Source organism: Eucalyptus grandis, chromosome 5 (assembly GCF_016545825.1).
Source record: "Eucalyptus grandis isolate ANBG69807.140 chromosome 5, ASM1654582v1, whole genome shotgun sequence".
Classification (NCBI taxonomy): domain Eukaryota; kingdom Viridiplantae; phylum Streptophyta; class Magnoliopsida; order Myrtales; family Myrtaceae; genus Eucalyptus; species Eucalyptus grandis.
Genome location: NC_052616.1, coordinates 11,379,527 through 11,451,615, shown reverse-complemented (window position 1 = coordinate 11,451,615; position 72,089 = coordinate 11,379,527). Strand labels below are relative to the sequence as shown.

Below are 72,089 nucleotides of genomic sequence, written 5' to 3'. Positions count from 1 at the left end.
GACACTCCATTAATTTGGGCTAAAATGTTTTTGCAATCTTCGACTATGGGCTGGGCCGGCCAAGGAGGTTCCTCTAGGCCTGAAAAGTTGTTCATGAGTGATAGGCTATTAGAAGAGATACGCACCTGCAGATCAACACCTTTTAGTTTCAGTTCGTGCGTGTCTTCTTTCCTGTACCCAGAGTACCGCTTATCTCAGAGCTAGGGCTTCAGCGACCCACACGAACAAAGCATAGATTGACTTCGCAAAGCTGTGGAGGAGAATGCTGGCTTCATTTCTGCAGACTCCAGCTACTGATCCGGCCTTGGACGATTCGCACCAGGAGCAGTAGACATTTATTTTTATCTCGTTTGCTGAAGGTGGGTTCCATTTCAGCTCTGTTCTTGGGACTTCTGGTGATTCTCTTTCACTTTTCTTCCCCCGCAGGTTCCATCTCTTGAAGAGTGCTGCTGTGATGGTCATTTCTTCTTGAGCTATGGATGGGTCGGGCTTTCACCCTTGGAAGACCGAAGCATTTTGACTTTTCCAAATCTGCCACAGAGCAGCAACAAACAGGGCTTTCGAATGTGGATCTGCCCGTGAGGTGAGATTTGGTAAGATGAAGACGAGGTATTTGTTGTGGGAGTACCAGCCTTGTTATGTAGTCTGTTGTAGCCACTTTTCACATTATAGGATCCCGATTTGTTTGCTATCCACACAAGCTTATCTAGATGGGGCATCAAGCTAATGGGAATGGCTAAAATCTCTTTAGCTACACCTTCCTCGAATAGGTTGTTTACTCGTTGAGTGTGATATTGCTAGTATGAGTACCTAGAGGGGGGTGAATATGTATATAAAAGATTTTTCTTCAACAATCGCACAATACTAGACAGTTGATGGATTTTAGACAAACGATAATCAAAGTAAGACCGAGAAAGAGAAAATTGAACACGCAGTTTATAGTGGTTCGGCTTATATCAAGCCTACGTCCACTCTTCTTCACCGACAGCCTATTGGTTGGATTCCACTATGAACAAAAGAGAAGTTACAAAGACAGCTTTGCCTTGATTCCATAGTATAGATGTTCTACCACACCTCCTCAAGATTTCTCACAAATATAGACTCTCTTTTGTATACAAGTATTCGCTCAAAGGAATTGTCTAAACAAAAAGGAGCTTCAGACTTTGGAATTCTTCTATCGCGCACACCTTGAACAACTAAGACCGTCTTCCTTATATACTCCTTTATGCCATCATACCCGTTGGCACTTACCAAAGGAATTCCTCCAATCTACCCGTTGGACGGAATCAATTAGGAAGATTGTTCAAGCTATTAAAGGAACGTGTTGATAGCTCATCAATCCTGTTCGCCCATACAATTAGGATCTTGGTTTCCATAAGTAGAACCTTCCAATAATATTTAGACATTCACCGGATCTTCAATTATCGAGTCAATCTTCAATCAATCAAAGGACTTTCGTTATGTCTTCTCCAGCCACGAGATCTTCTCCAGTTGATAAGGTTAAATCCTTAACAAACATCCAGATTACGGATAACCTTTCTTCAACGGATTAGAGACTGTCAATGAGGATAGACTTTGAATCTTGAGTCGGCTGTCCGGAGGTCTTGAGACTTTAAATAACAGTAGTCCGCAAGCCTTCGAGACTAGACGATAGAAACGTTTTGTCAACTTCAAAACACTTCAAAAAGATTTCTCCAACAATCTCCCCCTTTTTTATGGTGACAAAACTTTCCTGCAGATTTAAATAACTTTGACCTGCAAAACATTTCTCAAACACATATGCATATCTTATAGAGATAAATGGCTAAATGAATAACACTAGAATCGGCAACCACAGAAAATAGGTTAGTCTTGTATACGATAAAGCCATCCATAAGATATCAATACTAGTTAATAAAAGCAGTCAAGTCCAAGTCTAGTTCAGTTCTCATCCAGACACAAAACAAAGTCAAACAAAACACACGATTAAAAGTTTAATGATTGAAAATTTGATCAAAATCTTGCATCTCTCCCCCTTTTTGTCATCATTAAAAAGGATGAGATGTAGTCAAGATTGCTTGGGAACGCGGACAAGTTGGAAATCTTCCATAGACTAAATGATGCCTTCCAGCCTTTTGAAGTCTTCCTTCAGTTGTGCAATCTCCTTACTCTTGGCATTGGCCTGATTCTGAACAGAGAGGGTTTGCATCTTATCATTCAATGAACAGGAAGAAGCTTGACCTTCATTCTTCAAGCTTTGAACTTTGCATCCCAAGGCATAAATTTGACCTCGCATCTCCAAGAGAATATCCATGATTCTGCGAAAATCTGCTCCATTATCGGTCGAGTACTTGCTTCGGCTCGATTTGATGGAGTAAATGCGGAGACGATGGTAGATCGGCATAATCTTGCAGGTTTGGCGATGAAACTTCATGACCTTCCTCTGGAAATTGAGATGCATAAACATCCTCTAGGTCTGCGGTGAGTGATCGACTCCTTCACTTGCATCAGGATATGAAGACTTCACTCCTTTTTCCTGATCTCCCCCTGTTTCCATGCCTACGGGTGGAGAAGAGTGTTCCTCAAGTTCTCCTTCTTCTCTTCTTTCTTCTTCATGTCTTTCCTCCTCTGCTTCTTTTTTAGCTTCTCTTTCTTCTTTTTCCTTCTCCTCTGCTTCTTTCATCATTTGTTCCGATTCTTTCGTGGAACAGGGACGACTTAAATTCTTCAAAGCCATTGCGAGATGGTGATGTCTTCCTCATCATCTTCATCCTCAACTAAGAGAGCTCTTCTTCTCTTGGATGGAGCAACCATGGGCTCCTTCCCTTTTCTTTTAGCTGCAGAAGAGATTTGATGAGATTTGGCAAGAGTCTTCTCCTTGAATTTCTCCAACTCCTTGCTCAGTTCCTTCAGACGCATTTTGGTCACCATTTTCAGTCCTACCACCATATGATCGCATGGTCGAACACAAAAGATTTGTGGAGGCTGAATATTCAGATGTCTGAATAACTTCGTAACAAGGCTTGGGTAAGGGAGTTGACCTCTGTCCTTCATCATTGCTCTATACATGTGAAACATAACAGTGTGAGGGAGAGAAAACCTTTTTCCAAAGAGAATGGCATACATCAGCTTGGCCTCTAAACTTGAAACATTAGTCTTGGAAGTTGATTTCGATCGGAGGCAATTAATCACAATCTTGTGAAGCAAGATGTTGAATGCACCCATCCTTAAGTAGGTGATCTTTTCATCTGTTCTCCTGTACTTCACCAGTTCAAGTGTGGCCCGAGCAATGGAAACTTTGATTGGTTGATATCTTCCTCTATCAACTTCTAACACATCCGCATATTCATATCCACAACATAGTCTTGGTCTTTAACGCTGAAAGAGAATCTATTCGCATCCAAAAAGCTAAGATTTGAATAAAAATATGCAGTTAATTCAGCATAGGCCTCTGTAGTGTTAGAGCAGAACTTTTCAAGTTGAAGATAACTGAACTTTTCTCTCAAGTTCACGTTCACAGCATCCAGAAAGTCAAAATCCACACTCCTAGGGTTTATTACCCCACGCTTCAGCAATTTCGAGTACAGATCCTTTTGCTCCTTCGATCTGAACAAATCTCCCATTTTTCCTTGATTTTCAAACGCAACTCCCATTTTCGGTTGAAATTGACTGTACAATTTTTCATCATCATTCCCATCTATAGGATTCGGTCCCCAGTCACGAGGATCACTTGGGATATTCGCAAGGGTTTCCTCAACCACCCCTTTACGAGCAATTCCCAAACTTTCCATTTTTCGTAGAAAGATATATTCGTTCCCATGTCCTTTGTCTTTAAGAAAATCATCAATATAGTTCAAAAGAGTACCAATTCCTTTTAGAGCACGATATAGCTGGTAAATATAAGCGGGCTTTTGAACTCTTACAGGGTCTGCATCTTCGATGATTTCTTCATGTTGTTGATGATCAACGCCTTGAGGACTAGATGGAGGAGAATGACGCTGCGAGAATGTTGTGGGCTCGCTTGCTGTTTTGGAGACACTTCTTCTTGATAAGATCGAAGTGCGTAGGCCCCTCACTCATTCGCTATGGTCCCCGCTTGCGATTCTTGAAGATTTTCTTGAAGATGACATCTTTCTCGCTTTTGGAAGATTCCTTGCTTGACTTTCCCAAGAAAGATGACAACTTTTGAAGATTAAACAAAGAAGACAAACGGGAATGGAGGATCGATGCTTTCTAGGTTTTTTTTTTAGAGTAAAGTGAAGAGGAATCGATAGTGCTCGATCGGTTAAAAAGAGGGATAAACGAACCGTCACAAAGGAAATAAAAAAAAAAATGCCTTTTCAAAATAACTGTCTTTTTCGCAAAAAATAGCCATTTAAAAAATAACTTCCTTTTTGAAAATGAAACGATGCAATATTTACGTCAATTAAATATAGCAACAATTTAAACACAAATCGACGATCGTACCTTTTCAAGATGAGATTAAAAGAGAAAGACTTACGGTCGACGGTTGTACCAAGACTATTTTACGATAAAGTCTTGTAAGTCCGAGTCGAAAGACTTTAGACTTTGATATCCTCATACCTCAAAATGTTGAGTCCGGAACGTATAGATTCAAATTGATTTTTCTCCAAAGGCTTTGTGAATGTATCCGCCGCTTGATTCTTTGAGTCAACAAATTGAATTGAAACATCTCCATTTTGAACATGGTCTCTAATAAAGTGATGTCGAATCTCTATATGCTTTGCTCTTGAATGGAGAATTGGATTTTTGGTGAGGTTGATAGCGCTGGTGTTGTCGCAATTAATCTCCGTGCATGAGTCTTCAATTTCAAAGTCTCTTAGTTGTTGTTTTATCCATAGAATTTGCGAACAGCGGCTTCCAAGGGCTACATACTCGCTTCGTTGTTGAAAGAGACATAGTGCTTTGTTTCCTTGAAAACCAAGACACTGTCCTGCTTCCAAGCAACTGGCAAGTTTCCGAAGTGCTTTTTCTATCAACTCTGCAACCGGCCAGATCTGCGTCTGAATATCCTAGAAGATTAAAGTCTCCCTTTTTAGGATACCAAAGACCGATGCTTGATGATGAAGCAACGTATTTAATGATGCGTTTCGCAGCAGACGAGATGGGATTCTCTAGGATCTGATTGAAACCTAGCACAGATGCAAACACTCAACAAAATGTCGGGTCTAGAAACGGTAAGATAAAGAAGTGAACCAATGATGCTCCTGTACACTTTTGATTAACTTTCTTCCCTTCTTCATCTTTGTCTATATTTAAAGAACTTGACATTGGTATGTCGGTCTTTTTGCACTTTTCCAGTCCAAACCTTTTGACAAGATCATTAACATATTTTTCTTGATAAATAAAAGTTCCTTCCTTCAATTGTTTTACTTGAAGACCAAGAAAGAATGTTAACTCTCCCATCATACTCATTTCAAACTCATCCTGCATAGACTTAGAAAATTTCTTGCACAGATTTTCATTAGAGGATCCAAAAATAATGTCATCCACATATATTTGAACAAGTAAGAAACTTTTGTTTTCCTTTTTGATAAATAAAGTCGTATCTACTTTACCTTTGACAAAACCATTTTGTATTAAGAACTTACTTAATATGTCGTACCAAGCTCGAGGTGCTTGCTTTAAACAATACAAAGCCTTTTTTAGTCTCAAGACGAGTCCGGCTTCTTTGGGTCTTCAAACCCTGGTGGTTGTTCCACATAAACTTCCTCATGGATAAATCCATTTAGGAAGGCGCTTTTGACGTCCATTTGGAATAACTGAAATTCTTATAACAAGCAAACGCAAGTAGTAGTCGAATAGCTTCTAACCTTGCTATTGGAGCGTAAGTCTCATCATAGTCTATTCCTTCTTCTTGCGTATATCCCTTGGCCACGAGTCTTGCTTTGTTCTCACGTACGACTTTTCCTTTCTCATTCATCTTGTTTCGAACACCCATTTAGCTCCAATAACAGTTTTACCTTTCGGTTTGGATGTCAATTCCCGGACATCATTAATGTTGAACTGCTCGAGCTCTTCTTGCATAGCTTCAATCCAGCTTTCATCGGATAAAGCTTCTTCTATGCTCTTTGGTTCAATTTCAGAAACGAGCCACAAAGACTAGACTCTTCTCGCCTTTTGGATCTGTGTGAATTCCTTCATTAATTTCGCCGATTATAAGATCTTTGGGATGACCGGACTTATGCTTCCAGCTTACTTGTTGATTTGTCTGTTGATGATCTCTCTCTTTGTTTGGATCTTCACAAACAACCTGATGCTGGTTTTCCAGAGTCTAAGATGCTTCTTGAGTTGTAAGCTTTGGAAGGTCTGGAGCAGGTTCAGACTCTTCTTGATGAGTCTGACTTGATTCATCTTGCGTTGAGTCTTGAAATTTGACATTCATTAACTCCTCCACGACGGCTCTTCTTGTTATAGACTCAAAGGCTTTGCTTGATGTAGAATATCCAAGGAAGATACCTTCATCGATCTTTCTTCAAACTTACCAACTCGATCTTTTGCATTTTTCAATATAAAACATTTGCAACCGAATACATGAAAGTATGAAACAATAGTCTTCTTATCTTTGAATAACTCATAAGGGGTTTTCTCTAGAATAGGTCTTAAGAAGACTCTATTGATGATATAGCATGTTGTTGAAACAGCTTTAGCCCAAAATCGTGAAAAAATCTTACTTTCAATTAAAAGAGTTCTAGCCATTTCTTGAAGAGATCCGTTCTTTCTTTCCACAACTCCATTTTGCTGAGGAGTATATGGAGAGGAGAACACATGCTTAAAGCTAGATTCATCACAAAATTTTGTAAAATCTTGATTTTCAAATTCACCTCCATGATCTGTTCTTATACTAGAGATAACACATCCTTTTTCATTTTGAACCTTTTTAGCAAATTTTTCAAAATACGAGAAGGTTTCGGACTTACTTGCAAGGAAATGTACCCAAGTAAAATGGGAGTAATCATCCACAATTACTAGGCAATATTTCTTACCTCCAATACTCTGCGTTCCGGTTGGTCCGAAGAGATCCATATGCAGCAATTGTAGTACATGATTAGTAGAGACATGATTTATTGGCTTAAATGAATTTCTTACCTGCTTTCCCAGAATACATGGAGTGCATGGATCACTCTTTTGATAAGGTAATTTAGGTAGACCTCGAACAAGCTGCTTTGATGAGATTTTGGCTAATTGCTTCATGTTGACATGACCAAGCTTTTTGTGTCATAAGCTTGCTTCATCTTGAATTGAGATAAAACATTGCAATTCATTTGGTTTCACATCCAGAAGATAGATGTTTCCATGTCTTCGACCCATGAAAGACTGAGTAGAGTCTTTACGATTCCGAACATATTCCTTCTTGAAAGAAGATCTTGAAACCAAGTATCACACAATTGACTAATGCTTTGAGAAGATTGTAATTGAGTCCTTCCACTAATGAAACATTACTTATTGTGAGATTTCCAATATTTCACAGTTCCAAATCCCACAATACTTCCTTTGCTGTTTCCTCCAAATGAAACTTTTCCACCATTTACTTGAGCAAGCTTTATAAAACAATTTGAGTCTCTGTCATGTGTCTTGAGCATCCGCCGTCAAGATACCACTTTACCTTTTTCTTGACGGTGACCTGCATTTAAAATAAAGTCTCAAGCTTTCTTTGGTACCCAAACTTTCTTGGGTCCTTTGGTGTTAGTAACATAAGCAGTATTAGCCCATATTTTCTTAACATGTTTCCAAACCTTTGGACACTCTTTTTCAAAGTGATCCAGACTGTTGCATTTTGAACATCTGAGAGCATTTCTACCTACGATTTTACAAAAACTTTCTTGAAATGATTTTTGTAAGTCTCTCTTGAGAGTCTTTTCTTAATTCTTTCTTTTACTTTAGGAAAATCAATCAAGAGAATTGTCTCTACTTGTCATACCTAGACCGGACTTATTGAAGTAAGGTCTTTGAGCTGAAAGAATTTTTTCAAGTTTTTCAGGCCCTATTGAAAATTTCTTTGAAATATTTGATAAATTTGTTTTTAAAAGAGCATTTTCTTTTAAAAGATTATCTTCGTTTTCTTTAAGAGTGGAAACAGTCAAGTCTAGACTTTTAACTCTTTCTACTAAAATATTTTCCTTTTGTTTTAGAGCTGAGTTTTCCTTTTTCAGTTCGGAAATTCTTTTGAGAGAAGTCTTAAGACTAAAACACAGTTCATCAATGTATTTAGAAACTTTGACAGGAATTTTAAAATTACTTGCCTCAAATTCACTATCTGAGTCTGATCCAGAGTCTGAGTCTGATTGTGCCATCGGACATAGATTGGCATATTCATTGTCACTTTCTTCACACTCGTATCACTCTAGGTTTCGGCTTTGAGAGCTTTTCAAAATTTTTCAGCTTTTCCTTTCTTCTTCTTTAGAAGAGGACAGTTGGATCCGATGTGTCCCTTTTCTTACATTTAAAGCGGACTACATCTTTGTTTGGTTCCTCATCATCAACGAGACTTGGTCTGCTGTCTTTGAAAGCTTTGTTTCTTTGAGTTGAACCTTCTTCCTTTTCTATTCAGTTTTTGAATCTTCTTATCATGAGAGCAAGCTCCTCATCGTCATATCATCTTCGAGAATCTGTATCATCATAATCATCATTTGATTTTAATGCAATGGATTTCTTACCTTTTGGATCTTTATCTTCATTGATCCGTTCCACTTCATAAGACCGAAGAGTTCCAATCGGCTCGTCGACGATAGTGGCATAATTCTTTGCATCTCTCTTATCGAAGTCTTTATGTGATTCCAATCCTTGGAGAGTCCACGCAAGAGCTTGTTTACCTTCATGGGATCAGAAATTGGTTGACCTTGATTTTCAAGACCATTCACAATATCTGTAAAACGACTAAACATGTCAGTTATAGATTCTCCCGGTTTCATTCTGAAGGCTTCGTATTGACCGAGAAGAATGTTGATTCTTGTTTCCTTCACTCGATCTGTTCCTTCATAGGTGATATGCAATCTGTCCCAAACTTCTTTTGCTGTAACACAAGAAGATATTCTATTATATTCAGTTGGTGACAAAGCACAATATAAGGAGTAAATTGCTTTTGCATCGAGTGCTTGTCTCTTGATTATCTCTTCCTGAGTCATTCCATTGGTCTCATCAGTTTCTTTCCCTCTTTCAGAGACTGATGCAGTGGTAGAAGTAATTCATTTTTCTACAACGTCCCATTCTAGAGGATCCTTTGATCGTAGGAAAGCTTTCATCTTGTTCTTCCGGATGTTGTAATCCTTTCCATCAAAGTAGAGGTGGTCTACTATTGCTTTGCCCTTCCATCAGCCCCGTGCTAGCATACTAGCCATGGATCTTTTACTACGAAGTAAAACACTTCAGATAAAGTAAATACACAGGCTCTGATACCAATTGATATTGCTAGTATGAGTACCTAGAGGGGGGTGAATAGGTATATAAAAGATTTTTCTTCAACAATCGCACAATACTAGATAGTTGATGGATTTTAGACAAACGATAATCAAAGTAAGACGAGAGAAGAGAAAATTGAACACGCGGTTTATAGTGGTTCGGCTTATATCAAGCCTACGTCCACTCTTCTTCACCGACAGCCTATTGGTTGGATTCCACTATGAACAAAAGAGAAGTTACAGCACAGCTTTGCCTTGATTCCACAAAGTGTAGATGTTCTACCACACCTCCTCAAGATTTCTCACAAATATAGACTCTCTTTTGTATACAAGTATTCGCTCAAAGGAATTGTCTAAACAAAAAGGAGCTTCAGACTTTTGAATTCTTCTATCGCGCAAGCCTTGAACAACTAAGACCGTCTTCCTTATATACTCCTTTATGCCATCATACCCGTTGGCACTTACCAAAGGAATTCCTCCAATCTACCCGTTGGACGGAATCAATTAGGAAGATTGTTCAAGCTATTAAAGGAACGTGTTGATAGCCCATCAATCATGTTCGCCCATACAATCAGGATCTCGGTTTCCATAAGTAGAACCTTCCAATAATATTTAGACATTCACCGGATCTTCAATTATCGAGTCAATCTTCGATCAATCAAAGGACTTCCGTTATGTCTTTTCCAGCCACGAGATCTTTTCCAGTTGATAAGGTTAAATCCTTAACGAAACATCCAGTTCTGGATAATCTTTCTTCAACGGATTAGAGACTGTCAATGAGGATAGACTTTGAATCTTGAGTCTGGCTGTCCGGAGGTCTTTAGACTTTAAGTAACAGAGTCTGCAAGCCTTCAGACTAGACTGATAGAAACGTTTTGTCAACTTCAAAACACTTCAAGAAGATTTCTCCAACAAAGTGTCCCATGCATGTGACTCATGGTCAATCAAGTCAGCCACCACCTTTGGTTCATCCCTATTTGCAGGGCCAAAAAGCTTTCCTGACGATAGCCAAGCATCTTGTCGGATTCTTACTACCCACCTAGAATCAGGTTCAATCATTTCTCTCCCCATCAATAGGCTCTGCCATCCCCACGAGGGCCGAAAACCTTTGTTAGCTTACCAGAAATCACCTCTAGGGAAATAAATACTTTTTAGAACTTTACACCATAGTGCATTCGGTGTTTGGAAAAACCTCCAAGCTTGCTTCCCCAACATTGCGTTATTAAACTCCACTAAATCTTTAAAACCAAGGCCACCACAATCTTTTCTATTTTTCAGTTCTTCCCACTTTTTCTAGTGTATACCTCTTCTAGCTGCATTATGTTTCCACCAAAAGGATGCTACATGCTACTCAATAGTGCGGCATATGGATATTGGAATTTTGAAAATAGACATAGCATATTGAGGTAGGGCTTGAATGACTGTTTTGATGAGAATTTCCTTTCCTACCTTAGAAATTAACCTCTCTTTCCATCCTTCAAGTTTTCTTTCAACTTTAGCAAGGATCCACGCAAACATTTGTTTTTTGGTTTGATCCCAATTGGATGGAATTCCCAGGAATTTGCCTGTTTTATCTATAACTGGAACTCTCAATTCAGCAGCTAGATTCTGTTTAAGGCTCTGTGGGCGGTCTCTCCCTGTGAAAAGCCCTGATTTATTGAGATTTGTGGCTTGTCCCGACACATAACAGTACTAGTTCAGCACATTAGCCACATTTTGAGCTTCTTTTATCGTTCCATTTAAGAAAAAAAATTGCATCATCAATAAAGAGAAGATGTGAGAGTGTTGGACATGTGGGATTTAGGTGGATTCCCCTAATACTTCCATCTGTTATTGCTTTGCCCATAAGGGTCGATAGAACATTGGCCAAAATTATGAATAGATAGGGGGATAGGGGGATCATCTTGTCGAATTCTTTGGGTTGGCTTAAAGGCAGCTAAGGGTTCTCCATTAACTGAGATGCTAAAAGACACCAAAGAGATGCAATGCTTTATCCATGTTACCCATTTCTCACTAAACCCCAATCTCGGCATATAATCACATAAAAAATCCCATTCGACCCTGTCATAAGCCTTCTTCATATCTAGTTTTAGAATAGCCTGAAAATGACGCATTCTCCTTCTCACCCTAAGTTGATGAATCACCTCTTGGACTATGAAGATGTTGTCCTGTATTTGACGATCTTTTAGAAAAGCACTTTGCTCCACAGAGATAAATTTTGGAAGCCATGGTTTCAGTCTATTAGCCAACACCTTCACTATAATCTTATAATTAAAATTGTAGAAGCTTATAGGCCTAAATTGGGTGATATCTTCTAGATTTGTTACTTTATGAATGAGTGTGATATGCGTTCTATTAAGTTCTAGATCAAAGGTACCTTGGCTAAAGAAAGATTGAACTATGCCGAAAATTTCTTCATGTATAATAGGCCAATGACTTTGATAGAATACTCCCTTTAGCCCATCTAGACCCGGTGCTTTTGTAGCCCCTAGCTGAAAGGCAGCTTCTTTAACTTCCTCCCTTGTGACTAGTTTAATCAGATCAGTATTCATCTCCTTATTCACCACCACTGGACATTGGTCTAAAATCAGTTGATAATTCCTTTCTCCCACCGAGCTATATAGGGATTGATAGAAACTGCAGATGTGTTGACTAAGGGTTGAGGGATCCCTGCACTAGGTCTAGTCATCAAGCCGTAGCATGGATATTTTGTTTCTTTGTCTAATTTGAACTGTTGTAGCATGAAAGAATTTTGTGTTTTGGTCTTCCCATTTCAACCATTGAATTCTTGACCTCATACACCAGTACATCTCTTCTTGTCGCCATAACTCTTCAATTTTCCGTGTAATATTGCTGACTTCCTCCCGATTTTGCTCTCCAACAGTTCTGTTAGTCAATTCTTGGAGCTTGTGTTTGAGTGGAACAATCTTTTTTTGAGCATTCTTAAAATTTCTCCTGCTCCATTTACTTAATTTAGCAGCTACCCTCCTTGTTCTACCCGTCAAAGTGAGTTGGTCTATGCTATTTTCATGCCAAGCTTTCTTTACCACCACCTCACACTCTAGATGTTCGAGCCAATATGTCTCAAATCTGAAAAGTTTCTTTCTTCTCAACTCTGTTGGATTTAAGGATAGCAGAATTGAGCTATGGTTAGAACCTATCGCCGGAAAAGCAAAAGCCTTCGCATTTGGATAAAGAACTCTCCACTCCATATTGCAAATCGCTCTATCCAGTCTCTTTTTTACGAACGCATTACCCTCCCTGTTATTTGACCAGGTAAAGGCGCAACCCTTACTCTCAATGTTCATCAACGAACAAGCGTCTAAGAAATCCCAAAAAGCTGCAATTCTAAAGTGATCCACCTCTCACCTCCTGAACTTCTCCCAATGGTAGAGTACTTCGTTGAAATCTCCAATGCACAACCATGGGCACGGGTTATTATAGTTGCTATCTTTTAAAGAACTCCATAGCCTTACTCTTTCTTGAAACGTGGTTGATGCATGTAGAAAGGATATCCGCATGAAGTAGCCCCTGTTTAAGTCCTGACATGTAACATTAATGACCTCATTGGAACTTTCCTCCACTTCCACCTTAACCTCCTCATCCCATAATAGTGCAAGGCCTCCCGCTAAACCAACCGGCTCAAGAATCAAAGAGTATTGAAACTGAATCCTTGCCTGCACTCTTTCAACAACATTAGACTTATTCTTGGTTTCCATGAGAAAAATCATGTTGGGCATTTCCAAAGCCACTAAGGCTCTAAGGTGCTGAACTGTCAAGGGTGTGCTCAACCTCTGATAGTTCCAGCTTAATACTTTCATCTATTCTTTGGTGGCTTATTAGGGCCAGCCACCAAAGCTCATGCATTTGCCCCTTCCTAAGACTAAATTGGAGCATCTAGAAGTTTCTCTTCATCCACTAGGAGATCCCGTGAGGTCTTCTTAACTTGCTTCTGTTTTTTAACCATAGGAACTTTATACACTGCCTTTCCCTTCTTGGTCTTCATTTTATGCTCTTCATCCTCTACAATAGAGGGTAAAAACATTAGGTTCTATTGTGGTCTTTTGCTGCTGCTTGTTGGTGTTTGATCTATCTTTTGGGCCTCAACCCTAACCTCCTTTACCTTAGGTTGTGCAAGAACAATTGCTAATTCGTTTGTTTCAGCTTGCTCTGTTCTCAGGGGTTCGTCAATAGCCATTGGGGGAGTTTCCAGCATTGCCTCTTCCTCCATAGCAGTAAGATCAATTTTCCCTTAAAAAGTCTTCCAGTAGGGGGTTGACTTCTTAGACTTCTGCCTTCAACCACGACCCATATTGACCTGGTTGATCCTGTGTTAGGCCGATTTCCTCATAAGGTATTTCCGAACAATAATTTGCATAATGTCCAATGCACCCACAAGAAAAGCAGAAATGTGGGAGCCTTTCATACTTAAAGTCGATCCACTATTTTTTATCCCCAACATTGATGATGGTTCCTATTTTGAGTGGGTTTAACAGATTCAACAACACCCTTGCCTTTCCACTTTTTCGGGAATTGTTGTTTCTCGGCTCTATTTTGACCTCCTCAACTTGCCCCAGTTTTGAGGCTATTCGATGTATGGATTCTTCAGTTACTCTAGCACGAGGGAGGCCTATAATATGCACCCAAAATGCATAATGCGAAAACTCATAGCAATGTTAAGGTATATTTGGATCTCCTTCCTTTAAGATAAGTAAATTACTTGTGAAAGACCACGGTCCCAATTGTGAAACTCTTCTTTTCTCTTCAATGGAGTTGAATAAAAAGGTGAAAAAACTTGGTTCCCTAGTTCAATCATCTCACATTTTACTGATTCTGATTTCCATGCTCTTCTCATAGTGTTTAGAAAAGCTTGGAAATTAACATTTGGTTTGGAGATAAGTTTGCCATAGAGAGTTGACTCACTTTCTTGCTGTTCTTCCACTGGAATCTCAACCCCTAGATCCGTAATATCCTCTTCAGACCACAAATCTCCCATTCTTCGACACAGGGCTACCATTTGGAGGTGGTTTTCTTCCCCCCCCCCCCCCTTCCATATCCTACCAGTTGTTCTAAGCACAGTGAGGGATACAGGGTTATATTTCTGAATGAAGGGAGCTCTGGGTTCGGTTTGTGCCTGCACTGAGGGTGTGTGGGTGTATGAATGTTGAGAGAACAATAGCTAGGTGATTCTATGAAGTGGTTTTCTAGTTTTTGGTTCGCTGGTTCTTAATAGGGTATGCGATTGTTGCTTTTGCAGGGGTTCCTCATCAAGATTGTGAAAATATGCACTAAACAAGCTGCAAGGCTAACAGGATACATACATTTCCATATGCGATCAGCTCAAGACAACCTATAATATCCCCCAAATTGAATACGTCAGTGAAGAAGGACTCGCTGAGACACGGATTGCTGCCATGGGTCTCCTTGGAAATTGAAGGATTAGGGATTGCTGCTCCAATCTAGGTGCTGGGGGATGTCGCAATGAAGGATTGAGCAAGTGGGTTGATTAATTGGGTGGGAAAAAACTAGATGCAGCCATGGAAGTGGGGTTTAGGTTTGAGACAATTGGGTTTTGGGGGGAAAGAGGCTAACTACCACCTTACAGGATAGAGAGGAAGCTCCCAAATTCTCACCAGATTAGTCACTCTTCTATGTGGTAGGATCGTGACGAGAGCTGGGAGAGTCTGCAAGCTGCACAAGTTGCTCGAGAGAAAAGTGAACTAAAAAGTCATAAACCTATTGTGTTGACGCAAATTCGATCCTAAATCATTTAATTGAACCAATTTAATTCTAAATCTTTTACATTGGTATCAATTAAGTTCATTCTGCAAATTTTGGCTAGACATAGCTAATGTGTTGGCTATCCAACATGGCGTAACGATGCTATCGTTGACAATTTTTGTAATTTTTTATAATTTTTTTATTAATTTTTTATATATTGTTCTTTTGTTCTTTTCTTTCTACTTTTTTCTTTTTCTTTTTCTTTCCTTCTCCACTAGTCGCCGAGCCTCAGTAATGGCTAGTGACCGGCCGAAGGTGACAATAGATGAGGGTCGCCCTTATCGGGCTTAGGCGAGGTCAACATTGCTAAGATTTGATAAGGGGCGACCTCACCAACCTCAAGCAAGGACAAGTCTTGTTAGAGGCCAAAGTTAACGCTAGCAATTTTCAGCTAAAATTAGTCAATGAATTCAATTGGCAAATATGTAAAATATTTCGAAGTAAATTGGTCTATTTGAAAAGTTTATAATAAAATCGACACAAATGCAATAGATTTAAAACTTTGATAAAGAATCAAACTTTAAATTTAGTCCAAATTCTACCTTGAACTATTTTTTTGTCTCAAGAAAGACCTCCAACTTTTACTCAAGTCCAAATCTATCCTTTATTAATCCTTCATCCAACATTATCAGCTCTCTGCAGGCTCATGAGGCATTGAATCTTTGTTTTTCATTTTCTGCTCTTTTAGGAACTTTTTGGTAACTAACCAATTCTAGATTATTTCTATTCTTTTGCTTATTGAACAAAAAAAAATGAAATAAAGGAAATCCATTTAGTAACAATAGTTAATTTTTCTACTACCAAAAATAGATTTGCTCTTGAGAATAATTTGGAACAAAATCAAGAAGTAGAAAAAAGTTACTTCTTTGTTTCTGGAAACAATTCTAGAATTAAGCTATTTTTTTCTCTTTTTCTATTTTCTTTTCTTCTTCTTCCTCATCTAGCAAGTCGTTAGCCTTGGTGATAGCCTGCGATTAGCCATAGATGAGGTCTCAGAACCTCGCCAACTCCCAGCGAGGCCTGATAATTTTTTTCTTTCTACTTTTTCTTTTCTTTTCCTTTTTATTTACTTTTTCCTCCCCTGGCCATTGTTGAGCTTTGTCAATGGCTAATGTCACGCCCCGAATCTCGAGCGTGCGCACATCCCTCGGCGGTTGACAAAAATTTGCGACGTCCCAAGACGCATCACCAACCCATTCATTTTATGCACATGTGGAAGCGAATTAAATAAACCACAAACACCAATCAAAGATGGGATAGAAAAAGCAGGACAACCAATTTTCACAAAACACACAATTTTCACAAAACACACTTTATATACATATCAAGTTGGCCCTACCAATCTATACACATAAGCCTTGTTTCAAAAAGAAACTACCAGGCCACCTATACTAGACCCTTTTGCCTCTGGCTCTGAGTTCTCCATACAAGAGACTTGAAAATTTTAAACCACAACGGGTCAACACTCTAAACCTCAATTAGGACGAGGATTCACTTAAAGGCATCCTAAACATGCATCACATAGAACTACCTTGCTTCAACACCTCCCTGCATATTAGCCTATCACATATATTATATGCACACAACAAATGTATTTAATAATTGGAACACCTCAGTTTCATATAATCAATCAATCACATGGGTCCCGATTATAAGGCCAAACCATTATGATACGCCTCATTCCGTGCCACACAATTTTGTCCCATAATTAGGTGCAGCTATCTCAATCACTCATGCGTGTCCTAGTTATTTACGACCCAATGGTCACGGCTAACTCAACAATCGGTGGTCATCCAGCATAACCGGGCATCATCCCGCTCCATCGAGCACAGCAACGTCTACATCTACACGACATTCTTGAAGGAGCATCGGTCCAGCCTCCACTACGACCGACATCCATTGTCAAGGGCATCCGAACTTAATCGGGCTGACTTTCATCGGGTGATAGGTTCCGATAGCAATCACACGCACATCCAAACTTGGCCAAGAACATCGTGCTTTGCACCAAAATACTTCAATTTCAAATAATGGACTTGGCAAATTTTCTTCGTATTAAAAATTCCCGGAAAAATAATTGTGTGATTACACCTTTAAAATGAGCCATAAAACATGATACCTTCCCATCTCAAAATCCCACGATTTTATATAGTACATAAAATGGTTTTAGCGTAAAAAATCAACACTTGGTATAGTTCTATTTAAATACCAAATTTTTTAATTTTTACGATAATAATCCAATACAACAACCAAGCACTCAATTGCACAAATAGGCAAGCAATTTTACATATGAATCCCACTACAACGATCAGTGTAAAATTATGATAAACGACTATCCTGTCATAATTTACGCTAATTATAATTAATTAAATAGATTGCAATTAATTAAATAAATCACGAGTAATTAAACAGAACTACTTAATTAACCTAACCATGTAGGCACATCATCAAATAAGTCAACTTTTACCTTCCATATATAGCCAAAACAACAAAATCCCCTTTTTAAAAATAAACTTATTAACTCTTTTTTTTTTTTTTTTTGTTTTGGTTCAAACTTCCCGAAATAAATTCGTATGGGGTCATGTATTTGAAATCAACCCGCAAACTTTGCACGCATCTACTATAAAACCTCATTTTTTTATTGAGCAAATAAAAATTGGCGTCAAAACCTGACACCTCATTTATTTTCTATTTTCTTTTCCAACCACTCTTTTTTGGAACTAAACTTTAGTAACCCGTTTTTTTTATTTAAAACTTTTAGAAATAAATTCATAAGTACTCACGTACTTAAAATTAATCTGCTAAAATTTGCACGTACCTAGTTTAAAACCTCATTGTTTTATTGGGCAAATAAGTTTTAGTGTCCGGACTTGGCACCTCATTTATTTTCTATTTAATAGTCCACAAGGCCATGTTTTGCAATGTTAATAAGCAATCACCATAGAACAACTATTCACATGACATCACGCATAAATCCTAAGCATGCCAAAAGTCAGCCACATCACCAAATATACATTATCCAACGAGTACAATACCAATAATATCCACAAAACCACTACCGGTCCTAACGGACATAAATCGGGTCACTCACGCGCCTCCAAATTTAATTCCAGAAATATAATCAAACGAGTTCAGAACCTTATCAAATTTGAATATATTATAAAGGACTCTTAAAAAATATTTTTTATGAAGACACCTTAACCCAGATCCCTTTAGATTAAGAGCAATAAATTGCTCAAACCGTTAAAAAACTGTCTGTTTTCAGAAATTATATTTTCAAAAATCAGTTTGGTTCGAGATCTAAAACTTGTATATTTAATTTGAAATTTGACCATGTTAAACTAAAAGATGTGATGAATAATTTTTGTGAAGAAACTCTTTTGAAATTCGAACCCTAAGAGTTGATAAAAATCCATTGAACACCAAAAAGTCATTGGTTCCAGTAAAATCTGAGATTATGTTTTGCAAATAACAAAGCTGAAATATCATTCTTTTAAATCCCTAAAATCTTGAGTAAAATATATGTCATAACTGAAGATGTATACATTTTTCAAACAGGAAGCAACCTCAATATCGTAGCACATTTTTCCCCATAAAAATGGTAAACAGTGAGGGTTCAGTAACCAGATCCGAGGGAAATCCACTAAATTAGACTAAACCACCATCTTTAGTGCTAATCTAACCAATTAGATTAACATTAATCTATCTTAGGGCTAATCTAACCAAATTAGATTAACACTAGTCCAACTTAAGGCTAATTTAACTTAACATTAATCTAATCAAGCTAATTATCACTAATATAACCCCTAATTGCAATTAACAACCTAATTAAGGATTATGAAGTTAACTCACCGAATTAGGACGGTGACGGGTTCACGGTGACAGCGACGCGACGGCGGTGAGGACTCGAGCCTACTGCGTCTCAAATGAAGGCTTAACGAGGGCGGCTACGACCTAACAAGCTCATGACCAAGAGTTGGACTCGAATCTGTGGAGCTAGTCTTGACAACTGGACAATGGCTGAGTTGGTGGCAGCTTGGTGGGGATGGCGCGGCTGGATTGAGCTGGAATAGACTAAAGCGGTGGTTGGCGTGGGGGCTGGTGTTGCTGGAACGGTGGTGTGGAGTTGGTGCTAGTGAAAATGAGAAGCTAGCATGAAGACTTGAAGAAGATGGTGCGGTAGTTGTATGGTGCTGGTTGGTGATGAAGATGATGTGGGGGGTTGGTAATATGGTGGTGGTGGAGAAGGAGATGGATGGTGGATGGGATGATGCGGCGAGAATGAAGGAGAAATGGAGGGTGACGTGTGGCAGCCAAGGTAAGGGGATGAAGAAAAGTGAATGAAGGAAATAAGAAGAAGAAGAAGAAGAAGAATGAAGGGAGATGAGCGGCTGAACAGGGAGGGTCACGCATGCAAGAAAGGGGGGAATTGGAGAGAGAAAGGGAGGGGAAAGAAAGTCCATGAAGCAACCAATCACAACTTAGGACAAATATCTATACCATGATTGCCTAAGCCCCAAAGTCTTCATGCCAATTTTGTCAAGGGGTTCTCCAATAACAAATTTTCTTTCAATTCTCAAAAACAAATCCTTTTGGGTAGCCAATTAGGGGTTGTTTATTAACCATCCAAACAGTATTCAATTCTGATTTTTTGTTCTCTGGAGTAGTTTAGGAACAAAATCGCGTTTTGTAAAATTTTTGTTCCCGGAAATAGATGTGGATTAGAATCAAGAATAAAAAAAAAAAAAATTTGATTCTTTGTTCCTGGGAACAATTCTAGAATCAACTCTACCTAATTTTTCCCTTTTTCCTTCTCTTTCTTATTTTATTCTTTTTCCCTCTCTTATTCTTCAAGTGTCGCTGCCACCACTACTATTACCGTCTGCCGCTGCTGCCCACTGCCATTGGTTGCTAACAAGCTCACTGAAGGCTTGCCCAGTTGTTGGCGAGCTCGCTAGAAACTTGCCCAGTAGCTGATGAGGCCTAGCGAGCTCGCCAGCACCTCGCCCAGCTGCCGGCGAGGCCTAGTGAGCTTGCGGTGGCTTGATGAGGTCGAGTCCCACCGACGGCTTAGCGAGCTCAGCCTCACTAGATCTTGGCGAGGATGGTCGCCTGCCAAGGCTTGGTTGAGCCTCCCTTGCTACCGGTGAGACTCAGGCTGACGAGGTACGGCCTCGGCGAGGGCCGGCGATGCTTTGGTGAGGTCGCCGACCCTTGTCTAGCCGGTCGCCAATCATTTTAGGGTTTAAAAATTTTATATAGTTACCAAACGCATTTCTATTTTTTTATTCCAGAATCAGAAATTTTGTACAGTTACCAAACACGTTCTTTTGCTCAGAAATTGTTCCCAGAACCGAATAAAAAAGAATCATTTTTTTATTAGAATCTGTTCCTAGGTATAGAATCGTTACCAAACGCACTCCTAATCCATTTTTCTTAGCCATCCAAATTTCCATTAATTTCCCATTTGTCCGAAAGTCGATTTTTTCGCAAAATTTTGGGCTCGATGGATTTTTTCCAAAAGATGAGACGATGTCTTAAAAATAAATTGTGACACGCTCGAACGTTCAATTCTTGAAACCGAGTTGAATTTTATGGTTAAAATTGACTGGACGTGATTTTAGGATGACCCAACCTATCGGGTAGCTTTTAGGAATTTTAGCTTGTTTAACTTGTGGTCAATAATTTCAATCCATGTTTGTGCATCTCTGACTCGTCGGCGACTCTTGGTTGTCGCAAAAATCGCAAGGTTTCAATTATGTGTCCCAATTATAATTTCGATAGAAAATCGGGTTAGTGCTATTTGACGCGAATTTCACAATTATGAGAAATCACCCACAATTCAATTAAGTTTTTCCATCGAATCGACCTATATTGATCACTAATCGATTATAACGGTGTCGTATTGACCCTTGCTGATTATTATGGTCGAACAATCGATTTCCGATCGAATTTTCGAGTCCGTCGCGTTTATATCCCTTGACGGCTTCACCTAATAGGTTAGTTAACTCATGAGTGGTCAACTCAAAGAAATATGACCATAGGCATGTCGTTGAAAAGCCCATTTAATATAATTGAGACGGAGTCGAAATTCAGAATGTCATAGCTGATGATCTTCGCCAACCTTAGGTGAGTGCCCCCTTCATCGGATTTGGTGAGGGTAGCCCACCCTTGCCTAGGTGACGAGATCCAATGAGTGTACCACTCACCAGCCTAGGCGTGGTCATCCCTCACCTAAGGCCGACGAAGGGAAAAAGAAAAGAAAATTTTTAAAAATTATCCATGTTAATGTTGGCCAGTCATGCCACCTAAGATGGTCAATACTGACTATCCGACCAGTCATCCCTCACCTAAGGCCGTCATGTTTGCTATCCGACCAAAATTGGCAAGGATAACTAAATTGGTGAATTTTTAATAGATTTATGACTAAATTGACAAATTATTAGGATTAAATTGGCACAATTAAAATATTATGACTAAATTGATAAGTTGTTAAAAGATTTAGGATTAAACTAACACAATTGAAAAGTTTATAACTAAATTGGCTGTCGTACAATAGATTTAGGATTTTTTGGACAATTTTCCCCTCAATTGCACATGTCAAATATATTAGAAATTTCAATTTCATGAACAAAATTTTGAGGAACAAGTCGTACAAAATGGAAGAGTTAAGAGACAAGGGACCGACATTTTATGTGCTTTTAGTCACTGATGTTCTTTGTATTTTGAAATGTGTCCTTGTAATCCTATAAAAGAAAAAAAGTGTCAAGCATTTTCAAGAGGATTGATCCTTTAATATGTTAAGATGCTATAAATGAAATCTATAGACCCCTTAGTGTCTTAATTAAATCATATCAAGAAAATCGATTTCAGATCTCAAACATAGGATGAACTTTAACCCCTTTCGATAAGCGTTGCAGGAGATCTTCAGATGCAAGGATGGGTTGACGCGATTTTCTCGACACAGCAGTTGAACCCTTTTTACAAAAGGTCGCTCCTCTAGCAACCTTATAGCTCAAAAAAAAAAAAAAAAAAAAAAAAAGCCCATCTTCCTTTGTGTGCTATATGTTGCCATCCAAGGACCTAAGTAGGTCCTTAAAAGGCTCAAGGAAGAAACAAGCAGGAGAACCGCCCTGAGGTAAGAGACCCCACGCTGTCCTCCGTATTCCCTCTCTGTCGGAAAGACAAAGATAGATAGGAAATTAGGCAGCCTTATAATGGGTAAGGTAGACTCCACATCAGGGTGTGCTTGCATACCCTCGGCTACCACTGGGTAGGCTGATATAGTAGCCACTCGCACCTTGGGGGAGTGAGGGTAGGTTGAAGGCCAATAGCAGAGCTAGCATGCCTTACAGTATTGCATGGAACCGAAGGCTAGCTCTATTCCCTCGGTTCCGTGCAGTGCCGTAAGGCGTGCTATATGTTGCCATCCCAAGACTTCCCAGCATTAACAAACTAGCATAAGAAAAGAGGAAGCTCACCACCTTGTCCTATTCCCATTAGCGATTGTTGATGTTTGTAGTGGTGGTGGGCATCGAAATATGATAATACAATGGCCATTCCCTTCTCCATGTGTGCTTTTCTTGGTCTCCATGCATGGAGTTTTTAGGAATGGAAAGTTGGAAAGCCACTATTGTATGTGGCTCCTCCTCATTACCCTCTTCCGAGATAGCTCGTTGACCCTTATGTTTCTTAAATCTTGAACTTTGTGAGGGCTCTCAGTTAACTAATCATGCAGTGTCACCATATTTTAATGTATAGTTACAAAGCATAAGTTTAGAGCCAACTATATCATTTTTTTTTTAATATATAAGGATAAGGAAACTTAACTATATGAAGATTCATGAAACGCTATGCAAACTCTATTAATAAGTTAAGTTTGGATCCTTTTGACCTATTTGCATCCTGATCTAGTGCAACTTGCACTTGCTATACCATATTCTTCAAAAGTAAGAGTGCTTCTTGACTTATTAATGGTGAGTGCAGTCAAGAAGGTATTCTTCATTCAACGTAAATGTTAAGGTGATTATTCAACTCTCTCTCTCTCTCTCTCTCTCTCTCTCTCTCTCTCTCTCAATTATTAATGAGCTAAATGAGTAATGTGAATGTGACTATTGGGAAAATGATGTTCCGATTGTCATTAAGACAACCAAAGATACGACGGCTCACATGACAACAACAACATGGCTAGACTAAGTTTGTCACAAGCTAGAGAGAGAGAGATAGAGAGAGAGAGAGAGAGAGAGAGAGAGAGAGAGAGAGAGAGAAGAGAACAAATTATGATGCTCTAATTAAGGGTCACACACACTTAACTCCATTATGATTTTATTGTAATCACCAATGATTGAGGGACCTAGAGGGAGCTTCCTTCGACCATAGCTGAAGAAAGACATGGTGGCCCCGCAACTGTAATGAGCTACTTTGAGGTCTATTGGGCCTGGGAAACTTCCCCATGGTCTCGGCATGGGCATCCATCATTCCAAAGCCCATCCACAGGTCCATTTGAGAATGTCAAACCTAAAAATCACAGGCTTGTCTGCAAGAGACCGAAGGTAAAACGATGCTTTGGCAATGTCATGCGACATTATCTTCTCAAGCCCGCATGTGTGTGAAGAGATAGACATATGCATGCATAAAACGTTTGAACTTTGTCTTGATTGGTGTTTTGTTCTACATCTGAATGAGGCTCCTGCTATTAGGGAAATCCCTTATGATGTTTTAAAGATGACAAAATAAATCAAAAGCTACTAACGTGTTTAATGGTTGAGTAATAGACTATGCAGATGTTAAAACATGTAAATGATATTGTCAAAGTCTATACTTGAAAGAACCATAAGATGGACTCTATGTTGAAGCTAAACTTATTCAGACTATGTCTAGACCTTAAGGCTAAATTTGTTTAGAAGTATAATATGTTTACACTTACGTCCAGATTATAAAGTCTACTTCAGACGGAAGACACTTAGATTTTACTTCAGACGAAAGACGCTCAGACTTTACTTCCGACAAAACACACTCAGAATTTACATACAAAATGATATACAAGTCCAGAATGTGACAAGGTTCAAAACAAGACACAAGCCTAGAACGTGACAAGGTCCATAACGAGACACATGTTTAGAACGAGACAACTCAACAAAATGTAACATAAGCCCCAAACATATAACTGCTAGTGATCTGGTTTGGATTCTACATAAAGATAGATTTCATTGACTCAATTTAATTGATTGACAATTGGATCTAGACAAAAACTTTCTAAACGAAGAAACTTTACTTATGGAAACCAAGATTCTGTTTGTATGGGCGATCAAAATCAACTTGGGATTCTACTTTTGTCACTTAATGACTACTAACTTTTCTTGATACAGATTTGTCAAATGGATAGATTAGAAGACGATCCTCTAGATATTGTCCAACGGCTAGTTTGGAAGTGGAGGAGTATTTAAGGAGACCAAGGACCAAGGAGCAAGTAAGAGATAGAGCGTAGAATATATAATTCCAAAGTTTGAGCGAACTTCGATCATACACCTGTTTTCGTGAACTTAAACGTTTGTGATCGTGAGAGAAATACCAAAAGAGTGACTTAGTGAGATAGTGTGATCTATCACTAAGTATTATCTTGTTGATCATATAGTAATCCAGCCAAAAGGCTGTTAACGTGGGAGAGTGGACGTAGGCTTGATTTAAGCTAAATCACTATAAATTTCGTGTGCAACATTTACTTCTCTTAACTCTCCTTATTTAATCGCATACTTACAGTTTATTTCAGAATTCTATTCCATCATATAACATATTCTAAACATCTACTAGAAATTATTGTGGCTCTCTTATCAGACTCTGATCCTTATTCAGATTTTGCTCGCAACTTATTTAATTCCGCATTTATTTGTTAAGATTTCTTTTGAATACCTATTCACCCGCCCTCTAGTTGTTCATACTAGCATCATCACCTGCACCTTGTACCATGAAATACAGACAATGTGCTTATTTGGAAGTTCATTCGGGAGCCCAACAATTCCCCACACAATATGAGAATAGGACTCAAATATGACCCAAATTCACAAATACAAATTAGAATTCAAATGAGAGGTAATATGAGTTATCTCGAATTGAAACGAATTGCCACATTTTCAACCGTGTCTAATGAAAAATAGTTTGTGATCATATTGAGATATATATATATATATATATATATATATATATATATATATATATATAATAACATGAGTGATCAGCATGAATATGGAATGAAAGCAGGAATTGCCAGCCCCATTCGAGTCAAGTCTTTGGATCTATCAAGTCATGTGGTGCAGATGGACCTTTTAATTTTCTTAAATCTTCTTCAAGCTTTCAATTGATGAAAATTAAATTTAAATGCAGCCTTGAGCCCGTTTAGCTAGAATCAGTCGTTTTCAAAAATCACCATTTAAATGGTTACGGCTAGAATCATTTGTTTTCAAAAACAAAAATCAACATAATCTATTCCTGAAAGTAGAAACTTTTGCTTTTAATAATTAGGAAAGTAATTCTGTTCATCTGTAACTTTATATTGATGGAGGGAAATTTTCACACCAAAACACTACAATATTTTCTATTTAAGTATGTACGTTTTAATTCTTCGCTGCCAAATGATATTGATCCAGATTCCATAAAGCTATCTTCAATATCACTTAGAAGATAAAGTTGTCTTCATGTTCCGTTTTTTTTTTTTTTTTTTGTTAATTTTAAGTCTGATCTTGTAAGTGATTAGTTTATAATATCATCGAAGACTATGAATTCATCAATGTTCTTATATGCATTGCCCTAAAGTTTAGTACTGTTGTAGAACTTTCTTTCATTTTGTTTCATCTTGCCCTTTAACCTCCTTCGCATTGACAAACTAGTATAAGAAAAAGAGGAAGCTGACCTTCATGTCTTTAAATCTCGAGCTTTGCTTGGGCTCACACTCAACTGATCATGCCGGGTAGCCATTTTGTATACCAAATGCGCGCTTATTTTTTGAAATATGAATTTACAATTCATAAGTTCATAGCCTATTATACCTTTCCTTTTTTTTATTTGGAGATAATTTAATAATAGGGATAAAGAGACCTAACTATCTAGAGACTCATAAAAAATGCAAGCTCTATGAACTAGTTAAGTCTGGATCTCTTTGACCTTTACAGGTTCAAATTTAGAGCATTTTGCACATGCTCTCTCTCTTCTCTCTGCCCTCACCCCCCCTCCCCCAAAACAAAAACACCTCATACGAGATTATCAATTAGCTAAGTTAGTAATGTGAATTTGACTAGAGGGAAATGGCGTCCTCGATTGTTGTTAAGACAACCAAAGATAAAGTGGCTCATAACAAATTGCGTCTCATGAGAGATTGGTGAGAGTGGAAGCGTCGTTGATAATGGCGGCGGTGTTGCGGGAAGTGGGGAATGATGGCAACGCCATGGCTAGACTAACCTTGTGGAAGGCTAAAGAGAGAGAAAAGAGAACAATTTAAGATGTTCTAATCACACAAGTCACACTTATTCCCATGATTATGATTTTGTTGTAATCACCTATGATCGACGGAAAACAAACCCATGGTCCTGGCATGGAAAGCCATCATTCCAAAGCCCATTCGAAGGTCATTTTGAGAATGTCAGAACCTAAAAATCACAAGCTTGTCCGCAGGAGAATGAAGGCAAAACGTTGCTTCGGCAATGTCGTGCGACCTTATCTTCTCGCGGCTTTATGCATCCGGCGTCCTAACAAGTTCGTCTGTAAAGGTCCATGCAGGCCCCGGCGCGTGCGAGAAGATACGCATATGCATACGTAAAATGTTTGAAACTTTTATATTGATCGGGATTCTCGCCTGCGTCTGAACTAGGCTCCCGCACCATGCTGTTACAGATAAGAACCGGTGGGTTTATTTTTAACAGACAGCGTGTATCCACAAACAAGCTATTATCAAACCATAGGAATCTTGATTAGAAATTATTAGGTGCCGTCATTTACTGGAGCGCAAATATCTGCATACGACTAGTTTAGGCGCAAAGCGTGGTTAGGTTGATGCTGTCTTTGCTTTGCCGGCTGACCACTGGGAAAATTATTGTTAGGATTTAGGCAAAATGACGCAACAAAATAGAGAGTTAAGGCGAGAAAGAGGAAGATTTATCACCATTCGCCCTTAACTTAGGGTTACATCTAGCTAAAGATTTCTCTATAATTAGTGGAAAAAAGTACAAAATAAAATCCTAAACCTATTGCATTAATATCAATTCGATCCTAAACATTTCAATTAGATCAATTTAGTTTTAAACATTTTCACATTGGTAACAATTCAATCCATCTAGCCAAATTTAGTTGGCCGGTAACCGGATGCTGATATGGCAATTTTTTTTTTTATAAATAATTTCATTTTTTTTAATTTTTTAAAAAAATTCCTTTTTTTTTTCTTTTCGTTTTCTTTTCTCTCTTCTTCCTCCTTGGACTTTCCTTACAGTGACCAGTTTGGGCCAGGGCCATGAAGCCCTCGCCAGCCTCCGACCAAGGTCGTGACCACAACCTCACCCGGCCTCACCCAAGGCCACAAGCAAGGCAACTTCACCCAAATCTAGGCGAGGCTAGCCTAGCCTTGGCCTTGCTATGGGTGAAGGTGGCCTCACTCGTGGCAGGCAAGGCCATGGCGGCCTTCAAAATAACATTCAACTGATGGATGCACCAACAAATAACTCACCACGTGCCACAACTTGTCGGAGAAAGAATGTCTGCACTACAATTCTAAAATGTAATGCGAAACTTAAAAAATCACCCAAACGGTCGGAAGACCAAGATTCTTTGGTCATCAATCATATGCATTCCAAAAGTGTGAGATATGTGCTTCAAACCTTCCACTCCATTTAGGTATACTTTTCTTTCCATCTTTCAATTGCGTTCTAATCTAGTCTCGGAACAAATCAGAACAATTCCGGGATAAAGCGGTTGATGTATTCAAAACTACTTTTTAACTTTCTCGTGATTTTAATGCTTCCAGCATGCCCAGATTATAAGGAAATACAAAAGCAGCATTGGTGAGTAAATGGGGACAAAATACTCCACCCAAAACAGGCCAGACAGTCCCACGAGTAAGCTAAGACGAACGAGGTTGGGACGGGGATAGAGCTCTCACAAGCTCCGTTAACGACCGAAGTACGGAGGTCGAGCCACATCTTTTCCGAATTCAAAACACTCAGTTTAGACAGCAGCTAAAAGGAACTCATCTTTTCTTCATCAGAGATCAAAGTAGCTTAAAAATCAAAGTTTTAGCGGTAGAACTCAACTCCAAAACAATTCCAGAGAGAGAGAGAGAGAGTACCGGCGAGAAGGGTACCACGGCGGTTGAAGGCGATGCACTTCATGATGCCATGCTTCAAGTAATCCTCGATCACTTCAGGGAAATCTCCCTGCAGGGGATCTGCTCATTAGAAAAAACACAAACACACCCCGCATCATCTCACCTCCTGCTACCGGACAAGAAGGCACGGGGACCAGAGAACACAACAGCGCACAGCGAGCTAACATGTCAGCTTTTGGCCACTGGCCGGCGTTTATGTTAACGCCAGTCAGCCAAAATTGATTGGATGAACTTAATTAATATCAATGTGAAAATATCTATAACTGAATTAATTCAATTGAAAGATTTAGGATTGAATCGGTACTAATACAATAGATTTAAGACTATTTTGATACCTTTCTCATAATTAGCACATCCTACATCTCTGCTACAACTATCAATTTATAAGAGATAGATTTTATAAGAGGAAAAAATTATATAAAAGCGACAAGAAAAACCTAGGAGCCAAAAAAGTCCTAAGCCATATGGACCCAAACTATAAAAATCCTTTGGCGGACTGAGGGCGTTGCCCTTTACAATCCCTACCGAGGCGGCCCCCGAGTCTCCGCCCGTTCACTTGGAACGGAACCTCTGTACTTCTGGTCATGAGGAGTATAAAGCACACCCCAATAATTATTAGTTGCAGCCGGCGCTATGGGGTTGACAATAATTTCTTTCAACATCGTTAAGTCGCACTCCTAAAGTCAACGATAGTTACTTCAAATTCCATAACTAGAAGGTATATTCCATAGGGATATATTTCATTAAAAAATTCGAGCATCGTTACATGTGAATGGGAGACCGCAGAGAATGTATGGTTTAATAATCCTCCTAGAGTTTTGATCTAATCGTAGTCGAATCCCCACCACAATGATCGTCAGCCGCCGTCCCTTCGCCAATCATTTTGGCCAACGCTTCTTGAAACCTTTGCATAGCTCTCTCCGGCAACATCATCGGCACCACAATCCCCTCCTCTCCCTTTCTTGTTTTGTACTTCCTGTAAATGCTTATCCAAGGAAAAGCGCTGGCGACACTGCTGTGCACCGGCGGCCCCCAGCCGAAGTCAGCCTCTTCGAACCCGACCTTGGTCGTGTTGCTAACCGCGTAGTTCCGAACAGTCATGTGCTTCAGCCTTCCCTTGATTACTGACGCATCGATAGAGGACCTTACGTATTCTTCGCTCACCATCTCCTTCGCTTTCTTCACTAGCTCGACGGCATACCCTAGTGGACTAGTACACAGATGCCCCGCCTTTGAGAGTGCCATTGCGATCACTGAGGTGCTCCCATAATAACCACGAGGCACGCCGAGGCCTTGCGCATTGATCACGCATGAGAGGCGGACTATTTCGTCCGGCTTGATCTCAAGTGCAATCGTGCGGCACTTCCAAAGGCATGCCGTGAGTAACTCGTAGGTGGAGGATCTCGAGACTAGATAGTGAGGGAGGCGTTTCTTGATCGATGCCACTTCCCGCGGGCCGAAAAAGAACGATCTGTGGGCCATGTTCTTGGGGTCCGACATTGTGGCCGCACTTTCGGTGTCGATGACAATGTCCTCGAACTCATGGTGTGTGCATGTCACTTGCGGCGGTTCTCGCGCGTTGAGGATCTCTCTCTGCCAAACGGGTAGCCACGACAGCACATGGGCTCCTCGGGCGAGCTCCGCAGCTGCCTCTAGGAACTGTTTAAGTCCGAAGAGATCGCTGACCGTGTGATTGAGTCGGATTCCGAGGATGAAGCCCCCACATCTCAAGCGAGTCACCTACCGGAAAGAAGGAACTCGTAAGAAAACCTGGAAGGTAAAGGTTAAATAATCGGAGTAAAGAGGGCGCGTCTCTACAGAAGAATATATACTTGATCTCTTGAAATTCTACCAATTTACAAAATCTGGACGCGATACGCTTATCAATAGCGTTACGCCTTATCCAAGTTGCATGTTGCTGCACGACTGAATGTTGGACTTGTCACACAATACTTACTTGGACCGACAACAGAGGGCACCCAATGATGTCGCCCGACCCGGCCACATCGCACAACACCTCGTCTAAGAAGTCACATGGCGGCCGCATGGAGTCGCCGAGCTCCTCAAGGCTGACGTCAGCATCAGCCTCCACAAACAGAATCCCTTCGCCCGTACAGTCCACCACGAGCTTATGGTCTGGCCCTTCCCGGATCCGCCCGGCCAACGGATAATAGTACACGAGCGCCTTTGCGAGCGCTCCCTTGATGACTCTCGCTGGGTCTCCTTGGCCTCCCATTGAGGGGCTGTTTGGGTAGAAGAGAAGTAAGGGAAGCAGAAAACGAAGCCACTCCTGGCCATCCAGGTCCGAGAGGGGTTTGAGCTCACGTGGCGTCGCTCCTGCTGGAGAGATCAGCTCTGGCTCATGGCGTTTCACGGCCAGTAGACCTAGAGAAGATGGAGAAGGTGGTGGTGAAGCCATTTTTGTGATGGCAGGTTGGAGACGGGAGAGAACAAGGAATTGCTTAGGGTTTATATGGGGGGAAACACGGGCAGACGTTGGGACTTGGCTTTCAAGAACGTCCGCGGGGAATATAAAAACATAGTCAACAAAAATTGTGTGGAGTATGCACATGATTGGTAACCCATATACATTTGTTTTAGGGTTTTTTTTTTCAGATGGACTATAAAAGGGACGTGTTGCATAACTCATATTGAAGACTAGGCTCTACATTTTCTCTGTTTTTTGTTCTTCCTATCTTCTTGTAAGATCTAAAGTTGTTTTTTTTTTTTTACCTTTTGGATTGAACTCTTGTACTGGTTGTTGAAGATAATGAAATCCTTTTCTTTCTCTGTGATTTTGTCCATTTTGGATTTTCACATTTTTTTGTGTGTCTTATGTGATTTTAATTTTGCTTTCATCCTTTGTTATTTGTGCTTCAATTAGTGTATCAAATTAGTGTTATGCAACAAACCGGTATCAAAGCGAAGGAATTTTGATTTTTTGCTCAAAATGGCATCTATCAAGTTTGAAGTGGTACCTTTTGTTGGCCAAAATAATTTTGGGCTATAAAGAATCTAAATGAAGGCGATGTATTAGAGTTTTGGACAGGAAATACCTACTTTTTAATAATTGCTGCAGTTGAGGAGGTCTTCTTCATTGTGGTCATTTAACACATTCTCCTCTCTCTCTCTCTCTCTCTCTCTCTCTCTCTCTCTCTCTCTCTCTCTCTCTCTCTCTCTCTCTCTCTCTCGTATCAGTGAGCTAAATGAGTAATGGAAATGATGTCCCCGATTGTCATTAAAACAACCAAAGATAAAGTGGGTCATAGCAAATCGCGTGTTGTGAGAGATTGGGGATAGTAGAGGCGCCATCAATAGTGGTGGTGGTGCAAGAAGGGGTGAACGACGGCAACAACATGGCTACACTACGCTTGTGGGAGGCCAGATAGAGAGAAAAGCGAACAGATTAAGATCCAAAGGCCGGGATACATTGAGCTCACGTGCAATTGGCACAAACAAAAATGCCTCTAGACTTAGCATACTTTTCATAATTTTTTTTTTTAAAAAAAAAAGAGAGCTTTGCAAATAGGTGAAAATTCCCAACATTAATCGTTTGCATCGTTTGCCGACAAACCAAGGTGATCTCACCCATCAACGAGGTCGCTGTCTTTCTCTCTCTCTAACGGGTTTCATGATCCATCCGAGAAATGAAATCCTCGAGTTCATAATGATTGTTTCTCATTGTAATTTTTCACAACTCTTTGTTAGGTACACGAATATATGAAGAGAAAAAATAATAAATAAAAAATAAAAGAATTTTTACATGAAAAACCCTTCCCAAAATCAAGAAGGGAAAAATCATGGTGCCACATTAGGTAATTTCTCTACTATCAGTATCAACGTTATGAGTTTCGACATTATAACTATAAAAGATATTACCCCTATATATTATAGGAGGTTATGACATACATAATTATGATGAAATATACATGTATGCCATTAGCAGTAGTAAAACTCTATTATTTGCTTTAACATAATTGGATGTGTGAGGTGATCTACTGGGAAGTGCCTATCCACAACAAGTTGTTCCCACGCTTGAATGTTATTTTTCTCTATTAGACTCTATAACTCCATCACTCTTATATAAAATGTTGTAACACCCTAGAGGTTTAAAGTTTCTTATCTAAAGACAATATTTACTCCTTTCTTTATCAAATTGTTACGGAGCGATTGGGATCCTTTTTCATCCAAGAAACGATCCTCGAGTCTTAACGAATTGTAACTCCTTGCAATTTCTGTAACGCTCATGTAGAATGCCGTGCAAATAAGAACTTCAAGATTTACTATCAATGGACAAGATTTTACTTTTCTTTCTATTTATCGATAGGTTAAGATCCATTCTCCAATAATTCTCAGAATTTCTCTCTTTATGATATTGACAGCATGCACGATCAACGGATCACGTGCATTAGACCTACCGCACCGGGTGCAGAGAATAATAATGTCTTTTCCAACGTTGTTGTGTCGCACTCCTCAAGTTCACGAGTGGCTTATTGGTTGGTCGAGTCCCCATCACAAGGAAAACTAGTCGCGTGATGGGAGAACAAACCTTCTCCATCACTCACCACACTCGAACTAAAGAGAATGCATGTATCCTTGTCTAGTCGCTTTACCGTGAAGACAAAATTTCCAAAGCGAAATACTTTCATTCAATGATTCAAGCATGTTACATGTGACTGAGAAATGGGTTGCCAAAAAAAAAAAAACTAATATCTTTAATTTGTTGTATAGATGTCACTTTAGCTCCAAACCTATTAATTTGGCCGATTCAATTCTAGACATTTTGATCATTCGTAAATATAGTCATTTTACCAAATTTCGGTAGGAAATTAGTCACGTGGACGCCGACCATCTTACATTGCATGGCTAACCTTAATATAGATAATTTTTTCATTTTCTTTTAAGATACGGATTTTTAAATATATATTTCTATTAATTTTCTTTTCTTTTTTCTGTTTATGTGGTTTTTTTTTCTTTATGGTTAGCAAGGGCCACCTTGCCCGCAATTGACAAGGTCGCAATCACCTTGCCAGATCTCCCCATCGGGGGGTCCAATGGCTAGTGAGGGCTTGTAGACCCTTATCTAGTGGTTGGTGAGAGTTGCCTCACCGGCCATAATGAAAAAAAAAAAAAAGATAAAAAAATATTTAGAAGTTGTAATTATTGTCCATATCAGTATTGGCGTGCCACATAGGATGACTGTCATTCACAGTCATGATTTTCAATAAATATTAGCTAGAAGAATTATATTGACAAATCGTCGGAAGGTTTATAATTAAATTGATATCGGAAGCTTGTAGACTAAATTAATCCGTACAATAGATTATGACTCTTTTCAGTAATTTTTTGTCGATATTGAGTCTATGGTTATTCTTCAGATGGAAACCCAGCCAACATCACCGTGCCGACGTGACGATTCATTGAACGATCCTTCTAGAGTTTAGATCTAATCATACTTGAATCTACACCATACTGATCTTCACTAACCGTCCCTTTATCGGTCATTTTCTCCAGCTCTTCCTGAAACCTTCGCATTGCTCTCTCCGGCAACATTATCGCGGCCACAATCCCCTCCTCTCCCTCTCTCGTTTTGTACTTCACATAGATGCTTATCAAAGGAACTGCACCGGCAACGCCGCCGTACACTGGCTTCCCCCACCCGAAATCAACCGCTTCGAACCCAACCTTGGTTGTGTCGGCGACCACGTAGTCCCAAACGGTCGTGTGGTTTGGCCCTCCCTTGATTACCGACGCATCGATAAAGGACCTCACGTACTCTTCACTCACCATCTCCTTAGCCTTCTTCACTAACTCGACCGCGTACCCTAGCGGACTAGTACACAGATGGCCCGCCTTCGAAAGTACCATTGCCTTCACCGACGTGCTCCCATAATAACCGCGAGGCACATTGAGACCTCGTGCGTTGATCACGCATGAGAGGCGGACAACGTCGTCCGGCTCGACCTCAAGCGCGATTGTGCGGCACTTCCATAGACACGCTGTGACTAGCTCGAATGTGGAGCATTTCGGGAGTAGGTGCTGAGGGAGGCGTTTCTTGATCGACGCCACTTCCCGCGGGCCGAAAAAGAACGACCCATGTGCCATGTTGGTGAGGTCCGACATTGCGACCGCACTGCCGGCATCGACGGTGTCCTCGAACTCAGGGTGCGTGCACGTCACTCGCGGTGGGTCTCGCGCCTTGAGGATCTCTCTCCGCCAAACTGGCGGCTGAGACAGCACACTAGCGCCACATGCGAGTTCCGCAGCTGCCTCTAAGAACTGTTTCAGGCCGACGGAATTGCTAATTGCGTGATTGAGTCGGATTCCGAGTATGAAGCCCCCACATTTCAAACGGGTCACCTACCATAAAACGAGGAACTCGTGAGAAACCCAGAAAGGTACAAGTTAAATTAATCGAATCAAGAGGGCATCTCTCTCTCTATATCTATAGCCACACACACACACACATAAATATCTAGAAATTCTATCAATTTACGATATCTACACACGATATGTTTTTAAATAGTGCAATGCTTTAAACAAGTTACATATCGCAACATGACTAAGTAATGATGAGAAAAGTACCGAATTTTTTTAAAATTTCTTTAGTCCTAAACTTTTAATTATGTTAATTTAGTCATAAATATTTTTACATTTTGTCAATTGAGTCAATCCTAAAGATTTTGACAATTAATTATTGATGTGGATGTCGACTATCCTATGTGATACGGCTAACATTGTCATGGATATATTTTTTTAATGATATTAAATTTTTTAAAAATATTTTTCCTTTCAATTTGATAAAAAAAAAAGTTTTGGCTAGCGAGGGCCTGACGAGAGTCACAACCCTCGCTAGATTTGGGAGAGGGCCACCTAACCCAAAGCCCCTCGCCAGATCTAAGTGAGGGCCGCCTTGCTTAGGGCCTTCATGGCCCCGCTGGCTCTAGGCGAGGTGACCTCACTAGCAGCTGGCAAGGATTTGTGGGTGCTCACCCAAGCCAAAATGAAAGGAAAAAGAATTAAAGAAAGAAAATAATAAAAATAATAAAAATTCAAAAAGTTATTAAAATATTATTAAAAAATGTTTATGTCGGGCGCCTATTATTATACCACACGTTCACTTCAATGGTTTTCAGTTAGAATTGATTGAATGTATTCAATTGACAAAATGTGAAAAATCTTATGATTAAGGCTTCGTTCGTTTTGCTAAAAACAACTTCCAAAAAAACATTTTCCAAATTTTCCATAAGGAAAATAAACTGTCGAGAAAATATTTTCCGTTTGCAAAAAAAGTCTTCTAAAATAGGGAAAAATGTTTTCCACTTTTCAAGATGAGAAAAACATTTTCCTCATTCACTTTCTCTTATCTCACATGTTAACATTTCCATCTTTCTTTCCTTCATTTTTTTCCTTTTTGAAAAAATTAGAATTTTTAATTATTTTTTTCCTTTTATTTTAAATTTCTGTCTTGGCCAGTCGTTGGCCACAATGACAGCCGGTGATTGACTTCGGTGAGCTCAAGGCTCACCTACATTTAGCAATCTTGCCGCTTGCCAAATCGGCGAGCCAAGTGAGCTGAGCCTTTGGCCAGCGGCGAGCTCAATTGGTCACCGCTGTTGTCACCATGGCTAGCGACCGGCTGAAGAAGAAGATAAAAAGAAAGAAAAGAAAAATTAAATTTAAAAATAATTTAAAAATCTGTTTCTAAAAAAATTAAAATATATATATATTTTTAAATATAAAATAAAAAATTATTGAAAAAGAGTGCATGGAGGAAAATATTTTCTTTATCCAACAGCAAAAAATGCAAATGCTTCATTTTTAGGATTCAACCGAACATCGAAAAATAATTATATTTATCTAGAAAATATTTTTCAAAATTTGGGAAATGAATGAAATCTTAATTAGTACAATTAAATGGTTTATATTACTTGATCATAATTTGGGAAAAGTACAAAAAAAAGTTATAACTATACTCTTTGAATTTCCGAACTCTTCTTATTTTCATTTGTTAGTCGCATCACATATTATCGTCCATTTTACACGATACTTGCCTGGACCGACAATAAAGGGCACCCAATGATGTCACCCGACTCAGCCACATCACACAACACCTCATTTACGAAGCCGCATGGCGGCTTCATGGAGTCGCCGAGCTCCTGAAGGCTAACGTCGGCATCAGCCTCCACGAACAGAATCCCCTCGCCGGTACAGTCCACCCCGAGCTTACAGTCCGGCCCTTCCCGGATCCGCCCAGCCAACGGGTAATAGTACACGAGCGCCTTCGCAAGCGCTTCCTTGACAACTCTCGCCGGGTCTTCTCGGCCTTTCATTGAGGGGCTTTGTGGGTAGAAGAGAAGGAGGGGGAGCATAAAACGAAGCCAATCCTGGCCATCCAGGTCTGAGAGGGGTTTGAGTTCGCGCGGGGTGTCTCCCGCCGGGGAGATCAACTCCGGCTCATGGCGGTTCACGGTCAGCAGTCCCGAAGAAGAAGAAGAAGAAGAAGAAGGTGATGGTGGTGAAACCATTTTCGTGATGGCAGGTTGGAGACGAGAGAGAGCAAGGAATTGTTTTGGGCTTTATAAGGTGGGAAACAACGGAAAATGTTGGGACTTAGTTTTAAAGAATGTCCACGTGGTACATAAAATGAAGCATAGTCAATAAAGCAATCCAAAAAATTACTTGGTGAATCGTCCTTTTGGCTTTCGGAAATAAGACTATGCTTCCTCTCGGTCTCCCGCGATTCACGAGTAATGCGATGGCGTCGGCTGCTAAAATTCTTAGACCTAATTTAGATCTCTAGGATACAATATATTGAGATTAACACACGATATCAACATCATCCATAGGAGTAGCTCCGTCATTCTTTCGAGAGTAACAGAGATTTCAAGATTACACAATATTTTAGGAAAATTGGACTACTTGCTTAATTGGCTTCCAACGGAGAAATAAATTTTCCGAAATTTTGTATTTATCACACATAAGTTCACAGGGAGGCAGAGACCCGATTATTTGGTAGTCCATAAAACACTCTGCAAGTCTTATAAACCAGTTAAGTTTATATCTCTTTGGCTTGTGCAGACATGATTTGGGGCAGTTTGCACTTGACTAAGAGTGCTTCCTTACTTTTTAATAGCGTATGTCCTAATCTTATTGTACTTTTGTCAATTCAATTATAAGTCTTTTAATTTTGTCAATTGATTTTTAAATCTTTTCACTTATTATTAATTGAGTCCATCCAAGCATATTTTAGCCAAAAACCACCGACGTTGACAACAACCTCATAGGCCATTGTCTCAGGTCGGTTGTTGAGGCTCGGCGATTGGCTGGAGAAGGAAGAAGGGAAGGAAGGAAAAAGGAAAATAAAACAAAAAGGAATAACAATTTCAAAATTTGAAATTTTTTTAAGAATATCATTAAAAATTATTCATGTTAACGTTCGTCATGTCACGTAAGATAGCTGGCATATACTTTAGCGATTTTCAGCCAAAATTAACCTAATAAATTCAATTGGCAAACCATGAAAATAGTTAAGATTTAAGTGACAAAATTAAAAGGTGTAAGACTTTTTAGACAATTTTCCCATAGTGAGTGCATTCGAGGAGGCATCCATATCCAAGTGGACAAAGAGAGAGAGAGAGAGATTATTGTCAGAAATTGTTGATATGGCGTATACGTACACACCACTTCAACTACTGCCTCATTATACTCCAAAATTACTAACATAGCGTATACATATCCACAGCCGCCCCCCTTTCTCTCTCTCTATTATCAACAACACCAACAGTGAGAGGATTTGACTAAAGGGAAACAATATCCTTGTTGTCATTGAGACATACAGAAATAAAGTGTCTCATAGCGAATGACATTTTGTGAAGATTAGTGAGAGAAGAGGCGTTGTCGGCAATGCTGGTGATGCAAGAGAGTAAAAGGCGATAGCGATATGCGGTTGACTAAGTCTGTGTTACGGTAGAGAGAAAAGAGAAGAAACCGAGACGTTCTAATAACGAGTCACACTTATTCCATGTTCACTTATTCCATGTTTATGCTTCTATTGTAATTACCAATGACCAATGGAGTGGAAGGGAGGAGAAGGACATAGCCCGGGAGTTTGTAAGCATATCACAACAATTTTTTTTTTTTAAACACACGTGAAATATAATGCAATTCATGTGGGCTTATTACTATTAAATGACAATACTCCTTATATTTATATGTAATTTAACTAATATCTTTGTTTAGAGGTCATCGTCAATCTCTAACTTTTTATGCAATAAATGACTAATTTAGATCCCAAATTTAGATGTTGACAAACCAACATTGTCGGCCTGACATAACCAAATAATGCCAGAATAAACGGAGAAAACGTGTTAAATGACTCATTGTATTGAAGTGAAGTGACCACTGAAAATCTAAGGGGGACGCACTCTCCTGTGTGATTTCCTTGTACCCTTCACTTACAGACTAAAACAAAAGAGAATGCATATCTTTGTCTAATCGATTTGCTATCGAGTCCGTAACTTTATTTAGAGAGACCCGAACATTACCAATTCCAAAGAAAGACACTTCATTCAATAATTCCAGCATTCTCATACTTGATTTGAGAAACTTTAGAGAGCCCGTGTTACAGTAGAAAGAGAAAGGAGAAGAAATCAAGACGTTCTAATGGTGTACAGATTTTTGTGTCGATTGGAATGCTCTTCTACTCCCAAACGATGCTTCAGGAGCCTGACTATTGTCGACACAATACGACAACACACTCGAAGGCGATGCAAATCCATTGAGACAGATCTAAACTCAACACACCGCGCAGTATGAGTTGTTTTGGAACCGACGTGAATTATACTATTTTCATCCTTGTTCATTGAAACAAGGTTTGTAATCATATTACAATATTTTTTTTCTTTTTTGCAACACATGGGAAATATAATGCAATAAATGTGGGCATATTACTGCTAGACGATAATAATCCTAATATACATACGCAATTTAATTATTATTTTTGTTTATAGGTCATGATTAATTCCTAATTTTTTTATGTAATGGACGAGGTCGCGAAAATTTATGTATCAATAAGTAAATGTTATTGTCCGGTACCTAAACATGGCCTTCAATATACTAAAAACTTGTCAAATGCTTTCCTTGTATTTTAAGAATGGGGCCAACCGAAATTCCAAGGGAAACGCACTCCACAACAGTTTGGTCCCCTGTTACGAGGATGTCGCCTTCAATAAACTAAAAACGTGTCAAATGCCTTGTGTTTTAAGAATGGGGCCAACCGAAATTCCAAGGGGAACGCACTCTACAACAGTTTGGGCCCCTAGTACAGTATCGTCGTACCATTCGTGGCTCATTGTGCTGTTAAGGGCCTGTTTGTTAAAATTTATTTCTGTTTTCGGACCAATTTTTTTTTTTTTTTTTTTCTTTGTTCCAGAGAATGAAAAAAAGAATAGAAACATGTTTGGTAAAATTTTTGTTCTCAGGAATAGATTTGGAACAGAAATAAGAAATACAACAAAGTAGTTTCTTGTTTCCGGGAACAATTTCTAGAATCTATTTTTCTCTTCTTCTTCTTCTTCTTCTTCTTCTTCTTCTTCTATAAGAAGTACAACAAAGTAGTTTCTTGTTTCCGGGAACAATTTCTAAAATCTATTCTTCTTCTTCTTCTTCTTCTTCTTCCTCCTTCTTTTGGCCGATCGCCGCCTTAACCATGGCCGACGCCGGTGACCGGCCGACGAGAGCCGACGACCTTGCCGGAGCATCGCTGGCCCCTAAAGATGCCAAGCCACAATAAGGCTCATTGGCCCGAGCCTCACCGTGATCGCACGAGGCTTAGTCTCGCCGGGCCACCTCCCGACACATCGCTGCGGTGGCCCGGTGAGGCCGAGCCTCGCAGATGGCGGCGAGCTCGGCCTTGCCAAATTTGGGTGAGGTTGACCTCGCCCAGCCAAGGCGAGGCTGAGCCTCATGCGGCCATGGCAAGGCTCGACCTCCCTAGCCGGCACGAGGCTAGGCCTCACCAGGCCAAGGCGAGGCCAACCTCATGCTGCCTGGGCAAGGGCTCGGCCTCGTCGGTGGCCCGACAAGGTTAAAAAAATCTAAGAATTCTATCAAATGTATTTCTATCCCGGGAGTAGAAATTTTAGAAAATTACCAAACACGTTCTTTTTCTCAGAAATTATTCCCAAGAATAAAATCAAAAATCATTTCTCATAAAAAATTGTTCTCTGGAATAGAATCGTTACAAAACATGTCTTAAGTCGCTATCGCAAGGAATAAAAAAAAAAAATTGTTTAACAAGTCAAGTCCCAATATGTGGTTCTCTTGACTTTTCCACTCCCCATCTCCATCGTACATTTCAATCCAATGAGTTCCTTGGAGCTAGATTCTATTATATATCAACATATCAGGTTACCGATAACCTTTGGCAATTTCTACAGGTTTTTTTTTTTTTTTTTTTGGGTGAAAAATAGGTTTTCCGCCTACTAAACTTGAAAATTGAATATGTTGCTTGACACAATCCATTGCCATCTCTTTATTTCTTGTCTCCATGAGAAATAGCAAACCGAGCATTTCTTGAGCTGCGAGGGCTCTCAAGTTCTGGATAACCACTCAAATGAAAAAGAACGCATGTCATTTTCTGATTAATTTACTATCAAGTCCATAATTAGAAAATGAATTCAAAGAAAGATGCTCCTTTAAATAATTGAAGCATTGTCCTATGTGATTGAGAAACTTTAGAGAATATATGGTTAATTCTCCTTCTAGAGATGAGATTTGATTGCTGTTGAATCCACACCATAATGATCATCACCCGCCCTCCCTTTATCAGTCATCTTTGCAAGCTCTTCTTGAAACCTTCGCATTGCTCTCTCCGGCAACGTTATCGGCACCACAATCCCTTCCTCGTTCTGTACTTCACGTAAAAGCTTATCAAAGGAAATGCGCCTGCAACCCCACCATATGCCGGCTTCCCCCACCCGAAGTCGGCCTCTTCCAACCCGACCTTGGTTGCGTCGGCCACCACATAGTTCCAAACGGTCGTGTACTTTGGCCGTCCCTTAAGGACTAAGACGTCAATGGAGGACCTCACATATTCTTCGCTCACCATTTCTTTCGCTTTCTTCACTAACCCAACCGCGTATCCCAGCAGACTGTTGCACAGATGGCCCGCCTTCTAAAGCACAGTTGCATACACCGACGTGTTCCCGTAATAACCATGAGGCACGCCGAGGCCTTGCTTGCCTCGCGTGTTAATCATGCACGATAGGTGGACGGCATCATCCGGCTCGATCTCGAGGGCAATTGTGTGGCACTTCCACAGGCATGCCGTAAGTAACTCGTAGGTGGAGGATCTCGAGATCAGGTGGTGAGGGAGGCCTTTCTTGATAAACGCCACTTCGCATGGGCCGACAAAAAAGGATCTGTGTGCCATGTTCTTGGGGTCAAACGTCACGATAGTGCTTCTGGCATCGTCGACCACATCCTCGAACTCATGGTGCCTGCACGTCACTCACGGCGGGTCTCGGGCGCAGAGGATTTCTCTCTGCCAAACGGGCAGCCAAGATGGCTCGTGTGCGCCTCTTGCGACTGCGGTCGCCTTCAGCAATTGTCTGAGGCCGAGGGAATCGCTAATGGCATGATTGAACCGGATTCCGAGGATGAAGCCCCGCATTTCAAACGGGTCACCTACAATTCGAAAGGAACTCAGTAAGAAACCAAAAAAGTTACAGCAAGTTGATAACCTGAACCAACGACAGAGGGCACCCAATGATGTGACATCCCAGATTTTCAATCCTGTTTTCTATTGAATAAATCGGACATTTCATTGACGCGTCTATAGGATCATTTTCAGAGCTGATCACTCTCGAGATAACTAGATTATTCAGGAAAGCTATTAAAGAATTTTAATGCAATAGACTTAAGAATTCGATCAAAAATCGACTTTTCGATCGTGCTCATCCTTAGAAGCCATTATAACACAAGTATAAAATCGATTTGAGATCATATAGGTTGACTCGACTAAGATGTATGGCTAATTGTGGGTGATACCACTAAATTGGAAAATTCTCGTCAACCGGCCCTAAACTGATTCTTCTGTCATTTTGGTACCCTGTGTCCGTATTTGAATCTTCGAGATTTTTACGACAACTAAGAGTCGTCAATGTGTCGAGTGGATTCATAGTGGCTCGAAGAAAATCGACTACGTGTCATTTGCACTAAAAATCCCTGAAAACTACCTGGTAGTCTAGGTCATACTAAAAACGCGCCAAATGGAAATTAACCGATTTGAGTCTGATTTCAGAAATTAAATATTTCTAGGAACGTCGACTCATTTTTCGAGGGTTTTTTAGAGAGTTCGGGATTTTTACGGAAAATTGTTGCGGACGATTCGGAAAACGAACGGAAATTCGGATTTGCCAAATGGAAGAGATTTTTGGTATTTGGTGTGAGTAAATGGATGAATGGAAGTTGTTTGGGCTTTTTTTGAATTCAAATTGGACCTCAACTGGATTTTGTTTGTTCAGAAAATCGGATTTCGAAAAGAAAATGAATTAGAATTCAGAATTGATGGAAAAAACCATTTTTGTTGCTCGAGATTTGTTGTTTGAGGGAAATTTGATGCAAGAACGCAAATGAGGATCAAGTGCTCAAGCATGGGAATTTTTGGGATTAAATTGGACTAAGCAAAAGCAAGTGGCACAAGAATTTTTGGATTATAGGAAATTCTTTTAGTTTTCTTTATTTTTTCCCTATTTCCTTTTCCCCCTAGCCGCCCACGTTTCCCTTCTCTCTCTCTCTCTCTCTCACGAAGCCCCCACCGACGTCTCTCCTTTCTCTCTCTGCCGTGTTCCATTTTTCCTTTCCCCCTCCCTCTTTGACTTTTTGTTCTTATCCCCTCCCCTTTTCCTTTGCTTGACCGACACTCCCCCATCCCCTTTTCTTTTCCTTTTCTCTGGCTCGGTTCCCCTCCATCATCCCGTCTGTTCTTCATTTTTTCTGTTCTTCAATTGCCGAGCGAAGACGCAAGCGTTCCCCGTGAATTCTCCTCCCTTGCTGCCCTTTCTGTTACACCAAAACAGCCCATTGAAGCTGCAAATCCAGCCCTTCTCTCTGTGCGAAATCAGCCACGCAAAACAGCCAACAGCCAAGGAAAAACCAGCAGCATCGTGGGCTTTGCGGGCCAAGTTTTGGGCCCGATTTGTGCCCTGTTGGTGTCGCCGATTTGGAGCCTTTTGAGCCTCATCGTGTTCCTGTCAAAATGATCCGAGCGGATCGTTAATCTAATGAGTTTAGCTCACTAATCCTTAGTTTGCTAATTATGCTTAAGGATTAATTAGTATTAATTAAGTAGGATTATGTGGTTAGATTATAGTAGATTAGTGATTATTAGTTAATCTCAATGTATGTTAGGCAAATGGTTAGTGTAGTTAGCAAGGAAATAGATATTAGTATTTATTGAACGAGTCTCCATAATTTTCCGGGCTCGTCTCAGCCTCCAATTAGGCATTATGGGCCTAAATTGGATTTATTGCAATTATTTATTAATTTTTATAATTAATTAATTAATTAATTATTTATTTATTTATTTATTTTTCGGAAATTAGACTGAGGCAGCTGACGACCGGAATTTTATGCTAATCACTATGGTGTAGTCCGTTTATTTATTTGAGCATTGGTTTGTGCTAAATTGATTTAATTCTGTTTTTAGGATTATATTCATAAATTAATCAATTTTGGTAATTTTTTGGAAATTTAACCGAGCGTCGATTTACAACGCCAAAAATATTTTGGTGGACCATATAAAATGGTGGAAATTGTGGAAATGAAATTATGATATTTTGGCTAAGGCTGACTGTAAGCCCACAAACGGCTATATTTTTATCGGGTATGATAAAAATGAAAAGTTGACTATATGATTTGAGTGGTAACTATATTGACCTACGGACGATATGTCAGCTTTGGGTGAACAATATATTGGTATAGTATGTCAGCCTACGGGTGATATGTCAACTTTGAGTGAGCAGTATACCTTATTATCAATTTTGGATGGGCATATTATCAACTTTGGACGAGCATATATAGTATACTATGATGGCCTAAGGGCCCTAATCATTCAGCTTTGGGCGAGCATATATACAATATACTATATTTTCAACTTTGGGTGAGCAGTCTTAGACTAAAGTCAGACTTTATAGATAATATTGAATGTATTGACTAGGGGAAGGTCGTGATGACATGTAATCGATATAGTCGATTGATCGATGATTCGATATGATGTTGTGAATTGATGTGGTTCGTGTATATTTGATATATACTAACTTGCAGGAAAAAACTGAGGCCAAGGTAAGTTTTCTGACTTGTGTTGTGCTTAGGCAGCCGCTAAAGTGTATTAGCTTCCTAATTAGGTATTAGGGGGTAGAACTTGTTGAGATGTAGTCTCACTAGTTATTGTATAACCATTTTCATGTCCTTAGATGGCGTTGGTGAAGGACCAAAGGCCCGAGGTGTAGAAGGTGAAGCCTGAAGAATTGACAATCTTGTCTTACTAGTTAGTCATATCCTCTTTTGATGGAAGTCGATTCCTTTTTGTAGGCTTTATTTTGTGAACTGGCTATCTAAGACTTGATTTAACAATTTCCCTTGTATATATTTGCACTGTGGTTTGCAATGTGTATAAGTGCGGTTGCTTTTAAAGTGTGAAAATTTGGAGTCCTACTTTCATGTCCCATTATTTTATTGTCTGAGGATTATTTATCCGCTTTTTCATGCGTATTAAAATGAAAGAGTCGGCGATGCGTCCTAAGACATCGCTAATAATTGGTCAAGATGAGGGATGGGTGCGTGCCCGAGGATCGGAGCGTGACAAATGATGCCACCAGATCCGGCCACATTGCAAAGCACCTCGTCCACGAAGCCCACAGTAGCCTCACAGAATCACCGAGCTCCTCGAGGCTGACGTCAGCATCAGCCTCAACGAACAGGATCCCCTTGCTAGTGCAGTCCACCATGAGCTTGCAGTACAGCCCTTCATGGATAAGCCCTACCATCGGGTAGTAATACATGAGCGCCTTCCTGAGCGCTTCCTTGATGACTTTCACCGGGTCTTCTCGGCCTCTTATTGAGGGGCTAATGGGGTAGAAGAAAAGGAAGGGAATCTGAAAGTGAAGCCCCTCCTGGTCATCCAGGTCCGAGAACAGCTTGAGTTCGCGTGGCGTAGCTCGCGACGGGGAGATCAACTCCAATTTGTGGCGGTTCACAAATAGTTGTGCCGGAGAAAAAGGTGGTAGTGAAGCCATTTCTGTGATAACATATTGAACAATTTAGAAAACTTGAGAATCGTTCATGGTATTTATGGGGGAAACAAAGGTGATCCAATATGGGCCTAGGAAATTGGTGACTTTTATTTTGTTCTTTTTCCTTTGAAATTTCGATCCTGTTTAACGCATGGAGGTTTTTTTTTTTTTAACTAATTGAGAAAGTGTCAAAAAGTCATAAACCTATTGTGTTGATGCGAATTCGATTCTAAATCATTTAATTGAACCAATTTAGTTCTAAACTTTTGCATTTGTCTCAATTGAGTTCATTCAACGAATTTTGGCTAGACATAATCGACGTGTTGGCTATCCAACTTGGTGTGGCCGATGCCATCGTGAACAATTTTTATAATTTTTATAATTTTGTATTACTAGTCGCCGAGCCTCTATAATGGCTAGTGACCGGCCAAAGGTGACAATCGACGAGGGTTGCCCTTACCGGGCTCGTGAGGTCAACACCGCCAAAATTTGATGAGGGGCGACCTCGCCAGCCTCAAGCGAGGACAAGTCTCATCGTAGGCCAAAGTTCATGCTAGCGATTTTCAGCTAAAATTAGTCAATAAATTTAATTGGCACAGATGTAAAATGTTTTAAAGTAAATTGGTCTAATTGAAAATTTTATAATTAAATTGACACAAATGCAATAAATTTTAAACTTTGATAAAGAATCAAACTTTAAATTTAGTCCCAATTCTACATTGAACTTTTTCTTTTGTCTCAAGAAAAACTTCCAACTTCAACTCAAGTGTCAAATCTATCCTTTATTAATCTTTCATCCAACATTATCAACTCTCCACAAGCTCACGAGGCATTGAATCTTTGTTTTTCAGTTTCTATTCTTGTAGGAACATTTTGGTAACTAACCAATTCTAGACTATTTCTATTCTTTTCCTTATTGAACCAAAAAAAAAAAAATCCATTTAGTAACATTAGTTAATTTTTCTACTTGAAAATAGATTTGCTCTTGAGAATAATTTGGAACAAAATGAAGAAGTAGAAAAAACGTTACTTCTTTGTTCCTAGAAACAATTCTAGAATTAAACTTTTTTTTTCTTTTCTTTTCTTCTTCTTCCTCCTCTAGCTAGTCATCGGGCTTGGCGATAGGCTACGATTAGCCAAAGATGAGGTCTCGAAACCTCGCCAACTCCCGGCGAGGCTTGACCTTACCGAACCACCATGAGGTCAACCTCGCCATGGCTAGGCGAGGCTTGACCTCACAATAAGGGGGATAGGTTACCAACAACCAACTAAAGGAGGAAAAAAAGAAGAGATGGAAAAAAGAAAAACATAGAGAAAAATCTCATAAAATTATTTAACAATTAAAAGAAATTCTTAGTGACAAAAAAATTTGAGAGTCATACCTAACGTTGTTATCAAATGCGTTCGAATACTTAGAAACCCATTCAAGGAATAGAGAGAAAAAACTATTTCTAAGCAGAAATTATTCTTAGAAATATAATGGTTATCAAATAGATCCTTAACGGCCTTTTTTCCTCTCCTCTTTGCCCGTCACATACTGTTCATAATATTCCTCCTCATGCCACATCTCATCCGCGACCACCTCGAGTCCCTTGCCACCGATTTGACCTCCATCACTACTCCACCATTAGTGGAGACCGCTTCGTGGCCTACATGTTTAACAGCGGGATAGATTTGGGAGTTAAGGAAAAGTTGAAGGTTCTTTTTTAGAAAAAAAAAATAGTTCGAGATAGAATTGGGATTAAAACTAAAGTTTTGAATTTTTTTTTTTTATGGAAATAGGCTGTTTATTAATTGGAAAGTTTAATTTACCTTGCATGGAATTTGAAGTATGAGCATGTGGCCATTTTTGTTTGGATCATACGAAAACTTGTCCTAGATACATAAATTTATGTATGATTAGCTAATTATTTACAACTAATTACTTTGTGTAAACTTGCTCTCTCGTTCTCACACGCGAAAGAATGTAGTTGGCTCCATACGCTATCTCTTGGACGCGTATGATCACATTCTCTCTCCTCATATGCATACGTAAATTTCAAGATCGTAGTTGCTTGGAGCATTGAAAAAAATTCTAACTTAAAACCCAGAGGTCACCCACTTGAGTTTCACAATGACCACCCCCACAGGCCAAAAGTCTAGACTCAATCAATTCATAGGATTTGAATGCTATTTCATTGGTTTTAATATACCATTTCTACATCAACTGTAACTATCAAAGGTGATGCCTAAGGGAAAATTCCACCTTCAATCGACGACTTGGTGAAGAAGGTGACGTTGCCCTCTTTATGGTTGTGAAAGAGAACTTTATAAATCAATGCGCGGCTAAAGAAGAACTGTGAAGATTCATATGGCGGAGAGGGAGGAGGTTGGTTCTTGCTCGGCAAGTTGAACTTGTCGACAGCGTAAGTTTTCAGGAATGGGGACATGCATTGGAATCATCTCGGTCACGTTGTTCCCACGGTATCTGTACCAGTCGTGTCCCGTCCAAGGACACGAGATTATTTCAAAAGTACTCTCGACCAAATGCGGCCGAGGTTTAAATGATGTAACAGAACATCTGATTTGCAGACGATGCTCATGTCGAAAATACTTCGCGCATACACCCATCGCGTTAGATATCTCATCACCCTTCCGTTGTGTTCATGTAAAATTCGAGTACTGCCACAAAAGCAATCATTCATAAATCATGTTGCATCGATAAATTCTTGATTAAATTTAGAAATATAAACTTGTGCACGCCAATATCTCCGAGGGGTGAATATTAAATTTGGTCTTATTGAGAAGCAATTGAATAATAAGATATCCAACGTTCTAACTTTTTTTCCCTCTGTGTGTTTTGACTTCAACTAATTAATAGTAGATAACTATCTAAAGCTTAGGCTGGCATACTTTCGAAACTGATAAGTAGGTTCTGATTAAAGTAATCCAAATCAAACCATGAACTAGCTTGCGGCAAGATGCAAGAGGGTACTAAGAGCAAGTGGATTGAGGCTAGTGGTCATATTGTCGGAAAAATGCAGTAGAAGCCCAATACATTCGCTAGGGTACATCATCGAGAGGGAACTCAAGTCTAAACCTGTCAATATATCCGGTTGGATTCACCTTCACTCAAAATTTTATCAGTTAACTAAGATATATTAACCTCTTCACATTATACCACTTATCCAATGTTAGACTTTTCTAACACAACTCACTCGTGCGTCTTAACAATCTTTTTCTTACATGTGAGTTCAGTGTTAGGTCCTACTCTCCTCAATTCAAGCTTCCTTTTGCATTAGGATATTGTTGTGCGGAAGAACACCCTAACTAGATGAGAAAGAAAACAAGAATAATCAAGAACACGGAGATTTACATGGTTTGGCGAAAAAAATCCGCCTACGTCCACAGGAGAGAGAGAGACGATTTCTTATTTGAACGTATGTCAAGAGTACAAGGTACAATGCTGAAATAAATAGATCTTTAGATCCCCACTTTCCTAAACCTAGTAGGAAAGGAATTCCACCATAAAGATATTATCAAATTTGAAACCCAAATCTAGGAAATATATTAGGAAACAAATAGTTCAAAATCTTCAAGCCTTCCTAGATTTCCCGATTGAATTATGTGGAATTCAAGACGACATCAGCAAATCTGCACCTTTGGCTTGAATAAACCACAAGCCTCCACTTGAACCAAGAAAACGAATATATCTCTCCCTCCACCGTACCTTCGTAAAGGTACGCTCGCACCTGGATCGGTGCGGCCTCCATCAACTTCAATGATGAGTGAGAGATATCAAGTCCCTGCAGGACTTGAACTTCTCTGTAGTAACCATCTTTGTGAGCATATCTATGGGATTATCTTTAGTATGGATTTTCTTCAAAGCAATGCTACCATTCTCCACAAATTCTCAAACTTTGTGGTACCGAACTTCAATGTGTTTCGTTCTAGAATGGAACACTTGATTATTCGCGAGACATATTGCGCTCTGGCTATCGCAATATAATGTAGCACTTTCTTGCTTTATACCCAACTCTGTGACCAAACCAGTCAACCATATTCCCTCATTCGCAGCCTCAGTTACTGCCATATACTCAGCTTCGGTTGTAGACAATGCTACAGTAGGTTGAAGCATTGCCTTCCACGAAATTGCTCCACCAGCAAGAGTAAAGACATATCCTGTGATGGACCTTTGCTTGTCCAAATCACCAGTGAAGTCTAAATCAACATAACCTGCTAAATCGATCGATCCTCCCTTGGAACTCAACATTAAACCTATTCCAGCAGTTCTAGCCAAATAACGAAAGATCCACTTAACAACTTCCCAATGCTCCTTACTCAGATTGCTCATGTATCGGCTAACGAGACTCACCGCATGAGCCAATCTGGTTCGCTACAAACCATAGCATACATGAGGCTCCCTACTACGCTGGCATAGGGTACTCGAGACATCTTTACAACTTCCTCATGTGAAACAGGGCATTGTTTCTTAGATAATTTGAAGTGATTTGCTAAGGGTGTACTAACCGGTTTAGCTTTACCCATGTTGAACCGCTCCAAGACCTTCTCAACATACTTCTTTGATTCACCCAAAGCTTACTTGCATGTCTATCTCGAAAGATTTCCATGCCAAGGATCCTCTTTGCAGCACCAAGATCCTTCATATCAAACTCACTACTTGACTGAGACTTTAGGGAAATAATGTCTCTCATTTTTCTTGCAGCAATCAACATGTCATCAACATAGAGCATCAACAGAATAAGCGACTTATCATCCAAAACTTTGTAGTAGACACAAGAATCATGCACCCTCCTCATGTAGCCAATACGAAGCATAAAAGAATCAAACCTTTTATTCCATTGCCTCGGAGATTACTTCAAACCGTAAAGTGATCTCTTGAGCAAACAAACATGATCCTCTTTCCCTTCCACCTTGAAGCCTTCGGGCTGCTCCATATAAATTTTCTCCTCCAAGTCACCATGAAGGAATGCCATCTTCACATCTAGCTACTCAAGCTCCAAGTCATACATGGCTACCATAGCTAGTAAAACACGAATTGATGTGTGTTTTACAACCGGGGAAAATATCTTGTCGTAATCAATCCCCTCCTTTTGTGCATAGCCCTTAGCAACAAGTCGGGCCTTGTATCTCTCTTGCTCTTTCTCTGTTGCTGCTTCCTTTCTTCGAAGAACCCATTTGCAACCAATGACATTCCAATCCTTGGGCTTCTTCACAAGTTCCCATGTCTCATTCTTTTGTAACGACTCCATCTCCTCCATCATTGCGGTCATCCACTTTTCTTTGTGATCACTTTTCAAAGCTTCATGGTAGGAGCTTGGATCGCCAGAGCCTACGGTAAGAGCATAAGCAACTATTTTCAAAATCGTACCTCTCCAGTGCTTTGGGAGTGCGCCTTCCTCGACCCGTCGCAATGGTACGAGGAACTTCTACCATTTCTTTGACTTCTAGAGCCTCATCAGATGACTCGCCATTCTCTGCAGATTCTCTGGTTTCAAGCTCCACCTTAACAATAGATTTATCACTCTCCTCTTCAGCAGCCGCGTGTGGCACGCAGCTTGACCTCAACATTGCAGATTCATCGAATATAACATCCCTGCTCGTTAGAACTTTCTTCTCACTTGGATCCCATAATTTGTAGCCTTTCACTCCTTTCTTGCAACCGAGAAATATGCATTGTTTTGATTTTGGATCCAATTTCGAGCACTTCGAGCTCTGCACATGTACAAAAGCAAGACAACCAAATATTCTTAAATTAGAATAATCGATAATTTTACCAGTCCATACCTCTTCGGGAATTTTGCATTTAATTGCAGTTGATGGAGACCAATTCACAAGATAACATGCCATGCAGATAGCTTCTGCCCAAAACTCCTTACTCAGTCCCACATGTAGCCTCATGCTTCGAGCTCTCTCTAATAAGGTCCGATTCATCCTTTCCGTTAAGCCATTCTGTTGGGGCGTATCCGGAACTGTGAAGTGACGTTTAATCCCTTCATTCTTGCAAAGCTCCATGAATGGTGTCGATTTGTACTCTCCTCCATTGTCCAATCTCAAGCACTTAACCTTCTTCCCCATTGAAGTCTCAACTTCAGCTTTCCATTCTTTGAACTTTTCAAAGACTTCACTTTTGTGTCACATGAAGTAGACCCAAACTTTGCGAGAGAAATCGTCAATGAATGTCACGAAGTATTCCTTCCCTCCTTTTGACTTTACCGGTGAAGGACCCCATACATCCGTGTGTACATACTCGAGCACGCCCTTGCTTGTATGAGTTGCAGCATTGAATCGTACTCTGCATTGTTTTCCAAACACACAAAATTTGCAGAAATCTAATTTGCATGTTTTTATACCTTGGAGTGCATTCCTCTTGTGAAGCTCCATCAACCCTCTTTCTCCCATATGCCCGAGACGCATATGCCATAGATAGGTGTTATCTATCTCTGTGCTAGCATCCATGGACACAGATGCTCCACCTTGCACCGTGGTTCCTATAAGTCGATATAGGTTCCCGTGCCTCTGTCCCTTAGGAACAACCAAAGCTCCCTTAATCACCTTCAAGACTCCACCTTGACCTGTGTACTTGCATCCATTGGATTCAAGTGCTCCCAATGAGATCAAATTCTTCCTTAGACCCGGAACATGACGCACGTCTGCCAAGGTTCTAATCATGCCATCAAACATCTTGATTTTCACAATTCCAACACCCACAGTCTTGCACGAAGTATCATTCCCCATGAGAACTGAATCACCATCATATGCCTTCTACTCATCAAAGGCTTCTCAATGAGGACACATGTGAAAAGTGTATCCGGAGTCTATGATCCACGAATCTTCAAAGGTGTCCTTCCCTGACGATATGGACAAGACGTCCCCATCATTGGTCTCAATGCTGTCGGCTATACTTGCCTCATTCGAGCTCTTCTTCTTTTTCTCGTTCTTATTTGGACAGAATCTCTTGGTATGCCCTTCCTGATTGCACCCGTAGCATCTTCCTTTGAACTTTCCCTTGGATTTTGATCGACCCCTACTGCTCGATCATCAATCCGTTGATCTTTCTCTTCCTTGATTGCTTTTCTCCTTTGCAAAGAGTCCCTCTCCCGAAGATTTTGAACTACTTGCCCTTTTCCGGGTGTCGTTTGAAATTATGGCAGCAGTCACCTCTCCGATCTCCAGGGTTTCTTTGCCATAAAAGGAGCGTAGTCACCAAGTAGTCAAACGAATCTGGCAACGATGCCAGTAATAGAAGTGCTATGTCTTCATCCTCAAACTTTACCTCCAAGCTTGTAAGTTCACTAATCATCTTGTTGAACACGTTGAGGTGTTCCAACAGATCTCCTCCTTCACTCATCTGAAGTGAATACAATCTCTTCTTCAAGAACAACTTGTTCGTAAGAGATTTCGTCATGTAAATGCTTTCGAGTTTGAGCCATACCTCCAGAGTAGATTCAATTTCTGCTACTTATTGAAGGGCCTCATTTGATAGGTTCGATCGGATTGTGCTGCACGCCCTCTCCTCCATGTCGGCCCAATCATCATCAAGTGATGATGTTTGGCTTGTTTGATCTTCCTAGAAGAACTTTTGATAAACCTTGTTGAATCAATAGATCCTTCATCCTTCTCCGCCATAGTGTAAAACGATTCTTCCCAGTGAATTGTTCAATATCAAATCGAACGGTTGAACCTTTTCCAGCCATCTAGTTAGAAGTCGCAATACAGAACGAGAACCCGGATTGCTCTGATACCAATTGTTGTGCGGAAGAACACCCTAACTAGATGAGAAAGAAAACAAGAATAATCAAGAACACGGAGATTTACATGGTTCGGTGAAAAAAAATCCGCCTACGTCCACGGGAGAGAGAGAGACGATTTCTTATTTGAGCATATGTCAAGAGTACAAGGTACAATGCTGAAATAAATAGATCTTTAAATCCCAACTTTCCTAAACCTAGTAGGAAAGGAATTCCACCATAAAGATATTATCAAATTTGAAACCCAAATCTAGGAAATATATTAGGAAACAATTAGTTCAAAATCTTCAAGCCTTCCTAGATTTCCCGATTGAATTATGTGGAATTCAAGACAACATCAGCAGATATTTCAGCTTGAATCTCCATCAACGTCTAACTTCATATCTAATTTCTTTCTTTCGAATGTACCACAAGGCTTGTCACTGGGCCCACATTGCTACACCCCCTTAATCTAGGTAATTTTTTTTTTTTTTTTTGCATCAAGATATCTCAGCTTGAATCTCTACCAATGCCCAACTTCATCTCCGATCTCTTTCTTCTGACCGACCATGAAATCTACATGTGTGAGCTTAGTATAGGTTTTGCTTTTGACCAAACCATGAGTCTGCCATTAGGCCCACATTGCCACATCCCCTTAATCCAAGTATCATTCTGCATCAAGATATTTCACCTCGAATCTCCATCAATGCCCAACATCATCCCCAACCTCTTCTCCCAACAGAGCCATGAAATCTGTATGCATGAGCTTAATATTAGGTTCTACTCCTGATTGAACCACGAAGTCTACCATCAAGCTTGCGTTGCCACACCCCCTTAATCTAGGTATCTTTTTGCATTAAAATATCTCAATTTGAATCTCTATCAATACTCAATTTCATCCTTGGTCTCTTTCTCCCAACAAAATCATGAAGTCTACCATTGGACCCATCCCGATATCATTCTATATCAAGAGGGGTCCATTAGGTATCCTTCTATATTAAGATATCTCAACTCAAATTTGCATCAACACCCAACTTCATCCCTAGTCTCTTTCTCTCAACCGAATCATGAAGTTTGTCATTGAGTCTATGTTGTCGCATCCCTTTAATCCAAGCATCCTCTTGCATCAAGATATCTCAGTTTGAATTTCCATCTATGCCTAATTTCATCTCTGGTCTCTTTCTTCCAACTAAACTATAAAATCTACTAGCAAGGTTGTGTTATTACACCACAAACCCACTTGCCCGGAAATCGCTCTAGTCACTGGATTCCATCGAGCCCGTGTTACTTTACCACAAGCCCACCAACTTGGAAACCTTATTGGCCATCAAATTCCTACCTTGAGAAATTGATCAAATACCATAATAAGATAAGAAGCCCACCAATCTACCATTGGCTCTAATACTACTTGTTGAGAGTGCGCAGTAGACTGATACCTTCCATTTGGAAGGTTGTCAAGAGGAGCTCAAGTTCGAATCCATCAATATGTTCAGTCAGACACACCACTTACCAATGTGAGACTTTTCTAAATCTACTCATATGTGTGTCACAACGCATATTCCATCTTCCCACATTCTATGCGAGATTGCCTTGTAGGCCTTGAATTCACACTCAAAAACTGCAACTTACAAAACAGCAATTGCCAACAATCTTATGCCATTTAGACGTACATACATGAGAATTCGTAAGGAGGAATGATCAAATCAGCCGTTATATGGTTATTAAGAAAACTTGTGTAGTCACGACTGGCGAAAAGTCAATTTCCCGGACTAAGGGGCTGTTTGGTTCAGCATTCCCAAGGGGCTTTCAGGGCTGAAAGCCCCTTGGGAAAAATTTAAACCGTTTGGTTCAGCATTTGAAGCCATACTTGGGGGAATGCTAGCATTTGGAATGCTCTGGAATGCTGAGGAGGGTTTAATGAATTTTTTTTCTTCCAATATTGCCCTCACTGATAATTGGGTTTTCTTGTTTTACCCTAAAAAATGACTGTTCATCATCTTCCTCGTCTTCCTTGTTTCTTCAAGACCAAAGCTCAGCCGGCGGAGCTCAACCGGCCGGAGCTGGTCGCCCACGCACGGCCGTCTCCACACATCGCCGTGGCCACGCACCACCGTCGCCACACACCGCCGTGGCCACGCACCACCGTCCGCGTGGGTCGCGACCTCGCGGCGTCGCCGGCCGGGTCGCGCGACCCACGCGACGGGCTAAGCGGTACTCGCGACTGGATCCGGCACCGCCGTTGCGTGGGTTGCGGCCTCGGGCGCGTCGCGCGACCCACGCCGCTCAACCACCCAAATCCGGTGGCCACGCACCGCCGTCGCGTGGGTCGCGGCCTCAGCGGCGTCGCGCGACCCACGAGACACGGGCCGAGCGGTGCTCGCCAACCAGATCCGGCACCGCCGTCGCGTGGGTCGCGGCCTCAGGCGGCGTCGCGCAACCCACGAGGCACAGGCTGAGCGCCGGTGCTCGCCGACCAAATCCGGCATCGCCGTGCGTGGGTCGCGGCCTCGGCGGCGTCGCGCGACCCACGAGACAAGCCGGCGGTGCTCGCCGGCCGGATCCGGTCGCCCGAGGCCGCGCGACCCACGGGACGGCGGTGCGTGGGTTGCGCGACCCGCCGCCTCCCCACCACCACAGCCACCCGCCGCCTCTCCCACCACAAACACCGGCCGCCTCCCCACTAGCTCCAATTGCCTCCCCCTCGCTCCCCTCCTCTGCGTCAACACCTCTTCCTTCTTTTTCCTTTTATTTTTTTTCCCTTTTCTTTTCACCTCAAAGCTATTTTGCAAAATGCTACATCAAAATAAGAGTTCCCAAACACTTCAAAGATTCACCAAATGCCCATTCTTATGAAGATACTTGGGGAAATGCAAAGCCATTTCCCCAAAGTTGAACCAAACAGCCCCTAAGAGAGTGTCTACGGAGGCTTTTGCCAGCTCCCAACTTTGTATAGCTTTTGAAATGAAAGGTTGAAACCAAAGAAATTCTTTCAATTCTTTAAAGGTATAACAGAACTAGCATGACTTGAAATGTGTTGACACCTAATTTTGACCATGCTACTTACTTGTTCATCATATAAAAATGTCAAAATTACATTAAACATTTCATAACATTTGCATTTAGGTAACAATACTATTTAGGAGCAAACTTATCTGATTTAAATTCGTTCTTTGAAAAAAAAAGTTGTTCTAAAAAAATAGTAAACAGAAAAAGAGAGGATAAGAAATAATAATATAAAACATTTGGTTGTGGAGAGAGATTTTTGAAAGATTTTAAATTTTCAATAATGGAGGCTTTTTCTTGTTGAGTATATCTCCTCGTTTCAAAAAATGATCGTCAGCAGTTGAGTGAATTATCTTGGAAAATCTTCATCAAATATTTTAGATTTGGAGCCATTTTCTTGTTGAGCATAACCCCCTCTTTTCAAAAGATGATTATTGGCGGTTAAGTAAATATATGCAATTATCTTGAAAAATCTTCACTTGCAAAACACTCTTTTTTTTTCCTCTATAATAGAGGGTGAAAGGCTTCGTTTAAGGGAGGAAGAGGAGAAAAGTGTGGGTTCTCTTTTGGGGTCCGACGCACGCAGAGTGAGTGAGAGAGAGAGAGAGAGAGAGAGAGAGAGAGAGAGAGAGAGAGAGAGAGATGAGCGTCGTTTTCTTTCTCTAGCGCTTTTGCCTGGAGCTTCGACTGGAATTTGCTTATAGCAACTAAGCTTGTTGCTGGGTCTCGATTAAACATCTGCACAACCACCCCGACACTTGTCCTGATGCTACCTGCCCGCATCAATGGCTAGCAGATCCATGGCTTCTTCTTGCTCCAACGATGATGAGCTGCTACAGTTTCTGACCCGCGGCGTCCCTACTGTTGACGCTGATTCAAGGAGACCCATTATGATATCCCAAAATTTGACTCATTTCGAAATATATGAAATAGTTATATCATAAATGCACTGATAGTTAATTTACTCTGAATTGACTATTCATGAGTTAACGGATCTATTGGATGAGGTCGTAAAGGGTTAAAACATGAAAAACTAGAGAATTCGATTAGAGATCGACCGCTCGACCATGAGAATAGACAATGGTCAATACTACACTATTATAAGTCAATTAGCAAATGGATATGAATCGATTTGATGGAAGTATATAGTCAATTCGCGGGTGATTCCGCACGATTACAATACTCGTGTTGACCAACAATAAACATATTTTCTATTGATCTTTTACTTAGGGTGCGTAATTGAACCCTCACAATTACATGACAACTGAGGGTTGTTCACAATTCAAAGAGGCACAAACATGGATCGAAAATTATAGATCGCGTGTCAACGGCACGAAAACCCCTAAAAGCCACCCAATAATTTAGGTAGTACTGAAGTCACATTTGATCAATTTTAACGATGAAATTTAATTCGATTTTGGGAATCGAACTTTCGAGGATTTCCAGACCCACATATTGGATGTTGCCTCATTCACCTATTAATTTATCGGCAAGCGTAAAATTTTCAGAAAATGGTTAATCGATTGAGAATTGGATGTCGGGAAGAGAAGCTGAGCCAAGCAAGGGCCATTGGGCCTCGGCCGATGTAGATCGGCCAAGGAGGCCCAAGTGGGCCAAGCCAAGCTGGGCGAGGGTCACGGGCGACGACGGGACTTCACCCAGATCTGGGTGAGGCTATCCTCGCCCTAGCCTTACTGCGAGGGAAGGTGGCATCATCCATAGCTGGCAAGACCGTGGCGGCCTTCGTGGGGGCCTTAGCGATGAACTAGAATTACTTCTCCAAAATAACATTTAACTGATGGGTGCACCAACAGACGACTCACCACGTGCCACAACTTGCAGGAAAAAGAATGTCTGCACCGGGATTCTAAACAGTAGCGCTAAACTTAAAAAATCACCAAACGGTCGGAAGACCAAGAGGATTCTCTTGTCATCAATCATGTGCATTCCAAGAGTGTGAGATATGTGCTTCAAACCTTCCACTCCATTTGGGTATTACTCAAAACTATTTTTTAACTTTCTCGTAATTTTAAAGCTTCCAGCATGTCCAGATTATAAGGAAATCCAAAGGCATTATAAAGTGAGTAAATGGCGACAAAATACGACTCCACCCAAAACAGACCGGACAGTCCCACGAGTAAGCTAAGACGAACGAGGTTGGGATGGGGACAGGACTCTCACGAGCTCCGCTAACGACAGAAGTACGGAGGTCGAGCCACATCTTTTCCAAATTCAAAGCGCTCAGTTTGAACAGCAGCTAAAAAGAACTCATCTTTTCTTCATCAGAGATCAAAGTAGCTTAAAAATCAAAGTTTTAGCGGTAAAACGCAACTCCAAAACAATTCCATTGAGAGAGAGAGAGAGAGAGTACCGGCGAGAAGGGTACCTCGGCATTTGAAGGCGATGCACTTCATGATGCCATGCTTCAAGTACTCCTCGATCACTTCAGGGAAATCTCCCTGCAGGGGATCTGCTCATTCGAAAAAACACACACACCCCGCATCATCTCACCTCCTGCTACCGGATAAGAAGGCATGGGGGACCAGCGAACAGAGCAACGCATGGCGAGCTAACATGTCAGTTTCTGGCCACTAGCTAGCATCCATGTCAACGCCGGTCAACTAAAATTAATCGGATGAACTTAATTGATATCAATGTGAAAAATGTTTCAAGATCGAATTGATTTAATTGAAATATTTAAAAATAAATTTGTTCAATTGAAAATTTTGAGATTGAATCAGTATAAATGTAATAGATTTATGACTTTTTAGTACATTTTTGTAATTAGCACATTCCACACCTTTGTTGTAACTATTAATTTTAAAAGAAATAGATTATATAAAAGTGACAAGAAAACCCTAGGTGCCAAAACAAACCCTAAGCCACGTGGGCCCAAACTATAAAAACCCTTTGGCAGATTGAGGGCGTTGCCCTTTACAATCCCTACCGAGGCGGCCCCCGAGTCTCCGCCCGTTCACTAGAGCGGAACCTCTGTACTTCTGGTCATGAGGAGTATAAACCACACCCCCAATAATTATTAGTTGCAGCCGGCGCTCTGGGGGTGGCAATAATTTCTTTCAACATCGTTAAGTCGCACTCCTAAAGTCAACGATAGTTACTTCAAATTCCATAACTAGAAGGTAGATTCCATAGGGATATATTTCATTAAAACATTCGAGCATCGTTACATGTGATTGGGAGACCGCAGAGAATGTATGGTTTAATAATCCTCCTAGAGTTTTGATCTAATTGTAGTCGAATCTTCACCACAATGATCGTCAGCCGCCGTCCCTTCGTCAATCATTTTCGCCAACGCTTCTTGAAACCTTTGCATAGCTCTCTCCGGCAACGTCATCGGCACCACAATCCCCTCCTCTCCCTTTCTTGTTTTGTACTTCACGTAAATGCTTATTCAAGGAAAAGCGCTGGCGACACTGCCGTGCACCGACGTCCCCCACCCGAAATCAGCCTCTTCGAACCCGACCTTGATCGTGTTACTAACCGCGTAGTTCCGAATAGTCATGTGCTTCAGCCTTCCCTTGATTACTGACGCATCGATAGAGGACCTTACGTATTCTTCGCTCACCATCTCCTTCGCTTTCTTCACTAGCTCGACGGCATACCCTAGTGGACTAGTACAAAGATGGCCTGCCTTTGAGAGTACCATTGCAATCACCGAAGTGCTCCCATAATAACCACGAGGCACGCCGAGGCCTCGCGCATTGATCACGCATGAGAGGCGGACTTGCCACTTCCCGCGGGCCGAAAAAGAACGATCTGTGGGCCATGTTCTTGTGGTCCGACATTGTGGCTGCACTTCCGGTGTCGATGACAATGTCCTCGAACTCATGGTGTGTGCATGTCACTCGCGGCGGGTCTCGCGCGTTGAGGATCTGTCTCTGCCAAACAGGTAGCCGCGATGGCACATGGGCGCCTCGGGCGAGTTCCGCAGCTGCCTCTAGGAACTGTTTAAGTCCGAAGATATCGCTGACTGTGTGATTGAGTCGGATTCCGAGGATGAAGCCCCCACATCTCAAGCGAGTCACCTACCAGAAAGAAGGAACTCGTAAGAAAACCTGGGAGGTAAAGGTTAAATAATCGGAGTAAAGAGGGCACGTCTCTACAGAAGAATTTTATACTTGATCTCTTGAAATTCTACCAGGACGCGATACGCTTCTCTTGAAATTCTACCGATTTACAAAATCTGGACGCGATACGCTTATCAATAGCGTTACGCCTTATCCAAGTTGCATGTTGCAACACGACTGAATGTTGGACTTGTCACGCAATACTTACTTGGACAGACAACAGAGGGCACCCAAAGATGTCGCCCGATCCGGCCACATCGCACAACACCTCGTCTAAGAAGCCCCATGGCGGCCGCATGGAGTCGCGGAGCTCCTCAAGGCTGACGTCGGCATCAGCCTCCACGAACAGAATCCCGTCGCCCGTACAGTCCACCACGAGCTTATGGTCTGGCCCTTCCCGGATCCGCCCGGCCAACAGATAATAGTACACGAGCGCCTTTGCAAGCGCTCCCTTGACGACTCTCGCCGGGTCTTCTTGGCCTTCCTTTGAGGGGCTGTTTGGGTAGAAGAGAAGTAAGGGAAGCAGAAAACGAAGCCACTCCTGGCCATCCAGGTCCGAGAGGGGTTTGAGCTCGCGTGGCGTCACTCCTGCCGGGAGATCAGCTCTGGCTCATGGCATTTCACGGCCAGTAGTCCCAGAGAAGATGGAGAAGGTGGTGGTGAAGCCATTTTTGTGATGGCAGGTTGGAGACGGGAGAGAACAAGGAATTGCTTAGGGTTTATATGGGGGAAAACAAGGGGAGACGTTGGGACTTGGCTTTCAAGAACGTCTGCGGGGAATATAAAAACATAGTCAACAAGGAATTGTGTGGAGTATGCACATGATTGGTAACCCATATACATTTATTTTAAGGTTTTTTTTTTTTTTTTTTAAGTTGGACTATAAAAGGTATGTGTTGCACAACTCATATTGAAAACTAGGCTCTACATTTTCTCTCTTTTTGTTCTTCCTATCTTCTTGTAAGATCTAAAGTTGTTTTTTTTGACCTTTTGGATTGAACTCTTGTACTGGTTGTTGAAGATAATGAAATCCTTTTCTTTTCCTGTGGTTTTGTCTGTTTTGGATTTTCACACACACGCACATATACATATATATATTGTCTTATATGATTTCAATTTTGCTTTCGTCTTTTGTTATTTGTGCTGTGATTAGTACATCAAATTAGTGTTATTACGCAACTAACCAATACCAAAGCGAAGCAATTTTGGTTTTTTGCTCGAGATGGCATCTATCAAGTTTGAAGTGGCACCTTTTGATGGCCAAAATAATTTTGAGCTATAAAGAATCAAAATGAAGGCGATGTTGCGTCAGGGAAGTTTCTGTTAGAACTTTGGACAGGAAATACCCTACTTTTTAATGATTGCTGCAGTTGAGGAGGTATTCTTCATTGTGGTCATTTAACACATTCTCATCTCTCTCTCTTATCAGTGAGCTAAATGAGTAATGGAAATGATATCCCCGATTGTCATTAAAACAACCAAAGATAAAGTGGCTCATAGCAAATCGTGTCTTGTAAGAGATTGGGGATAGTAGAGGCGCCATCGATAGTGGTGGTGGTGCAAGAAGGGGTGAACGACGGCAACGACATGGCTACACTAGGCTTGTGGGAGGCCAGATAGAGAGAAAAGCGAACAGATTAAGATGTTCTAATTACACGTCACTTATTCCCATGCTCATGATTTTATTTTAATCATTTGAGGTTTATTGAGCCCGGGAAACTTGCCATGGTCCTGGCATGGTGCTGCCATCATTCGAAAGCTCATTCAAAGGTCCATTTGAGAATGTCAAGCCTAAAAATCTCAAGTCTCAGGCCCATATGTGCACAACAAGATATACATATATGCATCCATAAAACGTTTGACCTTTTGTCTTGATTGGTATTCTCTTCTACATCTGAACTCGACAAATGACGTGGTATGAGTTACTTCAAAGCCAATACCAATTACCACATTTTCATCTGTGTATACTAAAAAATACGAGAATAAACATTTATTGCACACCGTAATCAAACGTTGCTTTCAATAAACCAAAAACAAGTTAAATGATTATATTCTTTTTAATAAATGGAAACAAAAAAAGAGTACCCAAACCAACAACACAAACACCTGTTAAATCATCATTTCCACATTCGGTTTCAAATTCATAAGCAAGTATGCAGATTACTATTGATTAATTAATGCTATTTTAATAGAATGGGACCACCAAATTCTCCACCCTTTTTTTCTTTTTTTTTTGAAAAAGGCGAGTTATGATGAATGGTGATAAATTTTCGAATTGAAATAACATGTAACGTAATTTAGCAATCCCTTTAAATTGCATTTGGAATATTGGAAAGTGAATTAACATAAAACTTATTTCAATTTATGATTGACGATAACGCTCCACATAATATCTCCAATTTTATTTGTGTTGAAGGAGAGAGTATTCTACGTATTGTATTCACTTAATCAAAAAAGGATTACAAGAATATATATAGACATATGAGTAACCCTCTTATGACTATTTTACCCTTATTACCGTTTCCTAACACTCCCCCTCAAGTTGGGATGTAAATATCAAACAATCCCAACTTGTTACATAAAAAATTCACTCTATTTCTTCGTAAAGACTTGATAAAAATATCTGCAAGCTGATCATCCGTTCTTGCATGTTGAAGAGTGATATCTCCTTTATGAACTTTTTCTCGTATAAAGTGACAATCAACCTCAATGTGCTTAGTTCGCTCATGGAAGACGGGATTGTTTGCAATATGAATAGCTGATTGATTGTCACAATGTAATATCAATGGTTCTAATGTTGACATCATAATTTATGACAATAACATCCTCAACCAGAGCAATTCACTAGTCACATGTGTTATTGCTTTATATTCCGCTTCTGCACTTGATCGAGAAACCACATGTTGTTTCTTACTCTTCTAGGCTACTAAATTACCTCCAAGAAATACACAATAACCCGATGTAGATCTTCTACTAGTAGAACATCCAGCCCAAAATCCGTATTAGAAAAACCTGTGGTATTCAGGTGGCCCACAATTCTTGAAAATTAGTCCTTTACCTGGTGCTCCTTTCAAGTATTTGATAATTCGAAGCACAGCATCCCAGTGAGTAGTTCTAGGAGAACCCATGAATTGGCTTACAACACTAACGACAAAAGATATATCAGGTCTCATGATGGTAAGATAATTCAACTTACCAACTACTCTCCGATATTTCAATGGGTCGTGTAATAATTCTCCATCTTCTGCATCAAGTTTCACATTGGGTTCCATAGGAATATCAACTGGTTTTGCTCCAACAAGTTCAACCTCATCAAGAATGTCAAGAACATATTTTCTCTGAGTTAAATTTATACCTGTATGCGAGTAGGCAACCTCAATACCTAAGAAATACCGCAAACGTCTCATATCCTTAGTACTAAACTGTGTATGCAGAAATTGTTTAAGTCGTTGAACACCATCTGAATCACTGCCAGTAATGATAATATCATCCACATATACCACCGAAGAATAAAACTAGCTGAGGAGACAGAACTGAAGACTGAATGGTCTATTTGACAACGCTTTAATCCAAACTTGATAACAACATCACTAAACTTACCAAACCAAGCACGAGGAGATTGCTTGAGTCCATACAATGCCTTATGTAAATGACATACCATATTCTCCCCCTGAGCAACAAATCCAGTGGTTGCTCCATATACACCTCTTCACCAAATCACCATGTAGGAATGCATTTTTGATGTCTAATTGATGAAGAAACCATCCAAAATGTGCTGCTAGAGAAATAAAGACACGAACAGATGGAATTTTGGCTACAGGAGAAAAAGTGTCATCATAATCAACACCATATGTTTGAGTATATCCTTTAGCGACTAACCGTGCCTTCAATCAATCTATAGTGCCATCAGGGTGGACCTTAACCGTGAAAACCCAACGACAACCAATAGGTTGCTTTCCCACATGAAGGGTAGTAAGCTTCCAAGTGCAATTCTCAATGAGTGCTTTCATTTCATCCTCCATGGCTTGTCTCCAACCGAGATGAACAAGAGCTTCAGTAACATTGCTAGGCACAGAAATAGAGGACAAGGACGAGACAAAAGTAGAGAAGGAAGGAGATAAACGATCATAAGACAGAAAGTTGCTAATAGGATGACGAGTACGAAGACAATCAGACAAACCAGAATAAAGTGTATAACGATCCACAAGACGCCCAACACAAGATCGTGTACCTTTTCAAGTAGCAATGGGTTGATCAGGATCAGGATCAGGGGATGGCACAGTAATTGATGAAGGATCAGATGAATCAGGTGATGGTCGTATCTCTGTAGTGGGAGCTGTTCCTCGTCTATGGTAAGTTTGATTAGCAAATTGAAATCATGTTGACGATATTGGAGGAAGTGAGATTGGTGGAGGAATTGGTAAAGCACACTTGTCAGTGTCAGGAGACACTGTAGAGACTGTTTGAGTACTATAGTATGGCTAGTCCTCAAAAAATGTCACATCTGCTGATACAAACACTCAGCGACTAATAGGATTATAACATTTATAGCCCTTTTGAGTTCAAGAGTACCCAACAAAGACACATTTATCAGAATGAGAAGCCAACTTATCAAGACCTGGAGTCAGAGAATGGACGAAACAAACACAGCCAAAGACATGTTGAGGTAATGCAAAAGGAGGACGATTTGGATGTAAAATAGAGAAGGGTATCTCCCCTTGAAGAACAGAAGTTGGAAGCCTATTAATTAAGAAGCAGGCTGTAAGAACAACATGACCCCAAAATGTTTTCGGAAGATGCATGTGAAACATAAGACAACGAGCAACGTCAAGAAGATGGCGATTTTTACGTTCAGCTACACCATTTTGTTGTGGTGTATATGAACAAGAAGTTTGATGAATAATGCCATGGGAATCAAGAAAAGGTTGAAAACCAGAGGCAACGGCAAGATACTCTTTGGCATTATCAGATCAAAGATTTTTCACAGAAGTATTATATTGATTCAACACTTCAAAATAGAATTGACGAAAGCAATGAAAAATCTTAGTACGATCTTTTATTAGGAACAACCAAGTCATTCAAGAAAATCATCCACAAATGTAACAAAGTACTGGAAACCAGATGTATCAGAAACACGGCACGAACCCCATATATCTAAATGAACTAACTCAAAGGGACTAGACACAAGACTCTAAAAGCGAGAAGGAAAAGAGACTCTATGGTGTTTTCCAAACTGACAAGCTTCACACTCAAAAGTACTCACAGACTCAGATTCTGGAAACAATCGTCGAAGAATGTTTGGCGGGGGATGACCAATACGACAATGCATCCAATAGACATTAGTGGATGTGTGCTTCAGAGCTGTTGTAGCTATCACCTTCTTGTCTAGATAGTATAGGCCATTTGATTCATGTCCCCCACCAATCATCTGTCCAGTCCTTAGATCCTGAAAAACACAATGAGAAGCAAAAAAGGTTACAGAACAATTTAGCTCTTTAGTTAATGAACTAATGGAAATCAAATTATATGGCGATTTAAGATGAAGGACGGATGATAAAGAAAGGGAGGAACTCAAATGGGCATCTCCAGTGCTAGTAACTTGGGAAATTGAACCATCAGCTAATGTAACAGAGTTGGACACCCCAAGAGGTGTGGAATTTAACGAAGACAACAATTTAAAGTTACTAGCTATATGATGAGTAGCTCCAGAATCTATAACCCAAGAGTCTGACACTATAGAAAGTAAACAGGATGAACTACCTTTTGAGCTATGTACTAGACTGCCAGTGGGAGCTGAAGTTCCTGTCACCTGTTTGGAGCAAATCCAAGCCTCATATTCTGCACGTGTTAATGTAACTAAATCTTTTGTATCATGAACATTAGTAGGATCGGATTAAACTGGTGAGGAATCTTCGACTTCAGTAAATGCAGCAACTGTGGGTCGAAGTTCTGGATGAACTGTGTAGCAATAAGCTTCAGTGTGTCCAGCCCTCCGACAATGGTTACAATATCAAGTGCCACGGCTACCAAGAATTCTATCACGACCACCACGACTTCCACTTTGAATAAGCCCATGTCCATGACCCCGATAACCACGACCACGAGCTCCACGTCCACTAGAGCCATGAGAAATCATGGCACTTGTCTCTAAAGTTGTAGTGGAGATCTTGTCAGTAGGTGTCGAGCATAAGGCTCGAGAGAAAACCTCATCAACTGTAGGAAGGGAGCTTTCAGACGTAATTTGCTAACGAAGGGAGGAATATTCAAGCCCTAGTGCTTTAAGAAATAGTATAACTCAAAGATCCTCCTAACGTTTGACTAATACATTCGGATCATTGGAAGCTGGAAGATAAGTATTTAGCTGTCTGCAAAGTGTAGTGAAACGAGCATAATATTCAGATAGAGACTGATCTCCACGCTGAAGAGCAAACAAGGCCTCCCATGTGTCACACACTCGTGTCATATTATTTTGGCCAGAATAAAGTAGAGCACATTTATCCCAAACTTCCTTAGCAGAATTACATTGAATGAAGTGAGGGCTAATCTTCAGATCCATACTATTCCATAACAATGTACAGATCATTGCATCTCCAGCAATCCAATCATCTACTTTACTCTTATCCGAGGGAAGTGTGGATGTAAGATAATCATGCTGTCTAGTTGCAGTAAGATAAACTTGTACAGCTTTAGACCATGATGGATAGTTAGTGCCATCCAATTTGACATATGTCAATTGGAAATGCGTCAAACCAGTAGATGATGTAGAAGCCATCAATATTAACTTTACTGAACTCCAATAATGCAATTAGTCAGACAGGTTGAACACAAGAATCGACCAAACCCAATAAGAATGACACAATAATCAAGCACTTCACTCCAGTTGTGCAATCAGCCACAGAACAATAAACAAAAATGAGGGTTCAATCGATTCACCACTAAGTCAATATACTTCACTGAGAGGCCATTAAATCATACCAACCAGCACTTCAATAAGCAATATACTTCAATGAGAATTCATATAAGTATACTGGAAAACAACTTCTGATGCCCTCAGTTTGGGTGGAATTTTTTTTTTCGATTTTTTTTTTTGGGTGAAACCCTTGCAGAACCGAAGGCTTTCGAAATCCTCAGGATATACGAAAAACACAGAATCTAGATCGCAAGACAAACAAAGACCAAATCGTGCAATCGGTTTTCAATCCCATCATCAAGAAAGAAGGCTGAACACAAACCAATTTTGCTGGATGGGCTTCGGTGATTGACGATGGGCAGTAGTTTTGTCCAGATCTTAGAAAACTAGTAGACAGATCTGGATCTAGGGACGATGACCGAACGACGATGTAGGTGTTCTTTCTCCTCCACTATCTAGAAGAGAAGCACGCTGCGGCGGCAGCGGTGGAGGGTCTGGATCTAGCGACGGCCTCCGCCACCAGGTTGTGGTGGTGGTGGGATCACTCTCTTGAAGTTTTAACCACGCTCTGATACCATGTTGAAGGAGAGAGTATTCTACGTATTGTATTCACTTAATCAAAAAAGGATTACAAGAATATATATATATATATATATATATATATATATATAACCCTCTTATGACTATTTTACCCTTATTACTGTTTCCTAACAATTTGGATCTAACCTAGATAACTCTTAGAAAATATCTCCAACTTTTTTGGATGTAACCCAGATAAGGTAGTCACACGTGAGAAAAATTCTTAGGTGATTGGGATGCACAATACCAATGCATCCGAGTCTTTAGTGTCGGTGAGTTTCATTTCATATGATCCAAAGGCCGGGATACATTGAGCTCACGTGCAATTGGCACAAACAAAAATGCCTCTAGACTTAGACCGGGACAATGCTAATACTTTTCATAAATAAAAAATAAATAAAAAAGGAACTTTGTAAATGGGTAAAAATTCCCAACATTAATCCTTTGCATCGTTTGCCGACAAACCAAGGTGATCTCGCCCATCAACGAGGTCGCTCTCTCTCTCTCTCTCTAATGGTTTCATGATCCATTCGAGAAATGAAATCCTCGAGTTCATAATGATTGTTTCTCATTGTAAATTTTCACAACTCTTTGTTAGGTACACAAATATATGAAGAGAAAAAATCAAAATAAAAATAAAACGAGGATTTTTACATGAAAAACCCTTCCCAAAATCAAGAAGGGAAAAATCATAGTGCCACATTAGGTAATTTATCCACTATCAGTATTAACGTTATGAGTTTCAATGTTACAACTGTAAAAGATATTACCCCTATATATAATAGGAGGTCAGGGCATACATAATTATGATGAAATATACATGTATGCCATTAGCAGTAGTAAAACTCTATCATTTGCTTTAACACAATTGGATAGGTGAGGTGATCTACTGGGAACTACCTATCCACAACACGTTGTTTATGCACTTGAATGTTATTTTTCTTTATCAAACTCTATAACTCCATTACTCTCATATAAAATCTCGTAACACCCTAGAGGTTTAAAGTTTCTTATCTAAAGACGAGATTTACTCCTTTCTTTATCAAATTGTTACGGAGCGATTGGGATCCTTTTTCATCCAAGAAACGATCCTCGAGTCTTAACGAATTGTAACTCCTTGCAATTTCTGTAACGCTCGTGTAGAATGCCGTGGCAAATAAGAACTTTAAGATTTACTATCAATGGACAAGATTTTACTTTTCTTTCTATTTATCGATAGGTTAAGATCCACTCTCCAATAATTCTCAGAATCTCTATCTTTATGATATTGACAGCATGCACCATCAACGGATCACGTGCATTGTACCTACCGCACCAGGTGCAGAGAATAATAATGTCTTTTCCAACGTTGTTGTGTCGCACTCCTCAAGTTCACGAGTGGCTAATCGGTGGGTCGAGTCCCCATCACAAGGAAAACTAGTCGCGTGATGGGAGAATAAACCTTCTCCATCACTCACCACACTCGAACTAAAGAGAATGCATGTATACTTGTCTAGTCGCTTTACTATGAAGACAAAATTCCAAAGAGAAATACTTTCATTCAATGATTCAAACATGTTACATGTGACTGAGAAATGGGTTGCCAAATATATATATATATATATATATATATATATATATATATATATGTTTGGCTCAAAATGTTTTTCTAAAACATTAAGCTCAGCATCTATCATTTGTGAATAAGTAGGAGAATGATGAGGAGAATCTGTATTTTCTAGGACTGGTTCAGGCTGGTTTTGTTGATAAACTGGCCTGGAAATCCCTGATCTATTATCTAATCCACTAATTTCAGGTTCAAGAGGTAACTCATTATTACTTCTACTGGTGGAAGGAGGTAAAGGTGTTGTATCATGTGTGGGAGTGTTTCTATGCACACTAGGAGGAGGAGTGTTTCTATGAGTACTCGGAGGGATGGTGATTATAGGAGGAAGATTGGGATTAAGATCTACGGACCTTGTATAAGAATTGTGAAAAGAAGGACTAGATCTTGAATCGAATGATCTTCTAGGAAATCGATCTTAAGTATGAGTTTACATAGAAGATCTACATCTTCCTCTAGTTCTTTATCACAAATGGACTCAGATCCAAGTCCTATACATAGAGAAGAAGTAAGGATAGAAGATTTCAACAAATCTATAGAAAATTGGGAAATTCATATATATATATATATATATATATATATATATATATATATATATATATCTTCAATTTGTTGTATAGATGTCACTTTAGCTCTGAACCTTTTAATTTGGCCGATTCAGTTCTAAACATTTTGATAATTTGTAAATATAGTCATTCTACCAAATTTCAATAGGAAATTAGTCACATGGACGCCGACCATCTTACATGACATGACTGACTCTAATATAGATAATTTTTGCGTTTTCTTTTAAGATACAGATTTTTAAATATATTTTTATTGTTTATTCTTTTCTTTATTTCAGTTTATGTGGCTTTTTTTTTCTTTTCATTATGGTCAGCAAGGGCCACCTTGCCCGGAATTAACAAGGTCGCAATCACCTTGCCTTGGCCTTCGCCAGATCTCCCCATCGAGGGTCCATCGGCCAGTGAGGGGTTGTAGGCCATTGTCTAGTGGTTGGTGAGGGTTGCCTCACTGGCCATAATGAAAAAAGAAATTAAATATAAAAAATATTTAGAAGTTGTAATTATTGTCCACATCAGCATTAGTGTTGCCATATAGGATGACTATCATTTTTTTTGGTAAAGCATAGGATGACTATCATTCACATTACAATTTTCGATAAATATTAGCTAGAAGAATTATATTAAATCGTTAGAAGATTTATAACTAAATTGATTAAATCGAAAGCTTGAAGACTGAATTCATCCGTACAATAGATTATGACTCTTTGAAGTAATTTTTCGTTGAGATTGAGTCTACGGTTAATCTTCACATGGAAACCCAGCCGACATCACCATGCCAACGTGACGATTCGTTGAACAATCCTTCTAGAGTTTGGATCTAATCGAACTTGAATCCACACCATATTGATCTTCACTAACCATCCCTTTTATCGGTCATTTTCTCCAACTCTTCTTGAAACCTTCGCATTGCTCTCTCCGGCAACAATATCGCCGCCACGATCCCCTCCTCTCCCTCTCTCATTTGTACTTCACATAGATGCTTATCGAAGGAACTGCACCGGCAATGCTGCCGTACACCGGCTTCCCCTACCTGAAATCAACCGCTTCTAACCCGACCTTGGTCGTGTCGGCTACCACGTAGTCCCAAATGGTCATGTGCTTTGGTCCTCCCTTGATTATCGACGCATCGACAGAGGACCTCACGTATTCTTCACTTACCATCTCTTTGGCCTTCTTCACTAGCTCAACCGCGTACCCCAGCGGACTAGTACAACAAATGGCCCGCCTTCAAAAGTATGGTTGCCTTCACCGACATGCTCCCATAACCGAAAGGCACATCGGGGCCTCGTGCATTAATCACTCATGAGAGGCGGACCGTCTGGCTCGACCTCGAGCGCGATCGTGCGGCACTTCCATAGACACGCCGTGAGTAGCTCAAACGTGGAGCATTTCAGGACTAGGTGGTGAGGCAGATGTTGCTTGATCGACGCCACTTCCCGCGGGCCGAAAAAGAACGACCCGTGCCCCATGTTGGTGGGGTCCAACATTGCGACCACACTTCCAGCGTTGACGGGTCCTTGAACTCAGGGTGCGTGCACGTCACTCGCGGCAGGTCTCGTGCCTTAAGGATCTCTCTCTGCCAAACTGGTGGCTGAGACGACGCACGTGCGCCACGTGCGAGTTCCGCAGCTGCCTCTAAGAACTGTTTCAGGCCGAGGGAGTTGCTAATTGCGTGATTGAGTCGGATTCCGAGTATGAAGCTCCATATTTCAAATGAGTCACCTACCATAAAGTGAGGAACTCGTGAGAAACCCAGAAAGGCACAAGTTGA

The 72,089-nt window shown here is 40.3% G+C and overlaps 5 protein-coding genes and 1 pseudogene across 5 annotated transcripts; all 6 read right to left on the bottom strand.

Moving 5' to 3' along the window:
* Positions 1–29,352: 29,352 nt before the first annotated feature.
* Positions 29,353–30,997, bottom strand: LOC104446196 (alcohol acyl transferase 1 allele RGb). Its single transcript, XM_010060089.2, has 2 exons — positions 30,500–30,997; positions 29,353–30,282 (listed from the first exon to the last, which is right to left on the bottom strand). The coding sequence occupies exons 1-2, from the start codon at positions 30,959–30,961 to the stop codon at positions 29,353–29,355; spliced, it is 1,392 nt and encodes a 463-aa protein (XP_010058391.2). The 5' UTR covers positions 30,962–30,997.
* Positions 30,998–33,975: 2,978 nt separating this feature from the next.
* Positions 33,976–34,665, bottom strand: LOC104446195 (alcohol acyltransferase 16). The gene has a single exon (XM_010060088.2). The coding sequence runs from the start codon at positions 34,663–34,665 to the stop codon at positions 33,976–33,978; it is 690 nt and encodes a 229-aa protein (XP_010058390.2).
* A 1,651-nt stretch (positions 34,666–36,316) lies between these two features.
* On the bottom strand, positions 36,317–37,109 carry LOC120293208 (benzyl alcohol O-benzoyltransferase-like). Its single transcript, XM_039312176.1, has one exon. It carries the CDS (start codon positions 37,068–37,070, stop codon positions 36,582–36,584), a length of 489 nt encoding a protein of 162 aa, XP_039168110.1. The 5' UTR covers positions 37,071–37,109; the 3' UTR covers positions 36,317–36,581.
* Positions 37,110–41,425: 4,316 nt separating this feature from the next.
* LOC120293620 (alcohol acyltransferase 17-like) lies at positions 41,426–41,977 on the bottom strand. Its single transcript, XM_039313314.1, has 2 exons — positions 41,739–41,977; positions 41,426–41,696 (listed from the first exon to the last, which is right to left on the bottom strand). Exons 1-2 carry the CDS (start codon positions 41,975–41,977, stop codon positions 41,426–41,428), a joined length of 510 nt encoding a protein of 169 aa, XP_039169248.1.
* A 3,379-nt stretch (positions 41,978–45,356) lies between these two features.
* LOC120293619 (methanol O-anthraniloyltransferase-like) lies at positions 45,357–45,842 on the bottom strand. The gene has a single exon (XM_039313313.1). It carries the CDS (start codon positions 45,840–45,842, stop codon positions 45,357–45,359), a length of 486 nt encoding a protein of 161 aa, XP_039169247.1.
* A 14,142-nt stretch (positions 45,843–59,984) lies between these two features.
* Positions 59,985–61,329, bottom strand: LOC120293618 (annotated as a pseudogene).
* Between the last annotated feature and the right edge of the window lie 10,760 nt (positions 61,330–72,089).

Coding starts and splice junctions, on each gene's coding strand:
- LOC104446196 (XM_010060089.2), bottom strand. CDS start 30,961: ATGGCTTCACCACCACCTTCTCCATCTTCTCTAGGTCTACTGGCCGTG. Junction 30,283..30,499: donor GCCCTCTGTTGTCGGTCCAA/GTAAGTATTGTG, acceptor TCTTTCCGGTAG/GTGACTCGCTTGAGATGTGG.
- LOC104446195 (XM_010060088.2), bottom strand. CDS start 34,665: ATGTCGGACCTCACCAACATGGCACATGGGTCGTTCTTTTTCGGCCCG.
- LOC120293208 (XM_039312176.1), bottom strand. CDS start 37,070: ATGGTTTCACCACCATCACCTTCTTCTTCTTCTTCTTCTTCTTCGGGA.
- LOC120293620 (XM_039313314.1), bottom strand. CDS start 41,977: ATGGCACACAGATCCTTTTTTGTCGGCCCATGCGAAGTGGCGTTTATC. Junction 41,697..41,738: donor TATTACGGGAACACGTCGGT/GTATGCAACTGT, acceptor TCTGTGCAACAG/TCTGCTGGGATACGCGGTTG.
- LOC120293619 (XM_039313313.1), bottom strand. CDS start 45,842: ATGGCTTCACTACCACCTTTTTCTCCGGCACAACTATTTGTGAACCGC.